The following is a 72,089-nucleotide window of genomic DNA, read 5'->3' on the forward strand; positions in this document are numbered from 1 at the left end:
TATCCAGAAATCAATTTCAGACTAAAATTTTCAAGTAAATAATTTATTTGTCTTGCTATGAGAAGACTTTATGATTTTGCTTAGAAACCAGCTGGTTTTCCACTCTCAGTTTCTAGCATCTGCTAGGGTTCTTATCGTAAAGATTAAATGTTACTTCAGACATATAATTTCTGAAGGATTCATTCTAATATTCTAATTTTGTACTCAGTCTATAGTATTCCATCTGAAAGGACTATGCATCTATAATTCCTTTTAAAAAGCTATAGTATTAAGTATTTTTTGTCTGATTTTTGCACAATTAGGTGCTGAGTTATTTATGACCAGTGATGCTAACTGCTGCTTTCTAGTAAAATTGGCCCTTGTGTGACAAACTCCATTTTTACAAAATACATTTTCCCAAGGTAACAAGTAAACTTTCATCTAAATTTTAAGTTAGACCTTGGGGGAACAAAATTACACAGGCATCTTTTTCATTGAAATAAAACTTTTTTTGTTGTATATAAATTTAAGCTCATTGTCATTTAACATTCTCAGAAAGAACTGACTCAATTTTAGGTACATTTCTCTTATTGACACTAATGGGAATTGTTCAACTAGTAAAGTTTACAACCGATTAAATATCCAGAGAAAAACAAAACACTTCTGCTTCCTACTGCTGTACCCTAATTCAGTAAAATTTGCTGAACTTTTGCTATGCTGATGTCAGCGGGAGTGGTGTCAGAGGGATGAATTTTACTTGTCATTTCAACTACCTTTATAGAAACATTTACTACATTTTGAGTGAAGTGTTTAATTCCTTAAAAAGCAACAAACTGAACCTGCAGACTTTTGGACCAGGTGGACCATGAGTGAACCCAGGCGTATGCAGGCAAGCTCAGCTTTGATTCTTTGGCAAGAAAAGGTTCAGCATGGACATGTGTGTAGTACTGTTGGAAGGGTGAGTGAGTCTACAGCATGGTTCAAACAGAAGAAAAATATAGTTTCTTCCCAAATAATTTTGAAGTCAACCTAAATCACTCCAAACTTCATAGGAAGATACACTTTGGAGGAAGAATGTATGTATTTGTGAGATGAAGATGATTATAATATAAAATATATTTTAAAATTCATGTATTGTCAGCTTAAACACAAAAACAAGTATTTTGTCAACTTTTCTGCTTTTAAAAGACAAGGCTTGTTCACCCATCAATACATGAGGTACACTTGAGAACAAATTAAATTTTAGTTTTCTGTAAGAAAAATATTACATGACAGATAACCTGTACAAACACTATCACAAAATATTATATTGTTATTATACTATTAACCATGGCTCATAAATCATTCTCTCAGTTTGTATTCATATACACACAACTAACAAACAACCAGTGAAATTCAAAGGCTAGAGACTAGATGGATCTCAAATGAAGTTTTTTAATCTAAGGAAAAAAATACTGTGAATTTCACACAGTGTTATTTTGATTATCCTGGAATACTTAGGGACATTTGATGTTGATTAATTTTAGATTGCTTTGAAATAGAAAGCAAGAACTGCAAATGCTGAAATAGTTCAGCAACTTTCTCAGTTTATAAACTGGTGGGGCAGATAATTTATAAACAAATTAGGTGATGGGTGTTTGATGAATTATTGGCATATTTTTACTCTTTTTCTTCAAGTGAAAGTTTTTTTCTCTTTGGACAACAGTGATTTCGATTTTTTCTTCTGTGATATTTCCCTCCTGGGTCAAAGATAAAATTTAGGTGAGACAGGTAGGAGAAGTGAACCTTGGAAGTGTTTAGAAATGTAATCCAGAGACATTTTAGTTGCAGACTAGAAATAAATTTAAAATATTTTCTTCTGTAATATCATGCTCATGGTGAGGAAACTGTCTTTTAATATAAAGTCACATTTTGAAAGATTTTGTCCTAGAGGAAACCTGAGATTTCACTGCTTGTGTGCTAGGTCACAGTACTGAATGCATATTCTGCCTTTCATAGCAGTGCCAGAGGAATAAAGGAAAAAAAATTAAAAAGAAATATTTCTGTTGCAGGGAAGTTTATTGACTTTGTTTTTAAATCAGTCTGGTGATCCATGGAAAATATACATTAACATTCACATTCTTCATCAGAGCTACAGTGAAATGTCAGCTGGAGAAAACTTTACAATAATATCGCATCTTCAAAAAAAAACCATCAGAAACTTCTTTTTTTTTTATTGCTTCCAGAATTTTCTCCAAAGCAGAGATTTAAGGGGTTTGTGAGCCATTTGCCAATCCATTTGGTCAGGCTAATGACTGGTACCAAGCCTGCATGCCCCTCTGCCAGTTCAAGGGCATGAGCACAGACAGCCTGGGCCCAGGTGTGGTGAATTTTGTCCCTTTATCCCACACCCAAAAGAGAGCAAAGGGCTGGGATATGTCACCATTTACAATCAACAGACCTATAGCAAGGGAGATGAAAGAGGGAAAATTATTCTGCTTTTGGTTAAGGACATCTCTGTGGGGGAAAAAAAAAAAAAAAAAAAAACCAAAGGAAAAAAAAAAAAAAAGCGGAGCTTATGTTATGGACTGCCCTTGCCTATATTGCTGTATGCCTATCATCTGGCATAGAAATACAGTACTGATGGGACTAAGTGAAAATTTTAATGATGGAAACGTTTTTAAAATATTGCTCCCTTCTCCACATAAGACACCTGCAAGATTCAGCGCTACAGAAAATTATAAATGTTCAAACGTCTATCAGGCTCTGTACAAATGTTGAAATTTTCTGCCTGTATAGCACCTTTAACTGTTATGTAGACACAAGCCAATTAATTGTTGTCTTTTACTAGGTTTTTATTTCTTAGGACAGAAAGAAAATGCATATTGCAATAGAATATGTGTATTTCCAATCCATTCTGTTTCCATAACAGGCACACAATACATCAAATGTGTTTTTCATTTACCCCAGAATGAATTCAATGCAGTTACCTTAAAATTCAGTATCTAAATAACAATATTTGAATAGCTGTATTTTAAAGTCTATTATGCATTATGGGCTAATTTGAATTATTCAAGAATGAAACGCTGTGGAAAGAATTCCACAACTAATAATAGTTTTTAAAGCAGTATGTATTTATTGACGTCGGGATGAATGGGGAATAATTTCACCAAAGACACACATACACACCAGGGAACTTGCCCCCCTTATTATTCTCTGAGGTCTTACATATGCATGACATTGCATGTCCCCCTTCATACATATTCATTCCCTGACCCCGCCCATCCTCACATGGTTTGGTAATTACTCCACGCCCTTCTGGGCATGCTCAGTCCTTGGTGGTGGTCGTCTCCGGCCGTGGTGGTGGTCTTCAGGTGTTCACCTCTTCATCTTTGTCTCTTCCATGTGTGCTTTGGCCGTCTTGGCACGTTTTCAAGGGAACATATCGTCTTAGAGTCTGTGTTCTTTTTTTTATCTGCACCCTTAGCCCTGTTATTCTGCTGTTTAGGCTAGTTCTTCTAGTTCTTCTGAGTGTGCCAAAGGTTTCCCATACTTGTGGTACTTAAATACATGCAAAAGGGTAACAGACACAGTGTTTGGTGTTCACTAAATGCCATTGTAAAATACTACTTGGAATACATTCTAACATACAGTATATGTTCTTTACTATAAAGGATCAGCTGGGATTTCTCAAATCTATGTCTCAAAGAATACTCAAGTAGTATAAAATCATATTGCAATATTTTTGTTCTTGAAGTCTTTTAAAAAGTTAAATATACACACAAATACCTATGATTCCTTCATTTGCTGCTGCTTTCCAGTAAAAAATATATATGGATAGTTATAGAGTGTGAATTATGTCTAACTATGGGCACTCTGGTAATAAAGATACACACAAATACAACACATAATTTCTACCTATTTATATATTTCTCCAATCTCTATTTTTATTTTGTACATATATATTAATGAGCATGTATGCACACTCAGAAAGAAGTTATCAATTGTAAAAGCATACGCACATAAATATTGTCCAACAGTAAGAAGGTCTTTGTATTTGTAAGAAAATGGCCTAATGGCATTTCCTAAGCAATTTGACTGCCTCATTTGCATTTCTCTAGGACTGACAAACTGGGATTACCACCTAGGTTTTGGGTTTAAATGTTTAAGATATGGCCTTAGCTTATCACTTACCAGATCACTCTGAATCTCTTAAAAGTCAAATTATTCTGTAATCAAGGGTCACATTTTAAAACAATTTACACAACTGCATACATATTGTTTTAAAAGATGAAATGAAAATAATGAAAAGTTGTATGCTTCTCTTTGTTTACTTTTATTTTGCTTTTTGAAGACATTTGGCATTTGTTTATACTTCTCTTTTTATCCTTCCACTTGAGTTTATGGTTGAAAATTTCCAAACATGCAGAACTCCCAGGAGAATGAGTTCATCTGAAGAAATAAGGCCTATTCTGCAAATATTGTGAACTATAATCACTCCTTCCCCACACAGGAGCAAATTCAGCAATTTTGACTACAACTCAGTGACAATTCATGGTGCCAAGGTCATACACTGTTTCACAGAGGAATCACAGTTATTGAAGCAGCAGTTCCCTGTCACTAAGCTGGTTTGGCTACTGGGAGTAACATTAGAAACTGAACTCTTTCCTGAAAATGCCTGTGCTTAGCAACTAACTCTATTAAACTCTGCATGGCCTGCATTTTCCACATACCTTTCATATTTTTCCCTTTCAATATGTTCTGCAGCTAAGAAAAGTCTCATCCGCTCAGCCCACAGCTACAAGCTACTAGTCTGGAACCAAGATCAAATCTAAAAAATGTCAAACATAATGAAAAAGAGCAGAGGATGAGACTGGATAGCTTAGTACAATGGAAATGGTTTTTGAAGTCCCTCACCTGTAACTCACTGCTCCGAATCTTCTGCTGTCAGTAGTTACTGGAACTTTGGAGTATTTCACAATTGTTCAGTGACCTATGCTAAAGAAGTTAGTCTTGGCTGAGCTCTTTGTGACTGCTGTCCACATCCCAGAAAAAACACAGCATCTGATATTGAGAGAATTTTACATTGTCATTGGTGATATTAGTAAAGAACTTAAAGAGAATGATGTATATTTGTCCAAAAGGCATCTGTACATCCATTTCATTAGGATGTTATGAGCAATTGCTGAACATTATTGATATTATTTAGACATCCTTTTCTGCTCTTAGCAAATTATCTTAAAAAAGATCCAGTAGCCATTTTGCATTTGATAAGAATTCAAGAGGATTGTGAAACTATATTTTTTTTCCCTCTGACTGTCTTTGTAGTCTCAAACAAGACACAAAGATAGAGGTAGTCATTATCCAGAATTTCTGCAATTTAAAGCTCAATTTGTGTAAAAAGATTTATACCATGGAAATGAAAATATTTGCCACCATTTACCAGCCATTAAAATTATTTACAACATTTGCTTCAGATAAGGATGCAACATTCTGAAAAGTTCCCTGACTATCTTTTCTCATTTTATGTTTATTCAGTTAATAAGGATTGTTGTTGTGAATGGGAGAATAGATTCTTCAGCCTTAAACGTAACATGTTGTAAAGCTTGCATGAACAGGCATTTTAAAATTTTTCTGTTTTAAGATCTGAGAAGATGGATTTGAGCAAAAAGGGAAGTATTTTCATACTAACTTTTGCCAAGAAGTACTAGAAATATCCCTTGATTCTACAGAAATCTGAACTTCAAACTTTCCAAATATACAAAGTGTGCAAATATTACATACCTTTTTCTATATTAGTGCCAGTACTTCTGCCTCTTCTCCTCCTCCTAGTGCTCTCTTTCCTTTTTTTCGTTGCTCTCTTAAAATGTCAAAACTGATCATTCTGTAAGATTTATAGCTCAGTTAAGATTTGCAAGGAAGTTCTAATTCTCTGCCATAGACCCAGGTAAATTTCTTTATTTTCCCTATCCACTTCTTAGAAGTGTTTAGCAAATGTGTAGCATACAAACAGGAAACATTTCATCGGCCAGTAAGGAGAGTACTTTCATTAAAAGGATAATGGAAAGAATTTTTTCACTCATATTTTAACAAAAATATACTGTGTGTATTCATCCTCTGTAAAGACTATTTTTTCAGTAATTGAAATAGATGTCTGGATATTATGATAAGTATGGAGACCCTCTTAAGGAAATTAACCTTTAAATTGCAGCTCTATCATGTTTTGCTGTCACATCTGGTATGTCAAAGAAAGCAGAAAAATAAATGCAATTTTCTTATTTGTTGACTGTTTCGTTTTCATTTAGTTTCTTTGTGAGAGAATTAGTTCATGGTAGATGAGAAATACCTGAAGGTCAGGAAGCCAAAAGTACAAGCAACAACAGCAACAAAAATTTATAAATTGATTCAATTGAATTAAATTTATTATTTAAAGATTTATATTTGTATACATTTTACTAGGATGTGTTGTAACATAAAAGCTTATAATGTCAGCAGAAATGCAAAGCATTGAACTGTGCTAATATACCTAATTGGTCTCCAGAGGGAAGGGTTTTATATAAAAGGATTTTTCCTGATTTTTACCATCACAAACATAGGCTATCAATTACACCTATGAAAACAATGCATTTAAAAAAACATAATGTCCCAAATCTAACAAAGATTCACAGACGCTAATAAAATATATCACATTTCTATCACATAAAATAGGTTGTGTAGTTGTCATTTCACAGTTTCCTAGAGCAACACTAATATATGAATTATATATAATTCTGAGGTCTATAAAAGTCATACAGGTGGATAACAGGTTATATGCCACATCAGAATCTAAGTCTTGCTTTTAATCCACAATCCCCCATTTTCATTTCTATTTTTCCTTTTTCCACTTTTTCTCCTTAATACTGGGTGCAGCACTGTTTCTCTTACCCATCAATGGCCCAGCTCAAGGGGCAGATGCCCCCTCTGCACATTCACTGATGCCACAAAGCTGTGAGGAGTGGCCAATGCCCCAGAGTTCTGTGCAGCCCTTCAGAAGGGCCTCAACAGGCTGGAGAGATGGGCAAAGAGGAACATTCTGAAATTCAACAATGGCAAAAGCAGGGTCCTACAGCTGGGAGGAATAACCCCATGCACCAGCACAGGCTAGGGGTGACCTGCTGGAAAGCAGCTCTGCGGAGAAGGACCTTGGGGTCCTGGTAGAAAACAAGCTGTCCATGAGCCAGCAGTGTGCCCTTGTGGATGAGAAAGCCAGTGATGTCCTGGCGTGCATCAGGAAGAGCATTGCCAGCAGGTTGAGAGAAGTGATCCTACCACTCAGCCCTGGTGAGGCCACATCAGGAGTGCTGTGTCCAGCTCTGGGCTCCTCAGGACAAGAGAGACATGGAGATCCTGGAGACAGTTCAGAGGAGAACTATGAAGATGATTAAGGATCTTCAGCATCTCTCTTATGAGGAAAAGATTAGGGATCTGGGTCTGTTTAGACTTGAGAAGCTGAGGGGGAATCTTACCAACTCCTCTAAGTACTTAAAAGGAGGTTGCCAAGAGGATGGAGCCAGACTTTTGGTGGTGGTGACCTAGAATAGGACGAGAGGCAACAGATATAAACTGGAACACATGAAGATGAGGGAGAACTTCTTTACTGAGAGGATGACTGAGCATGGAAACAGATTACCTGGGGAAATTGTGGAGTCTCCTTCTCTGGAGATATTCAAAAGCTGCCAGGACACAATCCTGAGTAACTTACATGGGGGACTCTGTTTGAGCAGAGAGGTGGAACTAGATGACCTCCACTGTTCCCATTCAATTTGTGACCCATTTTGGGATTTCCTTCCTTCTCTCTTCCATTCTGGCTTTCTTTTCTATTTTCCCATCTTCTCTTCTGTTGACACATTCAACTTCACATTACACCATAATTTGACAATGGAACACATCTCCCTGTACCCTGCAACTCCCTCCTAAGATTATCACCCTTGCTGAATTCTACTGAAACTTTGAGTTACATTGTGTTAATTCTTTGTAGGATTTCTTTATTTTAATTTATTTGCTTTTCTTTCCTTCTTTTTTTCCCCTCCTCATTTTTCCCACCTTTTTTTTCTTTCAGAAGAGCGGCAGTTTCATATCTGCACTACTACCATGTGAATCATGTTATTTTATGGTCTATTGTAAAAAAAAAAAAAAAAAAAAAAAAAAAAAGGATTTGACCTTTGAAGAAGTAGAAAAATGGAAAACATCCATCAAAAAACAACTCTGGAGGACCTAACCCAGTAGCAGGAGGAAATACAAGAAATAATGATGATGAAATACTGAAAAACAGCCAGAACTCTTTTCTCACCCTGAAGAATATTATGTAGGTAAGTCCCAAGCCTTGAGACGGCAAACACAACTCATTGCACAGTTGGTGTTACTGATATGCTTTTTATTTTCTTGATGATCTTCAGTTTTGTATTTTTTGCATATTGTATTCTATTTCTTAATATAATGCTTGTATGTATAATTATATATTGCTTACACTAATCAAGTCCTTAAAACTATGAATCATCTGACCTGAAAAAATCTCTGGCTTACAGAGAACTCTGTTTAGGACATGGAATAGAAAGGATGAGGTACGATCCATCATAAATCCAGATTCATACGTTCACATGTGTGAATGTATGATATTTTTAGAGCAGTAAATAATCTTTAAATCATACCTTATGTCATTCTTTTCTGTGTCTCTTCACTCAAACTTATCATTTGTAGAAAATATTTGACTAAGCTTCATAAGGTAGAATATTCAAGAGTCAACATGACAACTTTGGATATTATTTGTGAAATGAAACAGAAGCTTCCTTTTTTGAAAGAAAAATATGAACACTAAAAATCAACTCACTATTTCCTATTCCTTGTCCTTTGCACTGTTTCATCACTCCTTTGTGCAATCAAAAGGTTCAGAGGTTATCTCAGTCTTTTGATCTAGAACATTCAGAGAAAATACAGGATGTTTTCCGTGCAGTAAGTAGAATATTTTTGACATGACAGGAGCATTGTATCCATGTTACCCTGCACTGGAGCTAGCATTCAGCGTCCCGCTAGAAGCAAAAAAGACCCCGGACCCAGAGAATTCATACTAACCAGTTCAACTTTATAATGCCTTGTTATATAGAAACGGATTGTTGCATGTTTGAGTTGTTTTATATGCATCCAGTATTCAACCTTCAAATCATGCGTTTCAAGCTGATATATCAGAACCATCCATGCTACAGTGCCTAAGAGAAGGAAAAAAATTGAGATTCTAGTTCAGTGGTGGGTAAACACTTCTGTGTGGCCTGACTCCAATATCAGCACTTCATTTTAATGATAACGACAGCTCTGGTGATCATTCTAAAATCCTTAAATGTACTTAACAACCTGTTTATTCTTGGAGAGCAGTGAGTTTATGAGGACAGCCAAATGAAACAGATAAGAGTATTATGTAAAACCATATTCTGAAATGTTTATTCTAGCAGTTGGTATGCATCTGGAGTAAATTTGTAGACCTCTATCCTCAGGTTTCATGCATTTTAAATAGAGCATATTTATTTTAATTCAGAAGCAGACAATTATGTGGGAAATAGAAAGGTTTTGACAGTGCAACTGCAACTAAGGCATTGTTTGAAAACATATAGTCATCTTAGAATCATCATCAATATTTCATGGATCTGAATTTCTCCCACATGAAATTTGTATGATGTTTCAGCCATGGATCAGCAGCTGCAGATATTAAAGCTTTGTTTTAATTCTGATATTAAAACTTTTTTTTTTTAACACAATGACATTATTTCCCCCCTTATCCGAAAAAACAACTTTCTGCAATGAAATCAAGGAATCAGAGTCCGACTTATACTGAACGTGCACATATATAGCAAGGAATTTCTCTTTTTTCCACCATTAGCACTTACAAAATGTCTAACACTATTCCACTTGAAAATACTTTTTTTAAATGGCTAGTCACTGTTAAAGACAGTGTCAGTTTGATTTTTATAGCCGTGAATCTTTTTTACACAATTTCTAATAATCTTTTGCAACCTCATAAACAAAATTTCTTTTCTCTGGAAATGCTTTTGCCATACAACGTATTTACTACATATGGATTTAGTAGATAGGAGAACTATGCTCCTCTTAATATCAGTATAGTTGTAAAAAAGTAGCTAGATATTTACCTAAGAGTTTTATACAGAGATGTAGGGACAGAGACTTGTGGCATTTGTAATACTTTTTTCCTAAGTTTAAATAATTTATTTGAGGAAAAATAATTAAGTTCAATTAAGTTAGTTATTTGAAACTTTTTTGACTAAATCAGGAAATTTTGGGCTATATTTAAGATGAGTAAAGACTGATCTGTATATTTTGACATAAATAGCAGATTAAAACCCAGAAGTGTTCATAGATAAAAACAAACCAGTCTCGTTTTTCTCACTTCCATCACATTCTGTCCACACTTACTACTCTCATGTCTATAAATGTCCTTGTAAAATAAGCTAAAACTAGGAGTGTTTTAAAGCTGATTTAGAATATTATGCTTTTTAAACACTACTATAAAACCCCAAATCTTTTGTCAATATATGCTGTCCTGAAGCAAGCAGAAGGAATTTTATTGACTAGATACTCTTTCTAAAGAAAACAGATTTATGACCTTCAATGAGGGCTCTGAGACATCTAAAGAAAGTACAAATGCAAGTATGCTACCTGGGGTGTATGTTTTTTCATGGTAAATGTCATCAGGAAAGCACCCATATCTACTACACAAACAGCCAGTAGAGAGGACCAAGAGAACACAACTTTTGCTTCAAAACTTTTGTTTCCCTATCACAAGAAAATTGTTTCAGGGCAGAACTCAACTTCCCTCTAACCCTTTCTCTCTCTGAAGAACACAGCTTGATTTTATGCTACAGAAGCTGTGACTTTTACCCTTAAGGCACAAAACAACTTTGATAAACAACAGAAAATATGAATACTTAAGGGACAGAACAACTAGTTCCCTTTCATTAAGAAACTGGCGTGCATATAATGGAAATCTCCTGTGGGTTTGCATGCATCTTGTTCTCAGTGAGAAAAGAGCATGCAAGCCTCTTTAAATGAGGAAAAGAATCAGAAAATAGCATCTGAGGGCAATATGTAGCAGCTATGGCTCATCAGCCATCATAAATGACAAGACAGATTCAGAAATTTGTATCAGCCTGATTTTCTCTTCCATCTGTCAGTGCAAGATTGATGCTACTTACCACCGATTCTACAGTACTGAAAGGAAGGAAAAAAAGGAGAGATTTACAGTCCTACTTACATACCTTTAGCCTTCATTTTCAAATCAACCATAGATTTCAGTAAGGTCAAATAATGTTAAAGCAAGAGAGCACCATGTGGGATTGAGAGCAGCTTAAACTCTCCTAAGGCTAAAAGCAAAACCCAAGGCTCCTCAAAATAAAAAATGCCTAGTGAAGTAGAATATGAAGTAGATCTGTATTTTAGTTACAGGTGTATAAAATAATTTAGGTGTACTAATTTAAGAATTTGAATCATAAATACACATCTAACCTTAAGGAAAATCATAGAGTGGAATTTTTGAGGCTGTATCAACAGATACAGGGTTGATACAGATACAACATGCAGGGGTTTTATGCCAGGCATTGTTATTTTGATAGTCTACTCGGTTATAATAAGTAAAATTCAGGTCTTCTTTTTAACAGTTACAGAGGAGGGACTTCAGCTAAGCATAAAAGTTTCAAAAAGGTCTGGAAACCAAAGCTCTTTAATGTTCACTGTTTTCCAAATGTCACAGATTTTAGAACATTTTTTATGAATTCACAAGATGAGTTCAAATTCCTCAAATCCTTTCCCTTGTGAATAATTCCCTTGTTGTTTTCCAGAGACCTTGAATTACAAAACATGGTTGTCCACCTGGGGAAGTACCTGCTACGAAAACAATGAAGAATAGCAAGAAAGAAAACTTTGTATGCTGTTGTGCTTTCCAGAAACATAAAAATCCCCAGCTATTCACCAGTTACCTTAGAGATGAACTAGCCACTAAACCATGAGGGAAATTAATTATTCATTTGTAGGAATAAAGTTCTGGGGGGAAATGTACTACAGTATTTCCAGTGGTTAGATAAATTATCTGCTTCATTGAAAGAAAACTAAACCTTTTTCCAGGTATTACAATGTTTGTATAGGATTGGATATTATCTTTCTACAGTAAGGCCAGAGGAAAATTCCTGGTTTTACCCAGATTTTTTACTGTGATTTCCTCTTACCAACTATCTATAGTGGGGCAACAGTTCCACCCAAACCTGGTTTCTTATGCAAGCTAAAAGTAGAATCCCAAAGAACAAGGGAACAACATACTGGTCCAGAGTATATTTACCTGCCCTGATTTCAAGGAAAACTCATTTGAGCACGCAAGTCACAGAAGAAAAAAATTACTTGGCAATGTGACTAAGAAAGCAAAACACCTGCAATGGAGAAACTAAGCCTGGTGGAAATTACTGTCATGAATCAAACATGATTAGCAAGTACTTCTGTGACTTTAATCAAATGTTAGGAAACGAAACTGGTCTAAAGTTATTTCTCTAATTTTAATTTTCCTGGAACTAGTTTTAAATTCTTGAAAATAGGGCACACCTGAGTCACAGAAGGTCAAAATTTAAGTGTATTTGTGCCGCATTACAATTTTAAAAGAACTATCTTTATCTACATTTTTGTAGCATTAGAAGTTGGTAGACTACATTTAAACTGTATTCAAAAAAAGCTTTCTTTTTTTGCTGTTTCTCCTAAGATTTTTTCCTGCAGTCCCTAGACTTTATTTTGAATTACTCAGAGAAAACCAACTGATTTAAATTATGAAAGCAGAGAGCCACCAGACTGACTTTTCCCTTAAAAATCTCAACTTGTTCACTGAGGTAGGAGAAACGCTTTGAAGACCGTAATTGCTTGAGCCCTTGACTGTATTTGGAATTTCTTGTGCAAGCTTTTCACTGTTTTTAACTAGTCATAAACAGGGCTGCAACTTTAGCACCTGGCGATGGTGCTGCCCTTCGACTTAGCAAAAATAGGTGTTTGCTTAGAACAACATCCCATGGGGGAGCTGTCCTGTACTCCTACCCCCTTATTTTTGTGATGCAAGAAGTTGTACAGACTAGGTAATTTGAAGACAGATGGTTTGGGTAGTGAGGAGATAGAAAGGATATGTGACCTAAAGATTTCTTTAGAGCTTGTTTTATTTTTGCAGTAGAAATGACTGCTATTCCTCTTATCTTTCCAAGAGCAGTCTGATTCTCCACATGATCTCCAGATGCATAATGCCAGGAAGGCCTTCAGGAAAGGGGGGCTGTACATAGAGATCAGACCAGTTTAGCAAGGGGGTTGTAAGGTGTCTTCATACCCTGAAAATACAGACCTTCTACTGGCTCTCTCTAAGTTTTCAAACCCTGGCATTTCTTTTCCCCCTCATCAAGTTTCAAGGTCTTGAGTTCTCCAGTCCCGCTCCTTGTATTCCCAAACTATCCAAATTTTCTGAGTCTGCCTAGAGGCACTCTCCCATCTTAGCTCCATTCTCCATCTCAGATCACTTACTTTCATAAAATTAATTCTTGCCAATCCGTGGACACATTGTTTTTCTGGACTTCTGAGGTAATTGAATTCAAATTTGGTTAGTGGGGACAAGCTTGAGGCCCACTGTATTTAGAAAATACGAAATGACACACAGAACTTGGCAGCAAAATGGACACAGTTAACTCAAGTTCCAGTTTACTCATGCTTCATGAGTAAACTGGAATTCATTAGATAGAAAAGACAGGCCCTCTTCTTTGTGAATATCAGAGAAGATGAGCTTACCAGGGAAGAGTTTGTGAAAGTGAGCTGTGAAAGTTTGTGAAAGTGAGCTGTAAAGATACATAAAAATCAGCTTTGTCCAACAAATCTGATTTTGTATCAGGTGGTATTAGATCTTATGGCAGTGGATCAGACCATAAATCTTTATTTTAAATGTGTCAGCTGCTTCTGAATATAAGAATAGTTGCAGCTCAATAAAATAACACAAAGGCATGCTAAGCTTAATGAGCTCTCAATATTCTATTATTGTTTCTATTTTTCACGACTCTGATACCACTAAGGGTAGTGAATACACAAACTCTTCTTAATACACCTACCTAAGCTTTATAAACAGACAGTGTCCCCATTTTATGTCAGAGGTATCTGAGACACAAAAGCTGAATCACAGCCAGAGGATTCATGTTACGGTCTATCAGTTTGTCTACATGAAATGTTCTATCAATTTGAGAGTTCTAAATCCAAAACACTGGACTAGTTGGCAAGCACGATGTCTGTACAGGATTGTGTTCAAGTAACTGAGCCAAGACAGAGTGAATAGGACCTGACAGTCTGAAAGCTAGCTAGTGTCAGCCTTATTCAGCTAAGTTCCTCTGAAGTTCTTTAGGTAAACTCTCACAGATTTTCTCATTTGCCTAATACTTTTTTTTTATTATTATTCTGAGTACAAATGTTATATGTCCTGCAAACTAATCTCTCTTTTTTCTTATATCACCATGAAAAGTAAACTACATGGTCTTGACCTTAACGGACGATTTTGCCTTTTCAATAGGAACGTGAAACACGCCAAATTCTTTGCTGGTTTAGTTTTCTTCTGAAAAAAAGAAAGTAATAAAAAGAGAATTTAGTGTTCCAAATAAAATACTGTAAAACAAACTTCAGTCTTTGAGTCATTGGAAAACATTGCTTACAGCACAGAACACAAAACATCGTGAAGTGACCATCTATCATTGCTGGAGGAAATAGAAATAAAATGAGAAAGCAGCATGATTTTATATTAATTGCAACTCCAAGATGGTCTCACTACAATCAAAATAAGGCCAGTGTGATGGAATTTATAGATAGGCAATATTGAAAACACATTTTGAGCCTCATTTGATGTCAAGGTACAAAAAATCAGATTTCAGATCAATCGTGTACTAAAATGGTACAAAGTAGTTGATGAAAGCTAACTTGGTTCCAACACAGGAATCCATCATGATGAACATATCTCTCATTTCCACATCTGTCATCCATTTTTAAAACCAATAAATCATTTAAGTATGGATTTAACTGTTCCTACAAGCTGTTGCAGTGTTATGCACTGCACTGAAGGAGAGAACTTGAACAATAATTCACTTTTCTAAATTCAGATGATTAAAAAATGAAATAGGAGATTTAATTATGCTCACATAATTACTGTGGCCAAACACAACATACAGTAAAACAACTGGGCTTTTTCTGGTCTTGAATTCACCTAATAGACCCTTCTTTTGCACAGAAGTGAATGAATAGTTCAGATTAAAACCTGCCTGAGCAAGTAAAATGATGGAATCCGAGAACAGAAGGTAGATATCTGTGAACTGGGCTGGACTGCCACTCAAATGCTCAGGGCAAGGCTGAGACTTGTTTCATCCTAAGCGCAGCTTGAGCCCTGCAGGGCATGGAAGGAATGTTGGCTGCAGGGCCCTTAATGAGAGATAAAAAATGCCTGGTGGAATGGTCTTCAAGGCCTATCCAAACCCCCCATGCGAAAAATCTACAATCAGACTGATCTGCTGATTTTTTTTTTTTTTTTTTTTTTTTTTTTTTTTTTTTTTTTTTTTTGGTGACAAAGGGGTTGAGTGAAAAAGAAAGGGCTTTGGAGGAAAGCAAAAAGAGGGAGTAATGTTTAAAAGCTCATATAGTTTTCATCCTTGATCACACTGAAGGAAATGCTGGCAAAGTCTAAAGGATCACTAGTCCCAACAAATATAATCAGATTCTGATTTCATTATTAAGCTTTGCACAACCTTGATTAGAGAGATTATTAGAGTCACAGTGATAAACTCATTTTATGCATCTTTATTTCGCAATTTTAATTAATTTACTCCAGTAAACATTAACCTTTTGCTTCAATATATGTATACCTAAGGGAAATTTCTAAGAAATTCTCCAAAATATCATTCAGAATTATGCTAAAATTTAAAAAAATACTGTGAAAATGATTATAAAAGCGCTTATATATAGGCTTTGGCATACATAATAATTTGGCAACACACTAGCTGTAATTAATTTTTTTTTGATTTTGTATATATTACATTTTTAACTGTTTAATGTGCTAGTCTTACATTTGAATCATGAAGTCAGTCTAACACTGTAGACAGTATTCATGACTGTAAGAGCTAGTGGAAAAAATCCTGCAATCTCTCTAGTTGTTACAATAATGATGTTGGTTTCTTGTTCACTACAAGGGTAATTAATAAAGAATTTGGCTGAACTGCACATACCAAGCAGCTAAGGTAATACTGTATGGGCACATTTCACTAAAGCTTAACACATAATACCGGACTAGTTTTCTTATTTTTTATTTTTAAAATCAATTAGGTCACTAGAAAACTAAAATCTCAAGCCATAACTATTAGCGCTTTGCTGAAGATGTGTATAATTTCATTAATTCTTCTGCTTGTGCTCTCCATCCGAGATAGTAAAAATTTCATTAGTCACTGAATATACTTCATGCATAACAAATGAACAATCAATTAAACATGATTTTTAAAATTCTTTTTTGTCTAATTTTCCCAAAACTTTATTAATGTATGACATGACATTTACTCCTCCCTTCAAATTTTAAGTAATTGTTGGTCTTTTACTACAATTCACCTTTTCCTAGCTTAGAACAAGCTGACAAAAATTAAAATATTACCAGTTATTCCCATGGTATTCTGCATGACTTCAAGCTTTGTGATAATCTTAGAGATTTACACATCTAGATTTTGTTTCATTTCTTGTATTTAGTTGAAAAGTTATCAAAAGCATCCATTTAAAATGCTAACACTGACTTATAGTTGAAACAAACCATTAGAACAGAGGCAAGTAAAAATTTTAACTGACACTGGTTGAGAGTTTACATGAGTCACTTTGGGTCTTTTAACATGGGCTCCTGCCTGATTTTTCTCTTGTGTGGAGCTTTTCCAATTCTATTGTGCAGCAACAAGGGTCCTCCTTACCCACACTCAGCTCTTATCATTGCAGTGCGTCTCCAGCCACAGAGAAGAGCTCCAGGAAGGATATTCTTTTCTTACACACCTGCAGATTGCTTGATATGGTTAAAAGATCTTTCAAGCTTCAGCCTTTCACAGTGCAATACCAGAGACAGAAAAACACTGAGACTGGCTAATTTGGAAATTAAGACCCTCCATTTCAACACACTAATAGGTGATGTTGTGTCATTCACATATTTATAAGGAGATTGAAAGAAGTGGAATGGAATACAGAGGTAGGAGATTTGTGTTCAGCCTTCTGAAACTCTTTGAGTTTGTTTTTTTTTAAATAAGTACACTATTAACAAGCAAAGCTTCCAATTATTTTCAGTATCTGGCACCACACAGATTTACAACAAACTAACTAGTCTCCAAAAGCATTCCCCCATGGGATCTAATCAACCATCTTCCCAGAGAACAGAAAAAACAAGGATGTACTAGGGGTAGGAAGATCCACTTACCATGGACTTATAACTACTAATACTTAGAAATATTTATAAACAACTTCAAAACACATCTGCTGGTGTGTAGAATAAATCAAATAGACCTAATGCTGATGAGCCTGAACAGTCTACCAGCAGAATTCACTCAAAATTTTGAAATAATACCTAAGGCTGCACAATGTTTGAGTCCAATCATGCATATATATTTGCAGTACAACCAAAATAAAATATGTGCATCTAGAAGACAGTAAAAGATATAGGCAAATCTTCTCAGTGCAAAATATCATTACTCTTTCCATGTAAATTTTTTGTTTGTCCTATGTGCACTCTGGTTAAAGTTGGTAAACTTTAAAAAGTCTGTAAAGCTGGTCTTCATGAGCTACTTGCCATTAATGTAACTTCTCACTTTTTCTAGGATGCGTCATATCAAAAATGTGCCTTGAATGAAAAGAAAGTATGATATCTTAATTTTACATCCCAGTTAAAAAACACAGGAAAAACACCATATAAGGTTCTTCAATGTCATAAAAGGAAGTCACTTTTTAAGGAGTTGCTGATAATAAGATTACTCTGCATATGCATGTATTCTACCAGTGTGCCCAAACTAGCAGCTCATTTAATTTTCAACTCTTCTGAACTGTAAATGCACAGATTTACAAGAACAACTAAGGGGTCTGTGAACTATCCATCCAAAACTGAGCAACCCCACTTCACATAAAATGAGTCCACTTACTTGTGATAGAATGCCCGTATTGCTCAGCCATGGAGAAACTCCCTCTTTCCTCTCCTTATTTTCTTTACAAAATCTTGACCTTTCACCCTCTGAGAGAAAGGTTTTGCCCAGGGTAAACAGAACAATTGCCACTTAGAAAGGTAGGTATTTGTGACAACATCTGGCTGAAGAACCCTGCTCCTTGCTGCTACTCCGCAAAGATTAACAGAGGCTCTTCAGCTGGGGAACAAGGATTCTTCAACCAGAAAGACTTCTTTCTAGGTGGAGATATGAGGGATGCAGTGTTGCAACAGGCATCCAAAGGTCTGAGGAGAAGTAGTGTTGGTAGAGGAGGTGCTTCTGGTAAGCACCAGAAAGCACTTCTATTTAACCTACCTGCTTTAGTCTGCCATTTGCTCAGATTCATTTTTATTTCATGAAATAGTAGGCAGAATATCTTTAAATTCCAGTTCATCAAAATTATTTATATATTATTGTACCAGCAGTATTATAAAATCTACAAAGGAGAGGAGTCATCTTCAGACCAAATATTTCCTGAAGGGTATTGAGTCCCTTCACTGTGATTTTAAAAAGGGGTGTGAATGATACAGCAGTTGTTTCACTTCTTAGTGCTTGTTCTCAATCAAGGGGTCCTAATTTTAGTGCAGAATTTTCTTTCAGAAATCAACCAGGGCTCCCTATAAGCTGCTGTTAAGCACAGTTTCTATCACCACTGTTACCACTGCTACTTTCTGGAAAGATCTTTAAGTGACTTTCTAAAGAAAGCAAGCATGTTTTCATCCTATTCTGGTCTGACTAAAGATAACATGAGACACTTTATTGTGGCAGCAATTTATTTAAGAAAATGAGGAAGGCAAAGTTCATTTATTGTATTTTACTTTTCTGCTGAAGTGAGGATGGGAAGAAAATGCTGTCTATTTGAACACATCACACATTTAAAGGAGAAGAGATGAAAATTCACTATATTTACCAAATAAAATGGTGAAAGTGGCATACTGCACCAGGAAAAGCCTGACAGCCCTGAACTATGCTGTCCTGCATTACTTTAAACATCCAGCTGGTAGATGGGATCAGGGAAAAAGAACAAAACCCATGTAGGTTATACAAAGGGTAACAATTCCTCATCACAAGAAAATTAATACAACTAAGGAAATTTTATTTTTCATATTGGGGTAGGGAGGTTTGGAACATTTAGTCAGAAAACTTGATGTAGTTAAAGATGTAAGCTACTTCCTACATGTTCAAAATTCCCACTGACTTTGATAGGAATTTCACATGTGCAAGTGGTACAAGTCAAGACATGAATTTACATGCTTAGGGTAAACACAAGAGTGTGGGAAAGCTTTTGTTGTTCCTTGCAAGGCAAAACTGCCAGTGAGTCACAGTTCCCATATTTGCCATGAGCCTCCTCCCTATTGTTAAGAGCCAACTTACTCTGAAAGGAGTGTTTGGACATAGTTGTGTTTCCCCTGTCTCAGGCCACCATCAATTTGTGCCAGGGAGGAAGGACACCCCATCTATATCTCTTGCAATTACTTTGTAATATGCGGTGAAATGAGTGCAATATTCAGTGGATAGTATAACTTCTCATGTCTCCTTTGTATTCTACAGTATTTTGCACTATATGAATACAAATTTAAAGTTATGGTCTCTAATATACAGTTTTAATCAACCAATAATCACTTTTATAAAATGTGGAGCTAGTTAAGTTTTAGCTGCGTATATTACAACAGTTCTAAACCCATGTATCATTACTTCTTTCAGCTGTAACAATTTTGGATAAAATAAAGCATCACATATTGGGATAAAGTATTCATGCTTTTTTCCATCTAGATTCCTACCCCAAAGGTACTTGAGGGCTGTTATTTCTGTTTTATTCCTCCAAAAGTTAAATTGAAGGGGTTCCAAACAGATCAAATGCAAATAATATATGTGTCTATGTATATTATGTGATATTTAATTACCTACTACAGGGAATTAAAATAGGTTTTTCCAGTGGGGAGGATTCCTATGCCTTCTGTATTCATACTGTGCTATTTGCTATAAGAAGGATTCTAGCATCCACAGACTATAGGGACAATAATTCCTTTGTACTCCCTTATCTTACTTTTAAACCCTTTGGCAATAAATTTCATACATTTCATTTTAAACTCTACGTTAGTGATGGGAGGATAAACATGCTATGTATTTGTGATTAGTTCCTTTTGTTCCAATTCTCTTACTGATGCAAATGCTTTGTTTATGACTCTACTGTTAAATTATTCTTGTAGTATTATTCCCTAGCTTTACAACTCCAGTCTACCTAGTCTCATCAATAATTTTTCACACAGTTCACCTATTTAATCAGTCCTAGTGAAAACATCTGTCACTTAGTGTTGGACCCAGTTTGCTAAGTTATCTACCAATCATTTTCTAAAAGATTATGCTAATCTTTTTTTAAACACAGAAAACTGGTGTGAAAGCATTGTGATATAGTTTGTTAATTAGTGGTAATGCGCTAATTTATTAAATGTTCTTAAGGACAAAGCAACCCTCTTCTCATCCTTCAAAGGTAATTTTGTGCAGAGAGAGACTGAAGTTTTAAATGCAAAGAGGACCTCTGGATAACAGTTACTAAGTCATATTATGTATATATATCAATGAATAAATTTTAAGAAGAAATTGCCTTTTTTTTTAATGAATGATGCAAAGGGCTAATAGAAAAGGTGTAACCAAGAACTTTTTGACATTTTCTGCTGTAGATCTGTTGGCTGGAGCTTGGTTTGATGCCACCCCAGGGCAAAACAGCTCGAAGTGGTAACATTCTGCATGAGCCTCTGATGGATTCCCACAAATAAGGTCACAAAGTACAGCAAAAAACACAGCTGGGGCCAGCAGCATGTCACCTGTGAGAGCTAAAGCCTCTGAGCTGGCTGCTTCTACCAGGGAGTTTGTGCTTTTTAGCTGGTGCTGAAGAAACCAATGAAGGCCAAATATGGGCTGGTAGCTATGCTCATTAATGCTCCATAACACTTTCCATTGTAAAATGCTGATTTTAGTACCTTTCAGTTTGCCAATTGGTAGACATTTGGGCTTAAATGTTCCTCAGTGTCTGCTCTAATGTTAAAATATGTGTTAGAATGCCTTTTTTGCCAAAACAATCCAGTCATTTCTGAGAATGAGGCAAAAGATACGTTGTTTCACTCATGTTAGCAAAACAAAAAGGAGGGGGGAGAGTGGAAGATAAGGGAAGAAGTTTTTTAAATAGTCAATATAATTTAAAGCTGCAGACTGATATTTGGCAGCTGCAAACTACGATGTGGGATGAAAACTGAAATTTGGCTTTCATTGGCACTTTAAATTATAAGACTAGAAAAAAATATTCAGGCTCAACAAAAATTTCTTATGTCTTATGCGAAGAATATTAATTAGGCAAGAAGTTGAGGGGTTCAGCTATGGCTAGGTAACATTTTTCTTACACATGAAGCTCTGTGATATTTTAAAGCCAGAGACACAAGTAGATAAAGTGAACTCTGCTGAGTTCAGTAGTATTAACAGCTACTTCAGCCATGAAGTGGCAAAGGAGAAGCTGCAGGGAACCGCTGCAGTGCAAAACAATATCAAAGGGATCAGGCGTAGGGACACTAGAACTCTATCATGTAAAAAGAGGATAAAAAGTAGGATTTTTATTGGGGAATATGTCAGGAATTTAAGGAACAAAGATTGTACTTGATGTGGTGTAGAAGTGGGGCTTAGGTGAGAACCTAAACCTTTGCAAGATAAGGTCAGCAGACCTTTGAAGAATTGGCAGGACAATCTGTGACAATAAAAATATGCTGTCTCATTGGAACTTAGAGAGGACCCCAGCATTCCTGAACTGCTCCATTACTATATTAGCTGAAGTTATTAGTAGTCTCTAAAGTGAATCTGTATTTCCATTCATAGATATCAGTATTTTTTATAAATGCGTGGAACACTTTTCTGGCGGCATATTGCAACTAGTTGTGGTGGAAATCCAAATTTGATAACACTTGAGTAAAAGTGGCTTGAGCAAACTTAATGACTGAACAATCACTGTGAGCATACACTGAGAAGAAACAATTATTACATAACAATATGCTCTTTTTCTTTCAGGACGCATACCTCATGGGGGACCAAAACAAGACTCATACAGATGCTCAAGCAGACATTACAGATGCTTGCTGTGTCCTGTATCTCACCATTTACAGCAGAAATTGAGGCAGGAGTGGTTAAAGAAAATATTAGGGGGAGTGGGGGGGTAAGATGGGAAGAATGGTTTAATTAGTTCAGTCAAGGCCACGTTGGAGAACCAAGTAACCCTCTGCTAACTTTTTATAGGTGACCACAAGCTACATGTTCACCAGCTTCCTATTGCCTGACTTGAGACTGCATTCTGCTTTGCAGAAGTACCTTTTAACTCATCCAGTGGCAGCTGAAGGGAATAGTGGAAGATATTTACATAGAGCAGGAACTGAACATTGACACTTTTTTTAAAAAATACACCTTACTTGTCTTAGAAAAGCGTACCCGAAACTTCAACCTCAAAGAAAACTCTCAGTCCATCAGTCCTTTTCCTATTTGTGCTATGGCCAGGCAAGGTTCTTGGACTAACTTAGTTTATAACTGTGAAGAACTCAGAAGTCAATTTCATAGCCTCTAGATTTCTATACTATGATTACCCACAGAACACCAAGCAAAGTGACTAAGATAGATCCAGTTTTCTTCCTTCTTCTTCTTCCTAGAAGAAGAAGAAACATCTGAGGTGTTTTATTTAAAATTCTTAAAAATGATTGATTCTTAATGTATGAGGTTATTAGGTTTAGAGAAGAAAAATTTGAATAGCAGAAAGCAGCAAGCTAGAGATTTCTTCAAGTTGTACACAGTCTTACACAAAGCTTAGGACAAGCCCGCCCCTGTTTAAAGGCATTTCTACTCTCCACAGAAAATAAACTCAATTTGAAGCAGCAATATATCACATCCTGTCCATATCTTCACCTAGAACTTCACAGTCTATTTTATCAGTACACTATTGCTGCAGCAGCCCTCTTGTTAGAGGGTAGAAATTAGCCAAGTTTATCTTGTTTATCACAGCATGAAAAGGGTCCTGGTTTATTCCTCTTTACAGCTCAGCCATCCTGACTCCAACAATTCACTGACTCTGGCGGCAGCAAGCTCCTGCTGTAGGTTTCCCTTGCAGCCTCTGACTGCTGGGTATTTCCCGCTAAGCTGTGACTACAGGTATTAGTTTGCAGACTCTGACCGCAGGCTTTTACCTGGCTAGACTGTGGCTGCAGGTTCCAACAACAGGCTCTAACTACAGACCCAAACTAACCTCACAGCAGTAATTCTCTCACCCCAGGATCCTTTTGCTTTATGGCTCCCTCTTCCTCAAGGCTCCTCCTCTTTCACAATTCTCCTTAACAGCTCACCCACTCCCTTTTATCACACTTATCTTTATTGGATACAGCTGTGACTCATCAGGGGTGAAGCTGAATTTGTAATTAACACAGCTGTTGCTTATCAGGGTTGAAGTCATCTGTATTCTTTTCTCCTACACACTATGTATGGTGGTGTGCATCAAGTCATGATAATCCTCCTCTTTCCTTTCTGGCTAAATTGCCATAGATTTTACACAGTCATGTTTCTTTAACATCTAAAATTTAGCACTACAGAGGAAATGGGATTTAGCTTGATGATGAAAAGGAATCAGACTTAGCTTAACAGTCTAGTCTCCTGAAGAGATGCACTGCAAGGGTGACATATATTTGAAAATCCCAAACGCTGCAGACTTTGAGACCATATAAATGACAATAATACAATTCAACTGGAACAGAGAGAAGATCATCATTCCAGAACAGGGAAAATACTTAACTATGTAATCTTTACCTACATTCCACATGACCAAAAAAATAAAAAAAATAATAATAAAAAAAAAATAAAAAAGAGAGACAAAGTAAGAGAGAGAAATAAAAGCTGGTGCTAGATGAAAAGTTTAGACAAATTTGTCATTTGGAAAATATTCTACTGTTGGATTGTTTTTTATGTTTTTATGTTTGGTTCTTTGGTTATCACACAAGTGATAACAGAATTGTGAGACTAAAAATCATTAAGCATTTTGGAGCAACTCAGTATACCATCCATCATTTTTTTATGATAGTGTTTTAAATGAGATAAACATTTGCCATTTAATTAATTGAGTTAATTAATTGTGATCACTGGAAATTATATCAGTTTTAAAATGGTTAAATCTAAATTTTTTACAAATAAATTAATGGATGTCTCTACCAAAAAAAAGTGAAACATATAAATTACAGGACATGAAATGCAGACACAAAGAACTTAAGACAGTGATGTAGACTATCAGCCTGGATAGAAAAAGGGTAATGAAAACGCTGAGAAAAAGAAAACAGAAAACATATATAAGCTCTCTAGAGCAGGCAGTTTTGTCACATAGAAGAGTAAGGCTCTGAGAGAAATGCCATAACTTTAGAATGTGATAGCCTTAAAGATGTAAGCAGGAATTGCATATGAATTGTCATGCTGATCTTTTAAAAAGGTGGAAAATATTACATGTATTAGAAAGGAAAGGGTAAAAAAATTAATGGGGTCCACTATAGAATCACAAGCTCATATTTGCATGTAGAAAGACATCTGGAAGTACTACCAGAAACTCTGTTGCTAAGAGTAATTTGAACTTCCCAGAGATATACTGCAGAACAAATGCTAAAATGAAATTAAAGTTTGTATTCTGTTGGACTCAGTAACCAATAAATTTATATACCAGAAAGAAACATACTTTGTTATTGCAGACTGGTAACTAACAAGCACGTTGCATAAAAACATAGCTTCTTGGGAAGAAAAATCATGAGATAATTCACTTTAAATTAACTAGAAAGAAAACCACAACCTAGTCTTTAAAACTTCAAAGATTCAAAGTGAATACTTCAATAAAGTCTTCAATAAAATAATATTCTCTTAAGTCAAGCTAAGCAGAATGTGAAACTGTGTTTTCCATTCAGAGATCACTATAGAAGGAACCTTAATACTTAAAAAATGTCAATCAACAAAAACCCCTAAATGACAAAGTTGTAGAAACCGTAAGGAACAAAGTAAAATAAAAATGAATGAATGTATAAATACATAAAAAATGAATGGGAATAATCAAAGAAGAATGGGAAGTCTAAGGAATTGAAAATGCACCTAATTAGAAAATTATAATTTAAAGCTTAGTACTTTTAAGATAAGGAAGAATGTTCTAAAATCAAAGCTATCTGGTTTCTGTGTTTGTGGTTTTGGTTTTTTTTTTCAATTAAACATAATGATACTTCTATAAATAAAGGAGAATTCAGATGAAATGAAAACAGAGCCTAGGGAAGAGGAGATAAGGATTAAGAAAGGTCTATGCTGAAGTTCAATTTTCAGTGAAGCTACAGGGATGATATGGGAGACAAATGACCATTTGATATGGTGAAAACCACACTATTTCATGTATAAAAGCTGAGACATATTGCTGCTGTCCCAGAATCACAAGAATACTGGCACAATGTTGCAGGCCCTCTAGCAGAGGAGAAAAATCTATCAAGCTCCAGTAAATGCTAAAATTGAGGAAAAAGATTAAATGTTACACATATTTAAGACACTAAAATAGGGATATCCTTACAATTGTTGCTCTCTCCAGGCTATGTTTAACAACATGAAAGAATGAAGGCACAGAGGTACAGCAAGAATGTTATAAAATGCAGCCTCAATTTGACAAAGACAAGTTCTGCCTGACTAATCTGATAGCCTTCATTGGCGAGATAACTGCCTTTCTAGACAAGGGAAATAGTTCTAATCAAGATGTAATCTACCTGGAAGCTAGGAAAATATTTGATGCTTAATAGGAAATTATTAGTTTAACTAGAGAAGATGATTATTATGATTGGAACTGAGAAGTGGATAAATAGGAAGCTGACAGATCACTGACAACATTGTGACACAGAGAAGCTACCATGACATGCATGATCAGTCCTTAGACTGATACTAGTATTTTCAGCTGTGATCTTCACTTAAAAATAAAAAAAATGCTGATGAATTCCTCCAAAAGCATGAATCTGAGAAGTTTCACAAGTCCTAAAGAAGAAATGGTCTCAGGTACAGGAGGCTTAGAGATACCCTGCTGTATTTCTAGAAGAATTTCAGAAAGAGATTCAGAGATCCAAACAATTATTTGTGCTGAAACCTACAATGATTTTGATGTTGTACCTCCATAAATATGTACATTTTACATCAGTCACTCCCATTAACACTGAAAAAAATTACACCTATAGAAACTAATAACAGAGTAGCAGAAGTGGACTTCTGTTTACAGAAAATGTCATAAAATAGTTCAGTAGACACAGTAGAAATTGCAATTTTTTTCCAATTAAGTTTAATTATGTCCTTTCTGCTTTTCTGTACTGCTTTTAGTCTAAGACATTTTCTGCCTTGTGTTAGGCTTTTTGTATTGTAAGAAATAGCTTCCCTTTCCCTTTTTCTTTCAACCTATATTTGAATTGACACCAATTCTTAAACCAAGAAGGCAGGCCAGTGGCTAACTCAAAAGCAGAAAACAATTAATGGCCTATAGGAAATATAACATGATGCTAATAAAAAAAAAATGCAATAGCTAGTCATGCTCTTAAAATCTGATTTTATCATCATTCATTTGGCAGTATGCAAAATCTCCCACAAGGAGTGAAGCAGGAAGCTGCTGCTTGAAATTGGAATGTAACTGCACCTGAAGAAACTTCACAGTTCCAGGAACCATCTGACTAGTTTCAACTGACCAGCTACTTATTCACACTTTAATTTTAGCCCAAATATAGTTTGAAATTATTTCTATTTAATATTGCTTGAGAGGAGTTTAAATACTTGATCTGCTTGCATCTGGCCACTTTGTATGTTTTCTTGTTTATAGCACCACTATTCCTTCTACAGTTCTCTTGACTGTGTGATGATTTCATAGCAACACTGTCTTTATAAAGTCATAATCCATAATAGGTCATTTTGGGAAATAATGTTAGGATTCATGATGAATTAAAATAAAATCAAGCTTACTACTGAGCTACATATCAAGTGCATATAAGTATTTTAAACAGGTGTTATATTTATTTTTGATCCATCTCATAATTCAGATCCCTTAATGTCATTATTGTCCTTTTATTTCCAAATTTTAAAATTTTGTATATATAGCTTCCAAAGACTTTTAATATTTCTAATCCATTAAAAATACTTATGGTTAACAGTCTTTTTTTTTTTTTTTTTGCTATAAACATATGAATGAGACTACTGGTCAGATTCAAATCAAAGGTTAGCTTGAAAGTATTACAATGAAACTACATGTTACTCTAACAAGTGACATTTAGAGCAAGTCAAATAGTTCACATATTTTATTAGATTTTAAATAGTGTGTATAAGCAACTGTAGCTGAAGTGACTCACCTGATATACATGTTGTTCTAATATGGCACAGCATCCTCAGGAAATGCTGAAACATTTCTATGATTTATCAATCATAGTCCAAGCAACTTTTTCAAATTAAAGGCTACTGTCTGAATATTTTTTTTGAATGCTTAAACAGCATATAGATCGATTTAGATAAAGATGCTAATATAGTTATAAACAAGGATATCACAGATTCCTTGCTGCAGAAAAAAAAATTATAACTTATCAGGTAATGTATGGAATCAATTGTTTGTTCAGTATAGTGAACAGTATAGCGATCTAGTCCACATTACAAGTAAGTTCCAGATATTTAAGAATATTTCTTTAAAAAAAACCCAAAAGTTGTTAAATGAATAAAAAAAGCTATTGCATGAATCAGTTTTGCTCAATTCTATGATAATTTTTTTTTGTATATTCATCTCTCTTTTAAATTAGAGAATACTTTTCTGCAGGAAAATGGTTCTTATCAAGCAATAAAACCTAAAACCACTTCTTTGATACAGAAGATAAGACACAAATAGATTCATGGAGGTGTAATGTAACTGACTGTCATAAACAGGTCACTCATTTATATACACTGTAGTAGTAACTTCCAAAGTGCCCTAGTAAAGCTTGATGCCCAGTTAATTTTAATGAGTATTAGGCTTCCAGATCCCTTAGGCGGCTTTCAAAATGTCAGCCTATAATTACAAACAGCTTGGACAAAAGCCCATTGAATTTATTGGAAAGTCTCCCATTGATTTCAATGAGCTTTTGGATCATTGACTTTCCTCTTTCCACAAATATTTCTAAAGGCTTTGGATAGTAAATACCACATACTTTAGAAACACTAGAATGCATATAATATCTTCACCTTTAAGTATATTGAACAATTTGCAAAGTATAAAAAAACCAACAAAAAAACCAAAACAAAAACAAAGCAAACAAAACAACAACAAAAAACCAAAACCAAAACCAAAGCAAAAAAACCAAAACAAAAAAACCAAAACAAAACCTATGAGAAGCTCTAAAACTGCAAAACAATTATAAAATTTGGTGGGGAATGTAAGGAAATGTAATGTTATAAATTAAGAAAAGCAGCTCCACTTCTGAGCTGCTTTGGACTGTTTTACAGAATTGTGTAAGCTGACAAAAGCAAATGAACCAAAACAGACACTTTCGCAAGGAATGACTGACTTTGAGGAATGTAACTGTTGGTAAGGAATGTTTCTTAATGCTCTGAAATTTTAAGTCCTGTTCCTTTCAACATTTTCTAAGTAATGAATATTTGCTTCAGTCTTCTACTTGGAACTTTATTCTAATTGTAGAAACATGGGTTATTAAAAAGTTTTGCTTTTTTTCATAACTATTGAAAAAAAAGTGATCAGAAAGGGTAAAGTTTAACTTAGCATGAGAGAGAAACAGTTTCCTTAGATAGCACTCATCAAAAATTTTTCTGTCTCTGTCACTAAGCTGTATTTTAACTGCTTACACATCTACCTCTCCATACCTAGACATTCAGGAGTAATTTTGCTACAGACACACTAAAAGCCTTAGGCATGAATTTTTGGTAAAGCCACAAACAACACAAACAAAAGTTATTATACTGTGGAGGTCCTTGAGAGACAGCAATCCAAGCAGGTGGCTCAGCCCCAGGAACACAAAATGAGACCATGACACCTGGTTTATCACCATGCTGTAACAAAGTGCTGGTAGCCAAAAGCAGAGTCCCAAATAGAGGATTCACATGTGCCAGCAGAGAGGGTCTCACATATTTTGGGGAAAAAAAAAGGAGTCAATAAAAGCAGGACACAGGGTGAAAACACCACAAATAATAGTTAAATACAATCAATATAGAAATAAGCTATGTGAGAAGAGTCATAAATTTCATATAGTCACAGTGTGAAATCACTCATTTGGAAATTAGCTTATTTTGGGGAATATAGTATGTAGTAGTGGGAGGGAGGTAAGGAGAGACAATATTTTGAGTGTATTCCCTTGACACTGGTAATTCTGAGAGCAGATAATTTAGGTATTGTAACAGATGAAGCTAAGCACTGTTTCAAAAGCTTAGCTTTATAATTAGCATTGCCTTATAATTAATTCATGCAAATATACACACACATGTACACTTACACACACACACATGCACAACACACACAAACAGATGAAACTGCTTTAAAGCAGAATTGCAGTGACACAAGTTGAGCTGCCAAACCTCAGGGATTTAGCCAGCGACTGTCATTTAACATAGCTGTAAGAGGCCCTGAAGCTATAGTTCTACCCTACACAAAATGAAATGCAGATCTGTTAAGCAACTGAAACTCTAGACTAGCAATGCAACATGGAGCATTCCAGGAGTGCAGAGCAGATAAGGCTGAACCAAAACTTCTCCCTGGGGTGTGCACAGTGAGTTTGAACTGCAAGCGGGCCTTTAGTCCTGGTGACCAGGAAGAGAGCCAGTGCAAAATCTGGAAAATCATAGGATACTGGATGACTGTTTCAGTCTCTAGACTGGCTCCTGCTATGTCACGCCACCTGCTAGTGTAGGCATGGCCTTGGAAATCCATCCATGCAACTCTTAATCTGATTTGCAATTAACACACGGTATTGCACAATGCTCTGTATGAGCATCAATGAAATACTTTCTCTCTTGGACAGACGTGCTGGAATTGGCTTTCAGTTTAATGTTTTCAAAATGTGTTCATAATTGCTTTACATCAAGAACAATAAAATGGAAAGAAATAATCTACTTTTACATTGTTGCATTTTACTGTTCACTTAAATGAGAGATTAATTCTGAACATTTAGATGGTTCAAATACAAATTAATTGAATCATTAAAATTTCTCTTATTAAGTCATCTAAGTATTGGTTCTGATGTTTGTCACTTCCAGCTGTGAAACAAAAAAAGTTGCTTTGTCTACACTGTGTTTGTGTTTATGAGTGAGAAAGAGAAAGATAATTTTTCCAAGTGATTACTTTCCATTATTTAGACAAAGACAGGGGAAACACCGAACTAAGATTTGTTTTGCAGTATTTTCACTTCTATTATTCAGTCAAGATTATTTTCCCAAAATACAGCAGATTTCTATCTAATAAAAAATTGTTGAGGAAAACAAGTATAAAATCACCATGACAGATTTGAAGGTCTTCCATCTATTCACAACAAATCACAGGGAGAGAAGTGAAGGCAGTTTACTGGAGATTATTTCTCTTCCAAGATAGAAAGATGTATGCTCACATAATTACCACTTTGCAGTAAACTGTCAATTTTGACATATTTTTGTTAAGGAAATCAAACAAGTATAAAATCAGGAGTTCCAAACATCATAAAATAATATTGTTATATTTCTATTAAAAGACTGTTTCAAAATTTATAACCGATAGTAATAATAAAAGTAAAATATGCAAGTCAATGATGAAATTTTAATTTACAAAAAAATATACCATATGGTTACTTAAGATATTTTCTCCCAAATGATTCATTACTAGAAACTGTTCTATTTCTTGCAAGATTAGAGTGAAACTATATATAATAGAATTTTCTACTCTACAAAATTCCAGATTCCTTCAGGCATATATTTTAATTGTTCTCCATATAAGAATACATTGTTTTAAAACACTTACATGAGAAATTTTTTTTGTAAGCCTCGTAATTATTTAAAGTTCATGTATCAGCATATTAGTTCTAGATGCAAAATAAGGGCTGCTGATCATGGCTTTCAATAAGTTCCTTTGTTCTAAATTCTTTCTGTTTATTTTGTTCATGGGCCAGAGTGTTAGCGCATAGTGTCTTTTTTGCCACAATTTTCTTGCCACTAAATTCCTTTATATCTACTCTTTTAATGTTTAATGATTAATGTTTTCATGAAATAAGAGTGATTACATTGGACAAGCCATCCTGCAAGAAACAGACGTAGGTGGTGGACTAACTGTCCATACAAATGAGACAATGTAAACAAGTGATTCAACATCACATCCTTCCTGGCTCTTGACATCTTTATGTAAAATGTCCCACATTTTTTTTTTTGATCTGACAATCTTATGGAATGTTTGTTGAATTGATATTATCACACAGATCAAATTATTCAGTTTATGCAGCTTTTTCTTTGCACTCTCAATTATAGAGAGTTGCATACTCATTTGGTCCTCATCCTACTCCTTATTTTACATGTCATTCTCAAATGTGATTTTATTTTGGTTATTGTCTGCTGACTTTTGCTGACTTTTTAATGCTTAGTCTAGGCTTTATTTGTGTAAAGACACACAGAACATTTTCAAGTTTTCATCATGAGTGATTTCAATTACCTATGTCTCTTCTCAGTTCCATATTCTGAGTTCAAGAACTGGTTCCGTTTTGTATCTACAACAGTTCCACTTTGGGCAGGCTCCAGTTACTCCAAAAGTTTCTAATAAAAAAAAGTTTAAATTCCTACTCCCTTGCAAGGATTTTCTTTCTTTTTAATATTAGGGACAGGAGGAAAACACCATGGCAGTGTCCTCAGTAAAATTTAGACTCGGTCATTCAAATACCTGGTTGTCATCCCTCTGAGCTGCTAATTTATTATCACCAGAGGCGTTATGATCTTGACATCTTTATCAGATATTATTGCTTGTGATTTGTTGTATATTATCTATCAAGAGTCCAGTATTCTATATGCATTCCAAATTTTGTGCAGGAGTTCATAAAATCTAGCTGTGAATCTGTTAAATTATATCATGTGTAAGAAGTGCTGTTGGAGCTCTTGATATGCACTTCAATAGTTTTCTGGAGTTGAATTCACTTTTTTTGAAAAATATTTCCTTGTTCTGTCAGTCTATATTCATTATAACCTAATTTCTTTACTCAAATGAGACTGGTTGTAATTTTTTAGAATTTAGATCATTTGGTCTTCTTCAATTAGATTGATCCTTTCTGGAAAGTGTACTCCTGGTAAAAAATAAAATACAAAAACAATGCCTGAAGATTTTAAATTAGAAGTAAATCTTCTTTTTCATCATATTTGCAGGTAGCATATTTTAATTTACTAATTTTTAGAATGCCTACCTCCATGTTTTCTAGCTAGGGTTATGTCTTAAAACTTTAGGGTGTCATTTTACTTTTTTGGACTTTAAAGATTAATTTTTATCTTTCTGAAGCAAATTATACATGCAGAGATTAGTGTCCTTACATGAATTACAGGCCATTACAGTTCCTTATTCATAAAATTCATACTCTATCCCCCAAGATACCAAGATCATATGTATTACCTTGTCTTACTAATGTCCAACCATCCAGAGTTAACAATTTTTTCTTTCTTATAAGCCCCTCCAGTTTCCTAGGTCTTCATAATTGGTTGTCTTTATCTGTCTATTAACAATTTATAAATGAATTGTTATAGTTATGTGCAACTTAGAGAAGGGAAAAAGACCTCAAAGTCTTTAAATGTTTCCTTTTGCTCAGGGTCAATCTTCCTTAGTGTTCAGGGTCAGAAATAAAAAAAAATATTTTTAATATAAGTCAAATAAATATCAGTAACAAGAGAAAGAAAATTCGTCCTCACTGTCTTTTCACTGGTGGAAATTTTATGTCTGCTCATTAAGTTACAATTCTCTTATGAGAGAGTTCGGGTAGAGCAGTGGCATATAAAAAAAAATGCCATAGTACAACAACTGAATATATAATCAAAACATCACTATGTTTTGACTGAACAAGTCACTGAACTGTTCTTTAAATCAAACATTTTATTTAGAACTGACTTTTGAGATTATATTGATACCAGTTTGACAATCCTTTAAAGCCTTACTGCTATTTAGTAGTGGCCAAACTTGACATAGCATTTCTGGGTAGGATGAAGTTTTAGAGACACTGTGTATCAAATCCTTTATATTTAACAAAGGGACAATTGAGTATCCCACATCTGACTGGAGCCAAAACAAGCATCTGTACAAAGTACTGAGGGATGGAGGGGAGCTGTATTCAGTTCAGCAGTGAGAAGAGACTGTTTTCACTCCATAGGCTGCTGGAGAGCCCAGCACATGTGAGAGCTAGATTCCTCACCCTGCTTCAGGCAGACTCCAAGACAATTAGCTAAGCGGTGCAGCACCCTCTGAGACCACCTGTATGCATCACTCAAGAGAAATGTAAATTAATTTCCAGTTTTAAGGATTCTTCTGTAGCAGCCAGTACATCACATTCTGAAAATGTACATTGTGAGGGCAAAACCCTTTTCAAAACTTGTCTTTACCCTTTTTCATTGAATGGCATCGCAGATGGAAATGCAAAGCAATTAAAGCACTGCTTTTAGTTTGTGAGCTGTCTTAAGATTGGTACTACCGATACAGCTGAGTATCAATTACTCTTACTGTGTAATTTCAAAGTCTGCAGTGTGTCTAGATCTAGATTTTCATCCACAATTTGATTTTACCTGTATTTGCCTGTCTAGGATGAAATATACTTTAGAAGTACAGCTGGAAAATTGCTTCTAGACCTAATTCTTTAACATCCTGATTTCCTCTCAGTGACCAACACAGTTTTTTGAAAAAAGCACTAGCCCCTGACTTAAATGAAGAGAGAGAGAGAGTAATATACTACAAAAATATGTATCAGGAGGAGATTTCAGAAAACAGCTTAGAATTCATTGGGAATCAAATAAATTTCTCTACTGGGAGATATTAAGAGTAGGATTTCCAGGACATTGTAAGTAAGTTAGTATTTCAAATGAATTGAGAGTTATACCTCATTGCAGTTCTTTTGAAATCTCAACCACATAAATTAGGAATTATTAAAACCTGGATTAAAATAATATACCATATTTATTGTATTTTCTTCATATTGTCAAATAGAATTTGATGATAAAGATTTTAAAAAGCTTTAAAAATGGATAAATTAGACTGTGCTGCCTCAGTTTGAGAAATCAAATATTCAAAATGTCAAACCAAAGTACAAAACAGCTTGAAAATGAACAGAAACACTGACAACTCTTAATCATCTGTCAAAGATTCAGTCAGGTTGGGCAAAGGTCATGCCCATGGTTTGGATGCAGAAATAATGGAATGACTTATGGGTAATGCAAATATAGAACTGGTCACTTTCCTAAGTCATGCACTGCTCTACAATGACAAACTAATTCTGGCAGCAGCTGGATCCAAAAGTTGTTACTTTCCCAGACCCTGCACCTGATAACTCCAGATTAATGGAATTTCTTTCCAGTTTCTCTGCATCTGGACTTTGGGTGCACTGTATTTACACTAGTTCTAGAGTAGAATAAGATTTACATGGAAGATACTCACGAATCCTCCTGATTACAAGCACCCTCTTTCAAAAGTCACCTGGAAATTCCTGACAGCAGCCTTCTCACATCTTTTAGATACCTGATTATCTGATGTATCCATTGTCTGATTTATTCTAATTCCCCATTATCTTTGGTAAATAGCAACCTGTATATGTGAATTTTCTCTGGAAAAATACTAATAGTTTAATTTTAATTAATATCCTTTATGGACAAATTCAAAATACTGAATATTTTAAGATCCTTTACATTCTTTTTTATTATGACACTTCTCCTACAGAAGGTAGTGGTATGTATTTGATGGGGACCATTATGTCTTTTTAGAACAAGCTATGCTTAGCTGGGAGCAAAAACCCTGAACTTGCATAAGGTTGTCTGAACAGGGCTGGGGTAAAATGCAAATAGTCAAATATGTAGTTTGTGCTCCAAGGGTCTGAGTGATAAGAAATTCTTGAGAAATTAATTACGGGTTAACAATAAAATTGTTTCTCATACAGTTACTGAAAATAAATCTGTTGTCATCTGTAAATGAAATTCCAGTAGACAAACAGACTAATCTACTGATTTCAAAGAATTTAGGATAAGCCCTAGGAATCTGAACAATCCAAATATATATAACAAGTTAAGAAATACTGTAATCTTCACAATCTCCTCTTTTGATTGCAGCTGTATGCCATGCCCAGTGTTAAAGAGAGGAAAAGATCTTCAGAAAAACCTATAACCCTGCTGAATTCTGTTCCCAACATGTTAGAATTCCAGAGTCAGCCTTGTGGCATGGAGTTAGAATGTTCTAAGACAAACTTAATGCAACCATTCTTTCCTCTTTCATTTGGAAACTGATAAAGTGGCTTGGGCCTGAAATATCTGACAATAAAAGGAAAGAAGATAGAGAGTAACTGCTTAACCAGGTGGAATACTATTTCATAATTTCTTACTCATAGGATCAGTCAAAAGCAAAAGAAAATAATGTCACTGAACAAACTGAACTCTGTATTTGTGTGCTCACCGCATGGTACTTACTGTTATATATGACAGGAGAGGGGTCACTTATTTTTAAAATCTTGCTTATTTCTGTTTCATAGTTGGGGATAAACTGGAACATTTTTTGAGCTAAATTTATTAAAAAGAGTAAAAATTTCAGACATACCAATCTTTGAAGTTCTCAATGCTGCTATGTAGTTGCAGTCTTCATTTTATGAGTGAATCATTTTGTTACCTAAGGTCGAATAGCCTGTTATCTACTAGATTAAATATCATTGGCATTTATTGAAGACTACTTTTTCAACATGCTGAACATGACTTAGCTGTTCTTACAATCATACTATTGTATGGCACCTGCTGAATTGCTGTAGAGACTAGAGGTACAGCCCTGTTTCCATCTGCTTTCCCACAAACACTCATTTTTACAAAATAGACTTCAGACTCAGGATATGTTGCCTACAGGGAATTTTCAGATGTTTGTGAATGTACTCTATTCCTTTTGTCAGCCACAGTGAGTGAATTAAAATGGTCTGGAAGTAAAAATCATACAAGAACAGATGGGCATCATTCTTATTGTTTTCTTACTTACAAAGATGTGTGGGAAAACATTTAGGAAGCAATGAGAACTACTATGTTAATAGGGATTTGAATAATGATTATGATATAGGTTTTCAAATTTGCATGAGATGAAATTCACACATTGACAATTTCAATTGAAAATACAAGCCCTTTCCAGGATTTATATGGCTCATGGAGAATAAACAAAAACATACAGCAGTCTGTAACAGGTATGATTTACACTGGCAGCTTCTCACAGAAAATATCATCTCTCCACTGGGACTTTTGCCATTTTATTGCTCAGACTATTCTTATATCATAAACTTCTGCAAAAAGAAACAAGATTTTCTCTGGGGGACAGATATGCTAAGATGTTCACTTATTTTATTTTATACACAATGTGTGTACATTTTGTCAATAGGAAACTTTAAGACCTTTTTTTTTTATGGGATGGTCTTAAGCTAGGAAGCATGTTACATCTGCTGACAACTTTTGCTTTTTACTTCACACTGATTATTTACACCTAAGACATTTTTTACCTGAATGAACACTTTTTCTAGAAATTTTTGTATCCTGATTTGTTTAGCTAGTATAATCCTTGAACTTTTCTGGCTGCATAAGTTGTGGAAACTGCATTATCATTTGAGACAGTAGAGAATGTTAATATACACTTTTAAAAGAGAATTATAGAATTTATAAGATTTGTGAAAGCTTTTTAATATATGTTTGGGTAAAGTTGATGAAATTACAGCCACTCATGATTTCTATTTCATAACCATAGAATAGTAGAAGCTGAAATGTAATGCATCTGCTTGGATATAGTGCAATAATTACAAGGCACACATTTCATACTTACTTTCTTTTTGGATGTTACATATATATGGAGTCATATACCTAAAGGTAGTTACAAGTCAATTTTATCCTTGGACAGACACATATTTTTAATATCTATGAAACTTAAAATCTTTCCTTCCTTTTATTTCATCTCTGGGTTTGTAGTGTAATGCTACAATGATGTGAAATAATATAACACAGCAACCCTGTGAAGGACATCATTGACCTCAATGGTTCTACTTGTATAAGAACTTACCTACTGGGACCTCATTATGAAACTAGTACCATAAACTTCCTGAATAGATATCACTAACTGATTATTAACTACTCATTAACAAGCAAATGACATTAATAGATGTGATTAACTAGTTCCATTAACGGCCTGAATGATTCCATGAGGCACATTCTACTATGACATTCTTGTATAGTAATGATAACCTATGGGACTATAAATTAGAACTACTTTATAGTTATCCATTAAGGAATTATGGTGCTAATCAAAGTAATGGTCATTGTCAGACTTTTAAAAAATTACCCAATACCATCACTGGTAAGGAATTTTACACTTTGCCCACAAAATTTGTACCTATACCTAACAAAATTCACTCATGAATGGAAGGATATAAAACTATCAGTGCTATCTGAAAAATTAATAAGGAGGAGGTATGTCAATAGTCTAGAATGACAGTGCTTCAGAGACCTAGCAAATATTAGCTAATTAAGGCATGGGGTAAACTTAACTTGCAAACCTGGGCAAGCATTTGTTCTCAGTTACAATAAATTCCAGAATAAAACTAAAAAGCATTCTCACTATTTCTATAAAGATTTGGTACAATTAAACAATATTTTGTGACACAAGTTTTTAAAGGATTATGGTTGCCTGTGATTTTTTTTATTTTCTTGTTACATAAGTGAAATGACACCCTTTTACAGTTTCATTTTTATAGAGAGGTAAGACACCTGGTAATGAAATGTGGAGTGTTTGAAAAAGCAAATTCCTTGTAGGCAGAAACTACAGTGCAGCTTGAAAAACAAAAAGTGTAGCCAGAAATCAAAACATTTCTTAATTGTTCATTTATTATACGAATGTTAATTGCCTTACGCCTTACATGGGATGTACAATAGGACAGGTTAATTAGGCTGAGAAATGGCTAGCTCTAAAGGTGCAAGCTCAGAATAACTAAAACTACTGCATCGTGTTAACACAACTCTCCTGTCATTTGGCCTCCAAGGATACTGCTTTGCATTTTCTTTTATTTTTCTTTCTGTTAAATAGTATGTGATTTCTACAGCAAATGAAGAAATCCAAGGATAGAGCTTTGGCTGACTACCGATATCATGTGAGACAGATTTTCATGTGGATTTGACTGCATTGTGGGGAATGAAAGGGCTACATCAGTCTGAATGACTTGTGGTGATCCTTTCAAAGCCTTATTTGCAACTGTCAGTACTAAACCAAACAGCAGGAGCCCTTAATACTGCCAGGAAATAAAGTGGCCTCTAATTGCTTATATGTTGATTTCAAGCTTTTCAGAAACAAATCCATCACATAAAATGTCTCCTAGGTGCTGAGCAGTGCAGTGGTCACATGTCTTCTTTAAAGAAGGTCAGCCAAAGACAAAGATGAGGGCCTACCAGGGGGAGGCTAGGCAGAAAAGAAATAATTTCAAAAGTGGACTGTAGTTCTCACTGATCCTTATTTATACCAAGGTTTCTCAGAACACCAGCAGCACAAAATCATATAAAGCAGGTGGAAATTACAGTTATAACTATAATATGACAATCCAGTGGTGTCAAAGCATAAAACAGCTTTTTTGCAGACAAGGGTTTGAACTGCTGTTCTTGTAGTTGTACCTGTAACCGCCTGCAGTAAAGTAGAGCTCAGGGAGGCTACTTACCAGGCAGCACTTTACTAACGCTCTGTAATATCTCACCTCCTACTAACTCCAGCAAGTTTGTTCAGAACCAATAGAAGCTGCATTGAATAAACTCTAGTAAATGTTTTTCTCCGAAAGTGGATTGCTCTCACTGTGCATCAGGACCAGGTCCATTAAATGACAAAAGACATTTGAGCTGAAGAGGCATGAAGAAGATAATTGAACAGAACATTTTTTGGGATCAAAAAATAAAAAAGGAATAAAAAGAATTACTTTAAAGAAGTGAAATGCAATTCTCATGAGGAGCTGTGGATAAGTTAACTGTTTCACATAGGAGTCTATCCGCGATAGGATACATTCGCCTTGATGGGAGTGCCTGTAGGTCTCTGGACATAGCACTCTCTCAGAATGTGGATGGAAACACCTTCTAGAGATAAACTGGCATATGGAATTAAATTAGGAGATTTTAAACATTTCCTGTCCATTTTTTCCACAAGACAGAGCACTCTGTTCTGGTTTAACATAAATCAGAAATATCTTCACTCTGGAAAGGACAGGGAAGGAAGCCAGATTTACATGTGGCTGAGAAAACTACATTTTCTCTTGTCACATTAAGAGAGACATATTGTATTCACAAGTTTTTATTCCTTTCTGGTACTGAAGGATACAGTTACACAGAGTTTCATAGTTCATTTTGTTAATTAGCTCATTTTCCATATTTCTTCTCAAAACCTGAAACACTGTGAGGAACCACTAAGTCTAGTGTACACTTCTTAAAATAGTAATATCCCGTACACGAAGCTATAAACTATGCATTTGCTGATTTGGTTTCTTGATTGTATGCAGAATAATAAATTTCTTGGGTTTATGTTCACTTGTGTTACTGGGTTTAAAAGTGAAGATAATGTTCAAATATTTTTATTCGCAACTTGTGATCAAAGCTGCTTTCTGGTAGATGTACAGAGCTCTTTCTGGACCTTGTTCTTCTCAGTATAAGTCATTTTGTGGTCATTCAAAACTTATTATATGCAAATAGTTCCAAGCACACAATCAAAAGTATAACCCCCAGATATCGCCTCAGGTTCCAGCTCAGTAAAAATGATACAAATCTGCATCACTTCACTTGGACTGGTATTTCTCTTCTCCATTTTTGTACAATTTTGCTGAATAAAGATCTTCAGGTGTGTGATGCGCTCATTACTAAGACTATTTCAGACTTCCCATACTATCATCAACCAGATTACAGAAGACCTTTTTCTTGTTAATTTTCTTAGTTCTGCAGAGAGGAGTTGTCTTCACATGAAAATAAAAATAAGGGAGAAAGAATGATGTTTGACTGCTTTTTTTTTCCCCAGCATAGCATTGTGATCAGGCTAATGTGATCTACTAGTGTGATGTTAGTTTTGGAAACACTAATACTTTCTAGAGTTTGATCCTAAAAATAGACTTGGGTAACTCTGTCAAACTTAAATATGAAATATCAATATTGAAGTTCTGCGACTTGTAGGTGTCTCCTTTTATACTCAAGTTTCAAAGCCTTTTGGAAGAAAAACATCTTTTCCTGCACATGGTTTGTGGTCACTGGGAGGTTTAAGTAAAAAGGCAGGTATTATATGTGCAATTTCAATGTAGCATCCAATTCCTTTCTGTTTATACTAGTCAATAAGACAAAGCCTAGACAAAGACTTCTTAGGCAAAGACTACTGAGCATCACAGCTGCTACAAACTTTTGTCTGAGTGGTTAGAAAGTGTGAGCAACTCATTTCCTCAGAAACGCCAGACAGTCTGTTAAAGAAATAGCATAGATTGTGACATCAAATCATTTTTGCACACACAAATATTCCAGAAAGGCATATTTTTTTGTGCACGTAAGTCTAATTCCAGGGGAAGAGAATTGCTTGTATATGAAAGAACTAGCTGAAAAACTCATCTGCACTTGTGAAGGAGTTGTTCTGATAAAAACATTACACTGGCAGTTCTTCTACAGTAATACTGGTTTTGCACTTTTAATCATTCTGTAATCAAGCAGAACACCTCTTCGGTTCTTGTGTACATTTTTTTCCTGGATTCCTGTATTTAAGCTGTTCTGTGCTCAGCCACTTTGAACCCATGTTTCCCAGCATAGAGACAATAACCTAGAGCAGGGAATGTTTCTCTTACCAATCATGGGTATTAAAAAAAAAAAAAAAAAAAAAAAAAAAGAAAAGCCTTCAAGAAAATATCCTCACAAATAGAATTTAAATGAATGATAATACATTTTTTCAATTTTGAATTAATGGTGAGGGTTTTTTCTGTTCATTTCATACCAGTACCTATTTTTGAAATAAAATGTGAAATGAATTAGTTAATACATCTTTGTAAAATGCTGACTTTAGAAGTGTCAAATTAGAACCATAACAGATCATTTCAAATTGATATAACTCTTGACTTTTAAAGTATTACTTGATCTCACTTTTTTTTTTGTGTATTTCCACAGAAACAAGATAATACTGGAGAGTTTAGAGAAATGAATACCAAGAATTTGATATCAAGAAATATCACTCCTTCAGCAGGCATACTCTCGTACTAGGGAAATCCATGTTGTGCTTTGGATTTCTGAAGTAGTTGTTTAAACACACCTATCTGAGATTTCACTGGATTACAAGACTACTTGTCTTGCTTTAACGTAGTTAGCTGTGGAAATGAATTACATATTTGCTTCAAGAAACTTAATATTTTGTTCCAGTGTATCTAAGTGAACAATCTGCATGGAAAGTTCCTGACTTCTGCTGTTACATCACTGTTCCAAGGTTTTTCATATTGTGCAGCAGACAGAAGAAGAGCAGAAATAAATTTTGTGATTTCTCAGCACTGGTAACGTTTAATTAACATTTCACTGTGTGAACTACAGTGAATCTGCATGCATGCAGTTGTCTCATTATTTCCATTATCTAGCATTAATTTAGGCTTCACAACGCAGTATACAAGCATTACAATGCTAATTTTTAAATGAAACCCAAAGGCAAGTTTAATTTTAAACAGCATTAATTTACATGGTGAAAAACTTCAGTGGCTTGTCTTTTGCATGGATGTTGATATTAAATTTGCTATTTAATAAAGACTGACAAACAAATGGAGGGAAGGTTGTCAATGAGGATTTGTCAGTTTTGCTTCCTTTCCTCACAAGTTAATGACATTTGCTTCACAGACTGTCCCTAATGAGGCAAGGGAGATCTGGCCTGGCACAAGTTGCTGCTGCTGTCGTGGTTCAGCAGTATTAGTCAATCATACAAGTGTAGCATGTTAGAAAGAGATGAGCAAGACTTACTGAACTAAAATAAAAAGTTGGCAATTTCTTAAATAAAATTAGATAAAATAAAATATGCCTATGTGAGGTTGTGTGATTTTTTGGGGGGTTTTTTGTTTGTTTGTTTTTTGTTTGTTTTTTGTATTTTGTTTTTTTCCTGTGGAGAGTCACACTTCAGGAAGAGTTCTACGTTACAGAGACAAAATAAAAACTCCCAATGGAAAAATACAAAGCAAAGCACTCCATATCAGCTGAATGTGAGAGACCATAAAGGGTGCCTATGCCAGTCATGTTCTACTCATAATAGCCACTAAAATGTATATTTTAGGTTAAAATCATAGTCTTGAAAAAACCCCTTTGGCTTTTTCAGTTTAAGCCTTTGACAAGATCAATGGTACAAAGACTATACTGAGGTAAGTGTGCTTTAGCTGGACCTAAAAATACCCCTCCAATCATATTTAAGTCCTATACCAAAAAGGAAAAAAGAAGGTGTTTGCTTGTTTTCTCTCACTTTATATTCCTCCAAATCAACCATCTGTGGGGAAAAAATTATAACTGTTCCCATGTGAATTTAATCCTCAGAAGCTGGAATATCATAGGAATTTACTCATTGAGTATATACAGTTTTAGCCATCATTTCATAAAGAATAATTATGAGACTCTGATACACTCGAATACACTGTAACATATGTATCCCTAACATCTCTTGGGACAGATTGTAAACTAACTTTGGAACTCATTTGATTGATCTCCAGTGAAGCTAATATTCTGCCTGCATGTACTATACGTATTTTGATTTACATTGCTTTCCTCTGTGTAGGTAAGATAAGGAGACATCACAGAAAGCCTTTGAATTAAGAATGTTATGTAAGTAAATTCTATTACTTCAACTATTGTGTTAGGGGGGCCTGCTAAACACCACATCTAGTGCTAGACCCATTGTTGTGCTTAAGCCCCACCACACACTCATTCCCCTCCAGTGGGATGGGGGAGAAAATTAGAAGAATAAAAGTGGGAAATAAAGACAGTTTAAGAGGTAAAGAAAAAGTTGTGCAAGCAAGGCAAAAAAAAGGAATCCATTAATGTCTTCCCATGGGCAGGCAGGTGTTCAGCCAGCTTTAGAACAGGGCTCTATCACACATAATGGTGTCTTTGGAAGACCAACACCAACACTCTGAATGTTCCTCCCTCCCCTCTTCCTTCATCCCCAGCTTTTTATGCTGAGCATGATGCCACATGGCATGGGACATCCTTTTGATCCAGTGGGGATCAGCTGCTCCAGCTGTGTTCCCTCCTAATTCCTTGTGCACCCTCAATGTCCTGGCAGGTAGAGTGGGATGAAGAGCAGAGAAGTCCCTGACTCTTTGAAAGTGCTGCTCAGCAATAATGAAAACATCCCTGTATTATCAACTTTTTAATTCAAATGCCACATGGTCTCTCCCTTTATTTGAATAAAATGACAGGACTGCTCTGTCTCCTTTTTGGACAAAAACCTTTGACAATGTGAATTAATGAAAACATGAAAACAGATGGCACGGTATTACAAACACTTTAAGAGGCATTACAGGACAATATTTTGGCCCTTAAAAATTAATTTTCCCACAGACATGGCTGAAATTTCACCAATGACAGTGGAAAAAATTCACTAATATAGGTATTTGGAACGTTGCTGATTGCTAACATAATAGTTGCTTTTGCATTGCTTCTAAAAATGGAGGGGATTTTGCCTTTTTTTTTTCTATCAGGCTTTACTATAAGCTAACTTCTTATTTTTTCTTTAGATTAACCTTGTTACTCTAATCATTTAAATTGATCCTGTAAGGCTTTTGGTAATAACTTCTTTAAAGAGACAGTCACTAGTTAAACTCAGAGGCCCTGTAAAGAAGTTACCATATGCCAGTTTCCTACTGTCAGGGTGTTTATGACCATGTTATAGAACCAGAATAAACAATACCTCTTATCTGAAATGATAGAAATGTTGATGCTTGCTTTCCAAACCTTAATTGTATTAAACACAGTCAACTCAATCCAGCCATTAGGTGATAGGCTCTTTTCAGACCCTCACAGAATGATGTTCAAGTGATTAAGAAGAAAATAGACCAATTTGCTCTTGTTTAGATTGTTCTCCTGCTACTGGAACCCCATATATTTTGTGAATGTCAGATAGATAGGTAGGGCACATGAGCCTGAAATAATGGTTGTGCGCTAAAAGTCTGGAAAGAGAGCAATGCTTTAAGCTGTTGGGTGGCATAGATAACCAGACAGGTCTTATACATTGTACTGCTATGGGGGTATAATGTCACAGGACTTGCACAACTTCTGAATAATAGGACAATGAGGTATGCAGATACCTTGCATAAAGAAAAAGAAAGTAAGATGAATAGATGAAAGGAAGCTTAAAAATAGGAATCTGACTTTTTTTCCCCTTTTTGTATGAAAGGAAAGCTCCCTGATGCTGAGGTCATTCATTAAACCAGGACAGAAGCAATTTATTCAACTATAGTTCAGGTAGTGTCAGCAGTTTCATTAAATCCACTTCTAAGAGGTCCAAAGCCTGACTGCAATATTTTTTTCAGGCCTGAAACATTTCCTTAAAGGTCTCTCCCTGTGCACCAAAAAATATCATAGACTTATGTGCAACTATTTCTTTCTGCTTAAAATGATAGCACTTTGCAACATCTAGAAAGTTTTCCTCACTCATTCTTTTAAATTTGTTTTAGCTGACACAAGTTTTTCCTTATTGGGTTTCCCAGTGGCTTTATTTTTTCAAGCAAAAAAATCATAGCAGCAGAAACTGCAGTTGAACTATTCTCTATCCTGCTTTCCTCTTTTCCTCCTTTACCTTCCTATTCTCTATCCTGCTTTCCTCTTTTTCTCCTTTACCACACAAATTTAGCTTCTTGCAAGCAGGTAGCTTACAATGACCTTTTACCTCTATGATGTGTGTGGTCACTCAGCATCTGCTTCTAACAATTCATTACCATCTGAGTTAATTTTTTGGTAATAGGCTGTAGCTTCCTGATGTTAATAATCAAAGTTATGCTTGCAAAACTCTCAGTATATTTTGTTCTGTCTTCCATGCCACTTTACCTTAAAGATAGTAGAGTCCGGCAATAGAGGTTGAAATTTCATACCACATGTTAACATTTCAAGCTTCTAATACTTTTATTTATTTTCTTTGACTATCTTTGCAGACCTACAGTAATTCAGAATTCTACACATCTAAAAAAATTGACAAATATTATTCCTAAACTTACATTGCACTTTTCTTAATTCTACAGCTTTTTTCTAAAATCTTCCCCTGGCAATTTTGAAATTTGAGTTTGTCACATATATTTAAAGAAACATTACACACAGTTTTAACATCCTCTCAGGTAACTCTATTGTCCATGGATAACAGCAGGTAACATGCTTTTAAATTGGGGGAGATTTATGCATATATTCTATTTTCCATTGCTTTGATGAATAGCAGACATAATACAGTATGCAATTTCACAGCATAACAGAACACTAAAAAAAAGGATGCAGCAGGGTAAAGAGTAGTCTTAAAAATGTTCTGTCAGCATATCAGCCTAGTGGACTATTGCTTTATCTTGCCATAGCTCCTGTGACAGCTGAGTCCTACATTATGGTATTGTCACTTAAATTCTCTGCAGTACATATCCCATTTCTAGTGAGTTCTTCCTCTATTTTGGCCTTACATGCTTTCTTTCTATTTTCACAGTTATGTCAGCTAATGGAAACTGAGATTATGTGCATTAATGGGACACATATTTGATGATATTAAAAGTGTAGGTATTACTTTCTGGAACTTCAAATTAAATTTTTTTCCACTGCAATTACTTTCAACAAGTTATTACTTTAAATTGTCTAGCAGTTAAACAGATTTATACTTAATTACTTCCCAAGAAACTCAGAAATTAGTGTGGGATTTTTCAGTCAATGAAGTAAAATGGCACAGAAACATGATCTATTTAAGCAAAGACAATCTAGCTAAAGTTATTCAAATTGTGGAAGCACTAAGTATCATTTGATGGTACACTACAGCAGAATACTTTGTGCACTCTTTCATGGAAAAGTTAACATCAAAATAAATTTCATCTCTACAAATATCCCATGTAGAAGTAATTGGTCATTGGCATCTATTCATAGCATTGGACAGAGCAGAATGGAAGAGAAAAAGTTCAGATTATCTATCACAGAATTTATACTTGAAATTAGTATGAGATGCCTGATGTAATTAAGAGCCACAAAACAGCAGCAAGCTGGACTTTCACGCCAGACATACTGAGAGATACAGAGTGCACTGCAGTATCTTCTGAAAATGTTGACCCCAAAACACTTTCAAGAATCAGATTTCTCTTTTTGTTTCAAACTCCCTGAGGCTCACACATCTCTCTAAAATAAGTTTCTTTGCTTTGCAAATTGATTTTCTTCTGAAAGGTTTTTAAAAAGCAGTGTTGTGCCTCCTTCTGCAGTTCATAAAAATCTCATTCTGTTCCTCAGAAGCAAGGAAAACCTGTGAGTAATTAAATCCCCCCTCCCTGTTTTTAATTGATGGTATTTTAAAATGAAACTCCAGAGGCATGAACTGTGTCAATTGCTGATACATTGAAGGATTTGGCTAGTGTGCAGATTACCTCCACTACATCAAAATCTTTTAGCACTGCCAAGTATAGCACTAGAAAATTCCAGTGTGGGATCACATTGGGATTCCTGACTTCTCCCCTCTGGGAACTGAAGGCCAGGTGCCTTTTTTTGTTTGCTTGTCTTCATAAAAGACAGCTCTTATGGGTTGTTACAAAATCATGGGTGACATATTTCTGTGATTTTCCAGGTGCTTTTAAGAAGCTACCCAGTTAATAGTAGAAAAGTGGTGTAGCTGGTAAAGTGAGTACAAATGATTTTGTGAATTTCAGAAAATTCTACAGATCCTGCTGGCTTTCATTTCCCTGCTGAACCATTAACCTGTTCTGTAGTCTCCATTCATGGAAGGACTTTCCCTTGGAGTTAGTTGGTTTTAGTGACACAAAACACACAATTGAAGCGACTGTCGCTCACCTGCTCTGTATATTGAAAACTTGAAAAGCTGTGAATGTCTCATGATTTTGAAACTTTACCTTCAGTGAACATGATCTGGGATTCAAGCTTACCAGAGAGCACAGAGGAGTCTGCTTCAACTCTGCATACAGCTATTGCTCTGTCTGCAGATACTGAACTAGATCCCCTGTGTCAGTTATTTCTGTTAGCGAGTCTTAGTGATAACTATGCGCGCTGTGCTCCTTTAGGTTACCTAATTCCTCTTGGAAAAAAATTAACTTCTTTAGCTCCCTGCCCATAGGCAGCTGTACTTGCTGTGTAACACATTCTCGTGAAGCCAATAGCAAATGTTTAGCTGTTGGCTTGTTTGTTTCAAGGCAGAAGAGAGACTTGAGATTGCTGATCATTGTGCGTGGAGGAATGGAAACCATGAGTGCTGCCAAATTTTTATCAAGTCAGAACATTTGATCACACTGGAACATTTTATCATCTTATCCATGACAAACTTTCCATTGCCATACAAGGGCAATCCCAATCTACTGAATACAGGAATGACAATGGTCTGTTGAAATACCTTTCAGATTACTCTTTTTCTCCTTCTGTGGCAGTCATCTTATTGTCTGAGTTCCCTATAGTAAAGGGCATTTGTGTCTCTATGAAACAGTGGCATTCACCTTAAAAGTTTAAATACTTGTTTTACTGTATGATTTTTAAATTTTAATAAAAATCCAGCATATGTGTAGGATAGAAAAAAGTTTGTGTCATCATCTGCCAACACAGAAGATGGACTTCTGCCATTTATAGTCCAACATACTCTGACTAAGAGTAATTCAGAGAATGGGAAATGTCAATTGAAAGTCACTGACTTCGTTTGTACCTCTTATAGCGGCTTACAGCTGTAAATGAGCCCCAGTTTTAACATTCCTTCAGTTATTCTCTTTCTCATTCCCATTGTCTCCTTTTAGCCTGCCATTCTGTCAATACCTCCTACCTAACAAACTCTAAAGAGTGCATTAATTTAAAGCAGGCAACAGCTGGGTTAAGTAGCAATAGGTAACAATATTGCAGAGGCAGACTAGAAAAATAAGAATACATACTATGTGTCTTCAGGTGGGCATGTACCCAAAATTGCCTTCATATGTGAATAATACAATCTTACTGATTTATATAAACTTAAAACTTAGAGATTACTCTATCTGAACATGGGGAGGACTGATAGATGTCTACCTTGAGGTGATGCAAAGAGGCAAGAGGATGGAAAATTCTTGGAAAACATGACATACCTGAATAACAATATTTTTTAAAGGGTCTTGATTAGTTCAAAGGGACAAATGGTGTAGTAAACTTTGAATACTTGAGACTACAGCTGATCAACCATCTCATCTACCCATCTGTGACGGGAGGACAAGAACAACTTTAAACCCCTACTTGGGGATGGTCTTTGCAGACATTTTCAACAGAAAGGTGACGGAAACTCAGTTTCATTGTCTGGGAGAATTGCAGAGTCAATATTGCTAAGTACAAAAAAGCCTCAACAAGACAGGAGTCTGTCAGGTAGCAGAGGAGAGCAGTTGCTCACCACAGGCAGATCAACCAAATGATCTGTGGCCTTCCTTCCCCTCTGCTCTCTGCCAGCACTGTTATTCCTGTATTTGCACTGGTCATTATAAAAGCACGTTCAAAATCCTGCTTAATGTTGAAAGTACTTTAGGGTCTTTGCTAGCTTCTCAGCATGTGAGAACAAGTTCTTGCATTTTCATGCCTCATGACTGAGGAGTTCCCAGGTGGCCACTGGTCAGGGGACTCCTCTCAATCACTTGGTTCTTCCTGCTTCTTCCAAAAGCATTCCCTTCTTTTTTTACTATGTCCTGTCTGGATCTCATCCTTCTCCTAGAAATGTGTCTGGGTTTTGTTTTTGTTTTGTTTTGATTCAGTTTTATTGTTGTTGTTGTTATTTGCTGTGTTTTGTTTTGGTGGTTTGTTTTGGTGGTTTCTTTTTTCTGCTGCCTCAGGAGAGCCATTCTTTCCTCTTTAAAATGAGGGTCCTGTTTCTTGGACTTACTGGTGGGCTAAAGCATTTAAGAAATATTGTCTCCCTTACAGATAACATTTATTAGCCATATGGTGGTGTTAGTAAAATATTTCAAACTAGTTTGTTCTCAGTAATCAATGAAGCCTAAGAAAAATCAATCCAACTTAAATGAAACTAAATGACTGATAAATCAGAAATACAGGTTGCTTGGATTGGATGACATTTTCCTTATATTAGTTATAATGAACACTCTGGGAGAGCAGAGAGGTTGTCATACATATGCACACTGTCATCTCTGTGCATATATTTTGCTAAATCTTCCCTATGGTGTTATTAAGCCAGTCTCAATACATCGGCTCCTGCAACAAATAATGACAATCTCCCTATCCTAAGGTAGTAACAGTATTGAGAACCACAAGCCACTGATAATAATGAATTAGATTTTCATAAATCATTAGCTTGGTTTATATTACAAAAATTATTTTAAAACTACTCATGATTAAGATTTTGTGATTTTTTTTTTTGTTGTTGTCATTCATGGGATCAATTTTCAAACTTTGGGGGTTTTTCTATAACAAAAATAGTACAAACTTGGTCAGTTAGTGAAGGCTGGGATTTATGCCTAATCCCAAGGTTGTAGCAGCACGAATTTTAAAAGAAATAGCCCAAAACACATAGCTATCACAAAAGTTGGAACATTTGTATCACTTTTTTTTCCAATAAAAATAGTTTGATACTGTAGAGAATTCCTCTAAACAGAATTTATGTTGGCTGAAGTTGGTATTTTTTCCATATATTCAAGCCACATGAATCTGATTGTCATTTGTACTTAAGGCCCTTTTCAGATCTCTTGAGAGGAGTGTACAAAGGCCTGTATGTGAACAGATAATTATTTTATGACCAGTTTAATATTTCTGTTCTCTTTCATGATGAGATAAAGGGTTTAAAAGGGGGATTTCAGATCCCAAAGAACGAAGTATACTATTCTTGGCACTAATATTATTTTTAGTTGTGCCATTGGCTTGTGGAAAATGTGGAAAGGAATTTGTGGGACTTTCCTGCTACTTTTCCCTTCCAGAAATGATTTGTCCTGAGTGGCTTTCTGAGATCCTTATTTCTTTTATTTGTTTCCCAAAAGAAAAGAGCAAATCAAGATTTATCCAAATATAGGAGACAGTATTCTCCTTTTTCCTTAGTTTCTCTGCATCTTCTTTGAATAGGGTTTTGTGGTTTTATTTCGTTTTCAAATATGGATTAATTCCTGCTATTTCTCAAAATTTTATTTTCCATTACACTATTTTATAAATCATATTTTGTAAGATGGACATCTGAAGCACCATATCTTCTTGCTTGTTTTTCACTTTTCCATGGGGACTGGAAAAAAATGCATGCCATATTAATAAGTTAATGTGACAGACGTTACATTTAAGATGCTTTTTCTAAGTGTACATGCTTCCATTTTATGTCTATTTTAGTCTAATTCTATTTCTGGTTTTGGAGCAGAATAATTAAAGTTTCTGGATTAAAATCTTTATAACTATTAGTTTAAACTTAGTAATAGTACCCAAAATATTTGCAGACATTAAAATAAAAGGATTTATTATTAGTACATATTTTCTTTTAATTTCAGTTTAGATCGTCAGAAGTTGTTACATGCAAGACTGGAAATTTAGAATTGATTACAGTTTTATCTCTTTTAAAGTTAATGTTTTGAGTTTCCCAGTGTTACTTAAGCACTTCAAACTGTATTTTCCATTTCATTTTTAAATGTGTAAGTTCTACAAAACAATGAAACACACCTCTGTTTTGGCTTTTGCTAAGGAGTTTAGAGCCCATGACACTGATGACTGCGGAGCTGCTTTGTCAAAGAGAGATGACAAATTGTGTTAATTATAACAAATGTCAGTTGTTGAAGTGATTTATTGCAAGAACAAGAGTTTGTTGGTTATACACAGTAGAGTAAAGGCCATGAAAGACTTTTTCATATGTATGTAAGCAGACTCTATACACAATTCCAGAACCAGCAAGCTATAGTAGCTTTGTAGACAAATTGATAAGGCAGTATAGGTAATTAAGGTACTGAAAATATACTGCAATGGCTAATAAAAGTACTGCAAACATAACTATCATATTTGGATAAAGTAAGTGGGATTCAGAGTGACATATGACTGAGACCATAAATAATTTTCAGGTTTTGAATACATATGATTACTATGCTTCATTCCAGTGCAAGAAACTGACACTTAACATGCTGTGTGTTTTAAAAGCTACATATCTGTATGATGTGTTAAAAAGTACTTAAAAATCAGTAAGCACATATTTAATTCATTTTTTTCCTTAAAATGAGAATTTTTTCAAATGAAAGACCTATTTGATGCATTTGTCACTGGTATTAATAAGATATTTTACTTAGAAAAGAGGAATAGATATTTGAAATGTATTTGAAGCTATTGTCTTTAGTATTGTTTGAGGTTAATCTTATTTTCTTGAAGACCAAACATGATAAAATTACATACAGACAGAAAGAACTGGATGTTAATCTGTTGTTTGGATTTGGTGGTTTTTTTGGTGTGTATTTCTGTTTTGTGGATCTGTTTTTGGTTTTTTTTCTGACTTGGCATACAGGCTAACTAGTGAGGAAAAACAGAATTTAGACATTGCCAACTTTTCAAAAGCCTGTCACATCTGTACCTATACCAGAGTTCCTAAAACTCTTTTTTTTAGCTATCTTTTCACTCTTTATCTCCCAGTGATGCTATAAAAATAAAGTGTAAGCTATGCAATCAAGTTATTTCTAACAGAAGGCAAGGAAATGAAAGATTGGGGGAAAAAATGAAAAGTGAGGAAGAGAAAGTAAAAGGGAAATTAGGAATAAGGATGTAATCAGAAGCAAGTGAGCATTAGTGCCCAAAATTGTTTCTCAAAAAAGATGAAGAATTTTTGTTTCATTCTATGCTATTACCCACAGAAAGGAATAACAAATGCCCAGTTATATCCAGATGGATGTTAGTGCCCCATGTAAATAGGGCATTACAGCTTTAAGAAGGAACTTACTGTTTCAATTCATTTGAACTTTCAGTACCAATATCACATTATGTATCTCAAGATGTGAGATCTCTCCTATTATTTTACTGGTCAGTCAAGTGTAATTCACAGCTCCTAGTGCCTATATAAACATCAGAATGATGTTTATATCATGTGTGATGCCAGGTAACTTATATATATGTGTAAATATATATATATATATATATATACATATATACATATATATACACACACACACACACATATATATATATATATGTATGTGTGTGTGTGTGTGTATATATGTGTATATATGTATATATATATATATCAAGATGCGTCTCAAGAATGACATGCATTTCCCACAGGTTCTGCATCAAATCATGAAATATGGAAATACCAGATAGCTCTAAAATGGCACTTTAGTCATCTGGTTTGATATGTGAATGGTTCCCATAATTTCCATTCCTCCAGGAGCATAAGTGCTGTACTGTCCTCCAGTTGGATAAGTGGCAGATTTGATTCAGCAGAGTCAGGTTTTCCATCTTCATCTTTCCTTTGATTTCTATGAACTGCACTTTACAAGGTGAGTTGGGCTTTTTTTGGAGTGAAAAATGTTGTAAAATTTTTCTTTTTCTCTGAATTCTAGCACCACAGGGTTTTAAATAAGCTCTGAATGACATGTTGGAGAATATTTACTAAGTGTAATCCTGTATATGACCTTCACCTGCTGGGTATATTTTTGGCTACATTTCATTCTTGGAACAGGCAACACAAGACCAGGATCTTTGTGAACTATTCTAGGAGCTCAAAAAGAGAGAAATACGGTGAATAAGCAAGGGATTTTATCCACAGACTTTAGCAAAATGAAGCTGACTAATGTCTCTGCTCATACAAATGTAAAGGTACAGTTTGGCTTTGGCTAATATTAATGGCTTTGGCTAATATTAACTGTGACTTTTCCCCTTTTCTTAATCTTACAAAACTCTCTTCAAACATTGTTTTGGGAGACAAACCTGAAAGAAAAGATCAGAAGAAAAACATCTATCTTATTGACAGCCTGGAAGGCAGAAAATTTGTTTTAGTCTTATTAGTTATGCCTTCTTATTAACTATTTTCTGAACATTGATGGGAATGAAAATGATCCTTATTTTTCTAGGGCTCAAGATAATACAGGGATATGATCTAGTTTTTCACTTTTTTCCACAAAGCCAATGTTGAAGCACGAAAAACCATTTACACCTGGTGGCCTAATACAACGCTTATTGTTTAAAAAATCACTGGCCTATGGATGGAACAGCACAATGCTTATTCAGTAGGAAGAACTGGAAAGCAACCAGCCCAGTTGTGCCGGCTTTTACCAGTTCACCAGGTGATCACGTATGACTTGGGGGTTGACCACCACCAGGGACCACCAAAGACCCCCAGAATAGAAGAACATATCCATAAAGAGAAGGGAATATATGTTAATGATTTTAGGAAAATTATTATCACATGCGTGTCTAATTCTGTGAAAATCAATAAACATGCATCTAAAATATAGTGTATGCATCACTGTTAAGGACTTTTCATTTTTACCAATTTTGGTAACAACAGGAATAGTTAGAACAAAGAAGTAGGAAAAATTATTGCTCCAACACTCAAATTACCAGTTGGCCTTTGTTTTACAAAATGGTTTTAGATGGTCATTAGCATTTCACAAAACTCACCCTCTGTGCGGAGATTATTTATTTCTTGTTGGAATTGTAACTCACCCTAATTAAGATAAACTATTTCTAGTTAATTGAAACCTGGCATTTTTAGACTGAATTCTAAATGTCTTCAAAGAGCACAGGAATCAGACTTAGATAAGTGATATTGATTTTGCAAGTGTCTGATTTATTTTCCTGGATATGCATTACTCATATGCACATCTATGTAAAAAGGCTCCAGAAACCTAGCAGAAAGTGAAAAAATCACTTTCTAACTATTAGTGAGATGAAAACTAGGGATTAGTGGGACTACACACTAAAGAGGGCTATCTGTTTTGCAAACATGCTTCAGGAAAATTAATTTTCAGTTGATGATGGTTATTTATTTGACTATAAGAGGACACAGCTATTGCCACATACAGAAAAAAGTCACAATAAATGGATGGAGTTCATGTTAAAATAAGCTCTTACTATCTTACCTTAGGCCATTTGAGGCTTGATGTGGTGTTTCAAGCTGAAGCACATGACTTCTGCCAGGAAGGTTTATTATAACTCCAATTTATCCAAGTAATATCTCATTAGAGCTTTCTGTCATGGAATTAAGATTCACAAAACCCTAACCCCTAAAATCAACACTCTCCAGGGCAGGGTCTGGAGACCAAGGGTTTTGTTCAGAAAATAATGGTTAATCAGTATTAACCTTGCACATATCATTGTGACAACGAAAGGATATACACACTTGCAAATTCTACTGCTAGTCTGTTTCAGACTGTGGGATGGTAGTAGGGAAGGAGGGTGTCTTACTCAGGGGTACTGTTTTTCTCACCAGGCAAGGCAGAGACAGGAATTAATCAGCAACATGCCTGTTGACTCATTCACTTTCAACAGTAGGAAAATAAACAATAAATGCTTAGCAACGAAAGTCATGGACAGTGACTCTGACTCATGAAAATACATACCACAGCTGTACTCCTCACTGTTTTCCTCCCACTACTAGTTTCAGTAACCCGTTCCACAGTTTTTTCAGGAATGACTTAATGACTCCAACACTGCCTCAAAGATGAGTCTAGAGATATGCTTTATATATGATTATGGTAACCTAGATGACAAATTGTAGGTTTACAGACATCCGTTAACATAAAACACCTTACAGTGGCACTCAGCACCTCTTTATCTGTATTTCTTACTACCTTTCCTCCTAGCTTACCTGGTGAGCTAAAACTATCAAGCCCTCCAAAGATTGATAGGGCTAAGAAAACACTAGGGAAAAGCAAGCTTGGATTCAAAAAATCAGCCCAAATTTAATTTTCTGAAGTGAAGAATTAAAGAAAAGCATTTGCCTGCTTGTGATAGAGTTCCCTCTGTGGATCTTTCCTGAGGCACACACAAGCAGCTGAATCCATGATGATATTTAAGTTCTCTTTGAACCTGGCCTCAAGTCTGTAAATGCCATTTCTCTGCTGCAGTGCCTGCCTTTAGACCCTGTCAACAATCTGCTCCCTCCCTAGAGAGAGGAGAGGTTGCCAAACTGACCCTGCAGGTACCAAGGTCCCAAGTATGTTGTACGTTTGAGAATATCCCCAGGCTTGCAATGCCTCAAGCACAGGCAGCTCTCTGATGCCATTGTCGAGGGCCACAGGTCCTTCCCTGGTCTCCCTCCCCGCTGCTCCCTGGTAGATGGGAGACAGAGAACACATAAAAAAATCCAAGGCACACAGTTCCCACAGCACATGGGTTGCACTGTGACTGAAAAAAATACATGCTGTGGGGGTGGCTTTTGAGTGGGCTTCATGTTGCAGTCTAGGTGGGAGAAATGTTACTCATGAGTGCAGCAATGATCTCAAGAAATAAAATGAAAACTTTGAACTCAGTCTGTTTCCTAAGAAAATGATGGGTTTGTTGAAACAGTTCATAAAGTAATAGGAATTCATTCTTTTTTGCAGAATAGCAGGACTGATGTGGATCTGAAGGAGCCACTAAGCCCTGATATTACAAGAGGCACTTTCTCCAGTTCCCTCTGTTATTGAGGTTTAAGGAAAGGATATAACCATAATCTACTTCAACCACTCTGAATGAAGCTGAGCTCATGATAGCACTTAGTCTGCTGAACTCAGTACATAGCGTATGGGTTTCTTATTTTTTCCTTCTCTAAAATATTTCTTTTTCTAAGAATGTTCTGTATGATCACTCTTTTAGTTGAGGTCAATTCAGCTCTTTCAATAAAATGGTTTGATTTCTTTAAGAGGTACAAAGAACTAGTTCTTTTATAAGTTAGATAAGCATGAATGAAGAAGAAACCACAGAAATTCTTGACTGAATAGAGATGTGCAGTGTTTTAAGCTGTTACTACAAATAGACATGAGCTCAGTCATTCTGGTAGTTAATGTCCATTGAGATAACTATCAAAAAGAACTATACTTTTTTATAGAAGTAGCACTGTAATCCTTCTGTGAAAAAATATTGCAGGAAGGTTGCCTGAATAGTGGCTCCAGTATGTAACCTCTTATTTTAAATGACAGAATCAAATAAAGCACCACAAAGACACACGACACACAATGTTTCTTTAAACACACGACAGATAAATAAATAAACCAAAACATATCTGAAGGCTTCTTATACACATAGCTAGGGATTATAATTCAACCATATGTACCAAAAGTTATTTATTACATGGAACAAATATATATTTACTTCAGACACCAATTTACAAAAGAGATAAATATGGACAGAATAAACTTTTATTTTGCTGAGATACAATTCATCATGAACTGAGGTCTTCAAAACCCAAATCAAATTCCACAGAAAGAAATAAAATATTTTCACTAATATCTCATCCTGAATATACTGTAAATATTTCACCTCATAGCATGGCAGTGTTCCTTTTTATGGTATACGGCACCAAAAAAAAAAAAATGTAAACAAGCAAACCCAAAAAATCACCTTCCACTTTTTTTTTTCTGGACAACTTAAGTATTTATGCTGTTATTTTTTTATTTGCTTGATTTTGCTTTTTAATTCAAGAGTGGAAATTTTGGACTCTAAGTAAAATGAAAGCCCATTGAAACAGACTAATCCATTTAAGGATCAGTTCAGATTTTCTGGAGTCCATTGCAAGAGCAGCAAACTGTGCAGCCTGCTAAAGGTAAGACATTTATTGAGAAAGCTTGGGAAAAATGTGACTCTAAAGCACATTTTTTGCATCAACTGCACATAAGATACATTCAGTTAGTCAGTAATGAACTACCAGATGACCTCATGCATGGGTGTAAGAGATTGCGTGCCTTCCATTACACCCTTGAGGCTCTTCTCAGTGATGAGTAACTCCCGTTTTTTGCAGATGACAGAATAGTTGCTCTTCCTCTGGTGTCCAGAGCTTGATTAACAAAAAACCTCTATAAAAATACCAGAGCAAAAGAGCAATTTGCAGAACCAGAATTAAGCATTTTAAATGCTTATTTACACAAAGAAAGAGTATGCCTTTACAATAATAGTTAAAGAAAATGGAGTGCCTGTAACCAGGCCCAAGTACTGTTGCAATTGTCCCACTTCCAGGATGCAGCCTGAGAGCTCATTCCTCAGAAATTCCTCTGTAACTCAGAAAAAGTACAGGAAATCTGGAGTCTTCCTTTACCCCTTGTGTTAAAACCAGTGTCTGCAGGTTGAAGAAGTTACTCTGCACTGTGGGAGTGGCATGAGAGCATCAGACCTGAGAGGGCCCAAGGGCTCTTGTGACATGTGTGAGAGACTCAAGTTTGTTTTTTGTCACCAGTTTAAATCAACATCAGTTACATCCTCAGTCTTTAAAAATTTTCTGTAATTTTGCCATAATCCTAAAACACTCATTGGAGAATTTAGTAAGTGAAATGTAACAAAAATATCATGCCAGTGCTTGAAATACAGCAATGTAATTTTTGTTCTTAAGAAAGATAACATAAACTTATGGATTGAAAAATATGTTTGCCTTTAATACACGTTCAAATACAGGAACTCCATGATGTTAAATCCATGTTTTAAGTCGTTGTGCAGTATAAATAACTTCTTGTTTAAAATAAGCATGTATTTTTAAGTGATGTTTTAAATCTGCATAGCAAATATGAACCATGGGAAAGATAGAAACTCCTACTACATTCTCTGGCTTAAAAAAATATGTTTTCCTGCAAATGCACTAGCAATGAAATAAGTAGTTGCTTAAATTGGAACATGGAAGTACCACTTATTCTGAGATATGATTGCTGTGGAAGAACAAAAAATCCCCCTCTTAGATAAGATCTAACATATTTCTGCCCACTATGTCTTAATCTCCTCAAGTTAAGGAGCAAATTTATAAAAAAGCAGAGGAAAAACTCTAATCCAAGACTAAAGGAACAAAACAATTATCGAAACACTTTGTTTCTTGTTTTCTGAGGTGTCATAATCTAATTTTTTTAATTTCGGCACTTCTTCTAAATATCAGTTTTTTCTTCATTCTTTTTTACTACTCAAATATCAAGCAAATGTGGGTTTTATACAATATTTTACTAGAGTAAAACACATAAATTATAGTGCAAGCCTAAAATGCTGAAGGTAGATACCCCAAGTCTGTACAGTGTATGAATTAAAACTCCCTAAGAAGCCATTTTTCAAGTGCCTTTCTACCTCAGAAGAGTCCAAACTGTGTCTGAGAATCTGCAGTGCGTAAAAATACCATTCTTCCTCAGAAGATTGCATCAATTTCTCAATTTCTGTAATAGTTTATTAATAAAAATATGCACTATACATATATTAACCTTGATGCTGGCTACTTAGGAGGATTTTGAGTATAATTTTGTGTCATTACTGGCCTTATCCCTTTTTAAAACAATCATGGGAGCTGAAATTTGCTGTATTCACAGACCTGAAAATGACACAGGGTTCTCAAATTAGCTACAGTCACTTGGCACATCTTTAGAGGTGACTTGCTATTTTCAGTACTAAGATGCCTGGCAGGAAACAATGAACAAAAGCAAGCACTGCCTAAAACATTTATCATTGTAAACCAATCCTGAGACAGCCTTTCCAAAGGTATACTCTTATTAGTGTATGAGGGCAATAAAGAATACCCAAAAATAGTAGAAGCTAAAATAAAACCAGAAACCTACAAATACATACTTATTATTTATTACAGTTTATTTTTTAAAATCACTCTGTGAAAAACAGAATAAAAAGCACTTCAAGAAAGTAATTCCATTCAGTAATATTTGGGGTTTTTTCTTAAATCAGAGGTGAAATAGTATTCTTCTTTCTCAAAGTTGCTGGTTTGCCTGTCATCTTTCTAGACTTCTAGAGTTATGGAAACTTGGAGTATTCTTGTGAAGCATTCTCATGTTTAGTCATCCTTTTTTTTCTCCCTAGAATTGCTATCACCAGGAAACTCTATTGGGTACCTTTCAGATGGGCAAAATGCATGTAACATTCATGTTATCAATTTCCATCATAAAAGTAACAAGCAGTAGCAGTAGGGAAGAATTATTAATTTAGATGCTCCACTTTCATTCCTAGTGAAGGATCAACCACAATAAATCTGACAGAAAAATCTCTTGCTGTTTGTGGGATGCTGCCTTAGAGAATAACAAGGCATAGATTTCCTTTACATACAGCAGAAGCTGGACTTAAAAGCAAACAAAAAGGTATCTACAGTATACACATCTATATATAAGCATTTATATATTTTTTCTTTTTTTTAATATAGTTCTGGCATGGGAAACTAAGGAAAATTTTGGCAGGCTCTCAAGTGAAATATCCAAGAGGTATCTCTAGGTCCTCAACTGTTTTAAAATGTCGGTAACCTACTCTTTTCTCAATCCACAAAGAACATTTTTCTATTTTGGTCCAAGTAAAATTTAATGCCCCAGCTGTACATGCAAAGGGAGTATACATGTATGTATGTTAAAATAATTGGTAGATTTTATAATATACACAAATCCTTGCTTTCTCTGTGACTGGGTAAGTGCTGTATTTTTCAAAGAAGAAAGAAATTCCTTTGAATACACGTTAAATGATAATGTCAACATTTTTTTCCTCAAAGAAGGCAGTTGTATATTTTTTAAACATTTTTGCCTGAGTTGTCCTCTTCCTGCATACACTTTTAATTGAAGACAAAGAATGTAAGATCTAAATTATGTAGTCAACCATTAAATCATTTATCATAAATCTGTTTTTCAACTGAGAAAAAAATAATTGTTTCATGATTCCTCTTCTATAATTGCTTTTCTCTATTTTTAATATAATAATATTGCAGAAAGAAATTACTGAAACAGTATCTTAGTAGTTCTTATTACTCTTTTGGAGTAGATGAACTCACACAGATTTTTTGCCTAGTCATAAGTAATTCAAAATTTGAAGTAACACACCGTAACCCTGATTTTTATCTCTTTTTACTTAGTTCATCAAATTTTTACTGCACAAACAGCAAAAAAACCCCACAATTATCTATGCATTGCATCCCAAAATTAAGCAATTATTTCTTAGAACAATAAAACCAACAGCCGCCTCTACAGATCTTTTTCTCAGTCATATAGTGTTAAATCTAGAAAGATCTACAAAGACAAGCAAAATAAATAGCAATATTGCAAAAAAGATATGGTCCTTAGATTTCCTTTCATTAAACTTTGTCTTTGGCAAGGAGGAAACAATAAAACTTTTTGAGACCGAAATATTTAAAATTGTATCAAATAGCACATTTTGCAACTGAAGATATCTTCAAAAATTCTATAGAACATTGTAAGTACTTGGGACTTTTATTCTGTTTGTGAGTAAATAAAGTGAACATATGATTATATGTACAAAATATGTTGATTATAATTATTTTATTGCTTTCAGTTTAGGATTATGCATTTCTATCAGGAATTTTAAATTGCAAGTCAAACTGGTACATTTTTCAGCCATATTCATTTGAAAGTGATTTAAAGACAAAATTATAGATGTTTAATCATCAAACTGCCCTTGGTCTTTTCACCAATGCTCCCTTTCAAAACACCTGACTCTTTTTAGCTAAAAAGGATAAAGTGTTAATATATCATGCTGAATACTCCACAATTTTGGCATAGAGTTTCAAATAGTGTAATTTAATAGAAATTATAGGACATTAATATAATATTAATAATTTAAATGAATTCTACTGAAATATTATTTCAAATTGTAAAAACAAAGTCAGTGAATTACCTAGGTTTTCTCATGGTGTCTGAGGTACTGTTTTTTACAGAAATAAAGGGTGAAAAATTGGGTCCAGGAGAAACTGCTAAATAGTTCTAATAACTTGCAGTGGTACCAGCAAAATTGTTCAGGTGTCACCTTTATAAAAACATCCCAAACATAGTTTGGGGTACCACAGACATTCTGTCTTCTAGACCTGAGAAATGAGTGCTTGAAGATTAGTTATGATGTGCCCCAAGTGATGTTAGCTTACCCGTAGATTTCTAAACCTGTGGGTGACTGTTACACACACTGAAAAAAGAAAACAGTTCATACAGCTTCAAGATATTACAATGTATTCTGGGTTGAAGCAACCAAGATTTAAAGAACAGTTCTGAAAATATTAAAGCGTTTTAGTATTTAAAGTCTGTAGATCAGTTATACTGAAATACTCCTTGTTCAAAATGAAACTACAATTGCCTAAATGTGAGGATCAATTTGCTGGTTGTTTGCTAGTTTCAAAGTTACTATGAAAACTTCAGAAATAATGTGACCAAGTTAACAACATGCATATATTTGCTATACCTATGAACACAGTCAGTGTGAAAGACATGGTGTCTTATTAGACCCAAACCAGGGTCGAATTGGACACTGTACAATTTACAGTACTCTGCTAACATTTAGCTTGGAAGCCTAACTATTTTTTTGTGTATATGAAAAATTATTTTTCTAGTTTTTCTATGTTCATAAAACATTGAACAAGCTTGTGATTTGATAATGATACTTTATTAAATTCTTTTTCTCCTGTATAACTTTTTGAGGGAGATGATTGCAGGAGCTGGAAATCACCAGCCTGAGTTTGGCATATTCCCAGAGCTTAATGTCATTGTGATTTAAAACTGAAGCAAATCCTGAAAACTGATTTAAATCATGCATCCACTAAGTCTTAACTGTACTCTGTTCATTGCAAACAGGTTTAGCTTTCTACTGAAATTATTTTAAATATAGACTGTTAGCAAAATTAAGAAGTACCAATAACATATTCTCTTTCTTGCTGTGATTTTTGCATGTCTATTTTTGGGAAAAGAATCTTTTAAACATATTTGTCTCAACACTCACTGGTATTTACCTGGTCTGTGCAACTTGAATGGTGGAACCACCCTGAGCAGGAATGATGCCTGCAGGCAGCGTCTGTGCATGCTCCTCGTAAGACATGAAACACTGTCCTAGCTCAGAATTCCTATGACTACGCGCACAATTTTTTTTCCCTGAAACTCACCCCCAGCTGAAGATCCTTTCTTTGTTCACAACTAAAGTCATTAATCCTCTCCCATAGACATAGAAGCCATAAAGTTTCATTTAAATTTAAGTAATATTTAAGCACAATCTGAAATCAACTGGTGAACTAATGTTTGATTATTTCTATTTTTGGGGGGAGCGCACAAGCGGTACCTGTTTTGGAGAAGTCTCTGTGGGAGCACTAAACTGTGGAATACCTTTCCTAATCCACTACACTGAGCTTGTGGCAACACAAAGTATTTCTATCAAAAACTTGTGAACTAGCAGCCCGAATGAAACAAAATAATGAATTTTTGCATTTCAAAAATCTACATCTGTGCATATACCTGTTATGCATGATGCAAATTGACACATACGTGAAGTCAAGAACAGAGAGCTCACCTGATCCTATGTTAACAAGAACCAGAGGGCACAATCCAGTAACTGTAGCTTTACAAAGTTTTGCAACTGTGTACTTAGAGATACAGCATTCTGTCTGTACCACAAACTGCTAAAATTTTGTTACTGTGAATTTTTGGTTACTGAGACAAGGCCCTCAGTCAAAAAAGAAACACAGACCGGTGTTGCTGTTGTGGAAAGTAATAGCCTTTGCAAGCTGCCCATTATTGTTGGTATTGGTGTGTCCATTGCCTTTTCAGAAAGAAGCCCAGACATATCTTCAGCAAAGATGAAGATATATATTTATATGAAGCTATATATTTATATGAAAGCTACTGGGTTTGGAGAACTGTTGTTCCTTCTCAGGCTTCTCCTTCCATCCTTCAGAAAACTAATACAAATACATTATTGGAGATAAGGTTGGAAAAAATCTCTCTGTAGTTACAGATTAGAATGATTTTATTAGCATGAAAAGATAATAAATCTGCTTTTAGATGGTAAAATTTTTGTAGTTTTCTCTTGCTTATCTCTTCCAACATGAAAAGAAAACAAGCAAGTTAATATGTCAACCTCATATATAATTTATAATATATTTCCTCTTTAACATTTTTGTAAAGATATTAAAAAGCATTGAGGAATCTTTAGTTGCCAAAACACACAATATACAGGTTATTGTATTATATATATTAAATGTATCATCTTCTCTAAGATGTTCTATCACTTCAAGAAGTTACGAAGTATTTCTGCTATGATGCAGATTACACAGGATCCCTAACTCCCTCGCTGACTCAAGCATATTGAACATTGACAATTACTGAACAGGTTTTCTGTCCTGGGACTTTTTGCTGACAACCAGGTCCTACTGACTGCCCCTGACAGTCCAAGTTTTTGAAGATGTAAGTGCTCAATCACTGGTCATAAATAGCTGCTGGAAAATACGTTTCTTTCACACCTTTTAAGGTACCAGAATCATTCAAACTTACTTGGCTGTATAACTAACCTGACACTGGATTTATCACATTTCTTTACTCGACATGGCTGTAGAGAGGAAGTGTAAAAAAGCATGGGTGATCCAACAGCAAACAGTTCTAAAAGTGCAGTAGGTCGAGGGAAAAAAAAAATGATTTCAATAGATATTTAGGTTTCAATGAGATATTTACTGCCCAGAGTAAGTTATTAGTTATACTGAAGGAAATATGGATTCATTCAAATGGAAAGAAATTAAATGCCTTAAAAACTAATAGGACAATTTATTTGATAGCTTTGGAGTGACTGTTATTAGCTCATGGGAAAGTTTGTATAGAAGTTCCTTCAAACCAATTTTTGAGTTAGTTTTGCATAGTATCCATGATTTTTTCATAATGATATAAGGTGTTAAATGATAAAAAAATGTAAAAAAACCAAACCCCCTAGATGATCTCAGAACTAGGATAAGAAGAACAAGAAATTCTTGTTCTAGACACTTAACAAGAAATTTGACTATGAGAACATAGATTGAAATGGTCCTGTATAGTTCTAGGTTCCCATATATAGTGCCCATATATAGTTATATCTACCTGTGTGATACCAGTACATCTCATGTGCTGTTCACATAAACACCTTCCCCTTCTCCCATCATAACCTTCCTCCCCAATTTTGATTAGATGCTTTTGTTAAAAGTTTTAAAAGGGAATTTTCCCTACAGCCTGAACAGTTTTAAACATCTCTCAATTGAACAAAAAACCCCAAACATCTGCTGAAGAGCATTCTATTACTTGATCTTCAGCTCCTTCAGTAGTAACATTGCCCTTTTCTCCTCATAGATCACTGTCAGCCTTTTTTCTCAGTCATACACATTTTTTGACCCGTGACAAAATCTGGTTTGACGTATTGCCCTGAGAGTGACAGTTCTTCAAACTACACTTGGTATGACTATGGGGAAGAGGAAAACACACTGTCCAATTCTATGTCCGTGAACATTTTTGCTTCATTCATTGTTTCTTTTATAATTTTATATACTGTTGTAAAAAGAAGTGCATTCTTCCATGTGAATTATTTTTCTGAGAAGAGTTTTCATTACTTTTACTTTGAGTATTTTCTTATTTGTCTGCTGGAATTACTTGCATTTTTCTGCAACACTCTGTGCTTTCTTTTGCCTATTGTTACTACAATACATTTTTTTTAACCTAAATCTATTTAATTTGACCCATCTCTAGGCATTTGGGCTGTTTTACACTTTTCTAATGGCATGGTGATTTACAAAATAAATAATTCAGGGGTTTTTCCCAAAAAACAGAGGGAATAAAGACATTCTTTTTTTCAACTACAGAATTAGAAGCATGAAGTCTAATTGGAGGCCAGTAACTGCCTAGCAGTGTAGCCAGGGATCCTGGCTGCCCAGAGTTCCAACCTGTCCAACATCTTCATTAATGAGCTGGATGATGGAGCAGAGCATAGTCTCATCAAGTTTGCAGATGACACAAGTCTGGGAAGAGAGATATCCCAGAGGATCTTGCTGCTATCCAGAAGAACCTCAATGAGATGAAGAAATGGGCTGACAGGAACCTCAGGAAGTTCAACAAAGGACAGATGTATTGGTCAAAAGAGATGATTAGTCTGCTGTATTTAGTGTTAATACAGCTTCACCTTGAGAACTGTGCAGACTTCCCGGCCCCACAATTTAACAAGGATGTGATGGTTCTTGACTTCCTCTAGAGGAGAGCAACAAAGTTGGTGAAAGGGCTTCAGAGGCTGTGCTGTGAGGAAAGGCTGAACACTTTGGGCTTGTGTAGATCAGAGAAGAGGAGGCTGAGGGACAACTTCACTGGTCTCTACAGATTCCTGAGGAAGGGGTGTGAAAAGGGAGATGCTTGTCTCTTTTCCCTGGTATCCAGTGGTAGGAAGTGTGTGGAAATGGTTCAAAGTTGCACATGGGGAGGTTTAGGCTGGATGTTAGGTAGTATTTCTTTACTGAGGAGGTGGGCAAGCACTGAAAAAGGCTTCTTTGAGAGGTAGTTGCTCCTTCTTAGAGGTAGATAGGCTTGATGCCCCAAGCCTATCAGTGTTTAAGAGGAATTTGGACAACACCCTCAAATAACATGTTTAAACTTTTAGTCAGACCTGAAGAGGTCAGATAGTTAGACTAGAGGACCATTGTTGGTGATTGTGTGCATTTTAAATGAAAAATTCTATTACATATATTTTATTCTTCAGTCATTTTAGTACTTTGCTTTTGGAGTCATGAGTGTGTTCACATGCTTCACACAGTCTCTTGATGCCACGAAGAGCAGACTTTTTTCTTTGCCCACTTTCACTGCAGACATGTACAAGGTTGCTTTCATTTACAGTATTTCCTTTTGAAATTTCACTCCCTTCCCATCTAGCTCCTTTCTTTTGCACACATTTTTCACCATACCCTATAAAGTCACAAAACCAGCCTTTTATCGGTGTGACCCCAGGGGAAGGGATCTCTGTCGTATGATTCCACTGATTATAAAGCCTAATTTTATCCCTTAATAACTCATTACAAGATATCATAATGAGATGGAATTGCAAAGGTAATTGAGGTGATACAGGTAGTATCCAATGACTCTTCAAATTCTTAAAAAATATCAGGACTTTTCTAAGATATTTGCATGCTAGTCCAGTTCCTGGGCTTACATTTTAAAACCTGCTTTTTTTTTTTTCTTAATTTGTCCTTTGTTTTGCTTTATTCTTAGTTGAATTTCTACCTGCCACTCAGTGCTGGAAGAAGAAAACTTTTCATTCTGAGAGGTTACATCAACACTCCAATAATATTAAATAGGTCAAACCCAGGTTAAATTGATGTAGCCTAGGAAAACAAGGCAAGATTCTGATTGCCTAGAAGCAGAGAATAAATTAGCCTTTAGAGGTTTAACTATCCTAACTACGCTAAACAGAAGTAGTTTTTGAAGGTTAATACAGCTGACAAAAGTGATTAAGAAAACTACCTGACCTTATAGAAAAGGGAGCACAGAGACATTTAGGAGCCTTTTATGTTTCAGTGTGTCAAAACCCTATAAAACTATACTATGTTTTATCATACATCAGTAGTAGTTAGTGGAACGATTGTAGTCTTTCCTGCAGAGAGTCTTGAAAGACAACAGAGCTATCTTGGTTTCATGTAAGCTGCTAGGCTCATCAGACAGATGAAGAAATGTAAAGCATCTGCTGAAAATCATTTAAAAAATAATTGGTTTAAAAAGTTATCTCCTTGCTGCAGTTCCTGGGAAGAAATTACATGACACTTTGTAAACACAGGATTTTAATTTCTGATGAGGATGAGAAATATTTTTTTAATGTATGTATATCCAAAAAAAAGTAAACAGATTTTTTTTTTATTTCAAAAGAAATAAATTCTTTCTTCTCAGAAAATCAAACAGAAAGACAATAAAATTAATTTTGATAATTATGGTGTTACAATGAAAGCTGTGATTTTTCCACTTTTTTTTTTAAACTTGTAAATACCTGCTGTTATTTTGTAAACTTAGGTGTAATTTCCTCTGATCAAGAAGGTCTTAAAGGCTTGATTGTGTGTTCAGGGTAATTACTTGCTGCTTCATTTAACATTTTTTGATTACTTTACATTATTATTATTATTATTATTATTATTATTATTAATCATCATTGTTAATAGCTCAGTTAAGAAAGAGGTTCTGTACCAACCAATTGCAGACTTTGCCTGATTTCAGGTGTTTCAAGGATGGTTGTGTACTATCTGCAGGTGCAGGAGGAGAGAAATGGACATGACAGTAACATTTCTACAAAGATATATTTCTGACCATAAAATTAGGAAATCACTTAGGGCTTCTAACTAATCATCTAACCTGGAGGAGCTGTGAGTTACCTGTTGCCTGTGCTCAGACAGAATAAATGACATGCAGAGTTTCACAAACAGTCCTTGGAAATGCATATAGTTATAAAACCTTTTTAGTTCCATTTTTCAAATTTAATTTTTCGAGACAGTTTTCATATTCTTAAGTTAAGCACATACTAGCACTTCTAGTAGGGAATCTATAATCTGCTGTACAAAGCAAATAAAATAGAGTTAGTTGTTTCTCTAGTTTAGTAAAGCAATAAAACTTTAGGAAAGTTTTACTTTGGCTTTTCATGGTCCATGTCTTCATTATGATACAAGGGTTTTATTTTCATTTTATTGTTAAAAATAGCTTTAAAAAAGAAAATTGGTTTTCTTCCTCAACATCCAAATTGTAGGGTCTAGACTATTAACCATATCTGGACCTAAACTACAATTAGTGACACTTTTAAATAACAAACCTGTTATTGCAATGGTTTTGTTTCTCTCTGATTCAAGATTTTCTTCCTTATTTTCATCATCATTTGAAATTTAGATCTCAAGTATTGGATGCCAGTGGAAGACCTGAATGACTTTAGTATTCATTAGGAAATAAAACTTCAGTAATTAGACTTAAATATCAAATCTTTTTTGTGTATAAACATAATACCTTACTATGGCTCAACATGGACTTAGAGGAAATTTTCTGCATCTGTGCATTTTGTGATAGTGCTGCTACCAAAAGTGCTACCTCAACGTAACAAAGACATCTGTTTCTGTGTTATCTATAATTCTTGTCTAACATTGAAAGAGAAAAATTGCAATTATGTGGTATTGGTAATGTTCCCTTTCCAAATCACCTCCTTCTGACGGCTTTTGCCATTCTGAAGGACATTCTGCAAACAGAATATACTCAACTGAGAGTGCAAATATATTGGTCAAGAGATACATGAAACCACAAGGACTAGCTGAGCATTTATATGTTCACCATCCTTGATGAGTGTCTGCAAGCTAGGTAGCCAGAGTCAGGAGAAATTGCCGAGGGCTCTGACCTCTTGCCTCCTGATTCTTTGACCTTGTCCTTGGGATTTTTGTAAACTTTCCCATCAGTATTTCTTCTTGTGAATCGTTGTGTTGCTAATACTCTCTCAGCAATTGTACTTTTGTCTGTGCTTTTGCTTGTTTTATATCTCTTCCTTTCACGGACTTTCTCACAACTTAAATGTTAGTAAGACTGGGTCAAGGTTACAGAGCAATGTGGCACCAAACTAGGGCATAAATTACAGACATCAGAGCCCTAGGGAGGAGGGTTTCAGAAAAATGGGACAACATTGAACCAGTTTTCTGAAAAGAAATCTATTGCCAACTCTCGTACTGCTGTGAAAATTATGGATAATTATGAACAATATATTTTCCAATTGTAAAAAAAAAAAAATGTGGTGACATAATTGTGTACAAAAATTGAAAAATATTTTTATTATATCATTAGAAGGACAACAGTTTAATTTAGAGGAAAAGACTGACTGTATATTTAACATAGTTTCAGAAAGTGGTAAACACAAAGATTTAAAATTAGAATTCCAGAAATCTAAAAATACTAATTTAAATACTCAACTAATTCAAAAAGTAAATGCATAAACATCTTGATGGGGAAAACATCAATATTTATGGTGTTTGTGTAGGTTTCATTTAGATGTATCAACTCAGCCAATGGGGCATAAAATCACAGAGATTGACATAAATCTCCAAATGGAAACAAATGGGAAGCCTGTTTATTGAAGGAATGAGAAAAGACAACTTTGGTCAGCAGTCCTGGGACCTTCTGGCTGACAATATCTTTTTGGTTCTTTATGACTGATCTAAAATCCTTAAAACCTACTGAGGAATTTTATTTAAAGGAAAACGAGGCTCTACAAAAACTATCAAGTCTTTGTCCAACTCAATTTCTTGTTTTGGAATACAAAAATATACCTTATTACCTTTACTCTGGACACTGCTTTATTTCATCCTTGAAGAGTATCAACACTACTGTTAATTATTAGTCCAGACCAATTACTTTGTTTGCTTGTCACTTTAATTCCAAACAAGTTATTTTCCAGAATTAAAAAGGACAAAACAAAGAAAGATGTTGGCCATTCCCCAGCTTATGTACAAAAGCAGAGAAAAGCATGGCAGTTCTGAGGGGATTTTTTGTATAAACTAATTCTATAATATTTCTGGTGGGTTTTTTGTGACTGTTTTTTGTTCTGTTTTGGGGGGGGGGGGTTTGTTTGTTTGTTGGGGTTTTTTTGTTGTTTTGGGGGGTTTATTTAATGCTTATTTCTAACCTCATAAAATTTACTCTTAAAAATCTCATTTTGTGTTCTTTGGATCAGATAATTCCTCATTGTTAGTTGCAATATTTATAGACAAAGGCAAAACACTTTTAGTCCAGTAAGTATATAATGTCATAAATATTTCATGTTTACAGCCTAATAATGGGTAAGATTTCTAGCACAGATGAACAAAGGTTTACTACAGCCTTCTGGAAAAAGACCTTTGAATGGCTTCATTTCTGAATATAGTCTCATTTTTTACAGACACCCAAACACAGATTGGATGTTCAGATCTCTGCTCTTCTAGGATGTGCCTTCGTCTTTTCTCAACCATATCGAATTGAGAATTATTATTCTAGAAATACACTACCTAAATATTGCTAACCCACAGAAACTCACCTGACTACTACGCTCCACTTATACTCAAGGTCATGCTCTAAGTAGTTCATCTGAAATACCTGAAACATTCCTTTTAAGATGGGATGAGTCTCATCTAAGGTTTACCTGTTTCTGTTGTCTGTGAAGAAACATTCACATGTATAAGTATAAATACAAAAGCCAAGGTAAAAATATATATATATGAACTAAGATAATACATTTTTATATAAATCCGTATAATGGTATACCTTTCAGATTCCTTTATTATGTCTTATTTGTCACCCTAGTCCCTTTTTATTTAGTCTTTATTACAGAAATATTATTCTGATGTATATAAATACCTGTACTAGGTATACAATAAAGGATATGATTTCTTCCCTCTTCGTAGTTCATAAGACTTTTTTTAAAATATATATACTCAGTAAGTGCACATATCAGCAATGCTTTATGAATGCTTACCTAGCACATGTTTAAGTGCAGTTAATGCATTAAACTTAATGCATTAATCTTGAATAAAAAAGATTTAATAAATGACTATGCTTCCTGTCAACACCCAATATTACATCATCAAAATTGTCTGTTAAAAAAATTATTTAGGGATTCTAGAAACTTTTATGTCAGCAGTAAATCTTCTGATTTGATTTTAAATTAATTAGCTCAATTTGTCTAAGCTTGTATAAAAATATGAAATAGCAAAAAAATGTCACACAGGCATAAAATTTTGTGACTACAACAAAATAGCTAAACATTTTTCATTATATTTCTGGTTTTCCCAGACTGTGCAGCATCAGATCTTTAGCTGGTGCCAATATGCATCAGGAAATGAGCATATTATGGAGAAAAATAACATAATTCATAAGTGATTTAGTCTTGTAAAAAATTAAAATCCAACTGCCAGTTCAGAAAGCACTAGAAGTTTAAAAATAAAATTTCATGTTCTCACAATTCTGCAAAGTGTGCTATTATTATAGCTCAAGAGGTTGAGATAATGACATCAGTGAAAAACTGGTAAATACAGGTGGGACTGAGTGATCTCTGCTTCCATTTTAAGTTTATTCCTCGTTGTTTATATTTATTGCAACTTTCTGCCTGTGGACATATTGTACTTCTCTGGGTGGTTCAGCTCCAAACTGTCTGGAGTCAGATTAATATACAAATAATTCCACAGCCATGCAAGAAATTAATGTGTGTGAGATAATGATAAATGGAATTTCATTGACTAAACTTACTGTTTGGTTCATTATATCATGATGTAATGAACAACATCAGAAGCGGCAGGCATATGAAACTGCAGGTTCCTTAAACAAAAAGCATTGTTCAAAAAAATCCCAATGTAAGAACTCTTTTTGATGGTTGTAAGATCCTTTAGAGTTTTATTACTTGAACTAGAAAAATTGTCCCAGTTTGAGACAAATTTGGGAGGAAACAAAATTAACAAAAATTTATTACCATAAATGCTTTTTATAAAAAGCATTGTCAGGGCTATGAAAACCCTAGCAATGTTCCTTGTTGATGTGTCATCGCTTTCCCTCCTATCAACAAGTT

At 35.0% G+C, this 72,089-nt stretch overlaps 1 protein-coding gene across 6 annotated transcripts; it reads right to left on the reverse strand.

The window, feature by feature from the left end:
* Nucleotides 1-6,350: 6,350 nt before the first annotated feature.
* On the reverse strand, nucleotides 6,351-23,595 carry LOC136290612 (uncharacterized). 6 transcript variants are annotated; one of them, XR_010721248.1, is made up of 5 exons: nucleotides 23,524-23,594; nucleotides 9,067-9,200; nucleotides 7,628-7,834; nucleotides 7,464-7,529; nucleotides 6,351-7,344 (listed from the first exon to the last, which is right to left on the reverse strand). XR_010721248.1 is itself a non-coding variant. In XM_066184974.1 (5 exons), exons 2-5 carry the CDS (start codon nucleotides 9,184-9,186, stop codon nucleotides 7,061-7,063), a joined length of 627 nt encoding a protein of 208 aa, XP_066041071.1. In that variant the 5' UTR covers nucleotides 9,187-9,200; nucleotides 23,546-23,595; the 3' UTR covers nucleotides 6,351-7,060. The 6 variants fall into 6 exon arrangements, 4 of the variants coding, with proteins under 4 accessions (XP_066041071.1, XP_066041073.1, XP_066041069.1 ...); XR_010721247.1 differs by having other exon boundaries at nucleotides 6,351-7,366; XM_066184974.1 differs by having other exon boundaries at nucleotides 6,351-7,366; nucleotides 7,700-7,834; nucleotides 23,546-23,595.
* Between the last annotated feature and the right edge of the window lie 48,494 nt (nucleotides 23,596-72,089).

The sequence above is a fragment of the Chamaea fasciata genome, unplaced genomic scaffold, assembly GCF_029207755.1.
Source record: "Chamaea fasciata isolate MVZ Bird 193981 ecotype frontalis unplaced genomic scaffold, bChaFas1.0.hap1 SCAF_6, whole genome shotgun sequence".
Classification (NCBI taxonomy): Eukaryota; Metazoa; Chordata; class Aves; order Passeriformes; family Sylviidae; genus Chamaea; species Chamaea fasciata.

Coding starts and splice junctions, on each gene's coding strand:
- LOC136290612 (XM_066184974.1), bottom strand. CDS start 9,186: ATGGTTCTGATATATCAGCTTGAAACGCATGATTTGAAGGTTGAATAC. Junction 7,835..9,066: donor GGCATTATAAAGTTGAACTG/GTTAGTATGAAT, acceptor ATGTGTCAACAG/AAGAGAAGATGGGAAAATAG. Junction 7,367..7,463: donor TTAAGTACTTAGAGGAGTTG/GTAAGATTCCCC, acceptor TCATCTTCATAG/TTCTCCTCTGAACTGTCTCC.